General features: G+C 36.4%; 1 protein-coding gene across 1 annotated transcript; it reads right to left on the minus strand.

Annotated features, from left to right (window-relative positions):
• Positions 1 to 25,087: 25,087 nt before the first annotated feature.
• LOC131054833 (CDT1-like protein a, chloroplastic) lies at positions 25,088 to 53,671 on the minus strand. The gene is made up of 7 exons (XM_057989447.2): positions 53,120 to 53,671; positions 52,732 to 52,851; positions 28,865 to 29,114; positions 28,375 to 28,758; positions 25,788 to 25,989; positions 25,609 to 25,699; positions 25,088 to 25,514 (listed from the first exon to the last, which is right to left on the minus strand). The coding sequence occupies exons 1-7, from the start codon at positions 53,611 to 53,613 to the stop codon at positions 25,424 to 25,426; spliced, it is 1,632 nt and encodes a 543-aa protein (XP_057845430.2). The 5' UTR covers positions 53,614 to 53,671; the 3' UTR covers positions 25,088 to 25,423.
• Between the last annotated feature and the right edge of the window lie 18,418 nt (positions 53,672 to 72,089).

Raw genomic sequence — 72,089 nt, forward strand, 5'->3', positions numbered from 1 at the left:
TTCTTCTGACTCTCTTGCTTGTTGAGTAGCTTCAGTAGAAGACTCACCTTGATTTTTGCCTTTACTTTTACCCATAGTAAATTTGTATTTTGGAGCCTTTTGTGAAGCTATAAGATCTTTCCAATTCTTAGTTCTAAGCTCCGAACTATTTCCAATAGGTCTAACTGTATCATCCTTTGAACCAATATCAAATGGCTTCAATTGAATCCCTTTCCGAGACAACCAAAAATTATTATGTACAAGGATGTTCTAAAATCTAGTTTTAATGGAAGTCACTTCTTTCTAAGACCATTAAATGAGTGGCAATGGTGTCTTTGCAAGCTTTTTATCCACATACATTGCATCCAAAACATTTCCATCATCTTTCAATCCTTCAGGGATATCTGCAAGATTAAGATTTTCATTTTGCTCAAGAGTAAGACAATAGAAGTCAGGTCCTCTAATATCTTCTTTAGTTCTGCAATCTACCCAAATATCCTCTATGCGGTGCACATGAGTATAGCTCTTCTTTGACTTATTTTTCATCCCCCTATAATTAAATTCTTTCCTGGCTTTGAAGAATTTAATTGTGACTATTCTTTTTTATTCATCCATTGCCTTGGATATGTAAATAGAAGAAATAGAATACCTTCCAATGCTCAAGGTGAATTTGAAACTAGGCTTGTGAGAACTTGATTGCCGTTCATGAACTATGACCATCTGTTGAGATAAATCCATGAGAATGATTTTATCTGAAGGATATATTGGAAGCATGAAGGGTTTATCATCAAAACACCCTACCCTAAGGTAGATGAAAGTAGGAAACTATAGGGACATACATCCATACTGGTTGACCACATCCCAAGCTTCATCTGATACACTCTTCTTTTGAAGGTCTTTGTCAAGCATACATTTGTAATGATAGAAGAAAGCATCAATGACTCTTCTAAAATGATGCAAGCTATTCTTTAGAACAAGATGAGAGTAGTACTCATGAAATAGAACTTGTCTTCTATCTCCCTCTGTGAACAAACCTAGAAAGTGTCTCATTGAAGTTGAAACATACACCAAGTATGAAGTCATATAAAACTTCAAAGTAGTAGGTACCTTGATGAGTTGATCACATAGTGCATCACATATTTGTTTACCCCAGTATATTTTTCCTTGTTCTTCCTGATGACATGAATGTATAGATACATCCATTCATGGTATGTGTTTGAGACAGGAAGACCCCTTACTCTTCCGAGAAGAGTAACCAAATCATGAACTTCCTCAATGAAGTCATTGTGATGGAAGGTCTTAGGCCATCTAACAATGGTGGGCCTTGGAGTCTTCAATGATGGGATGGGGTTTGGGATAGACTAGCCTAGTCTATGCTCTTGGATCCTTTCTTGGATCACTTGGTGTTCCCCTCAGACCCTAGGGTCTCTAGGAATTCCTTTGCTTGAGGAATCCCCTGACCTTGCCCAATCCACCCACCAATGAGTTGCTTTGCTGCTCCTAAGGTCTCACCTACTCATGAGACTCAAACCCCTTACTATGGCTAATAAGGGCTAAGGTTTTCTTCACACTTTCCAAGGTCTTAGCAAGGTTAAATCAGGTCTTAAACCATGTTTTACATCCCTCCATGTTCCCCCAAGAAGTTACTACCTTCATCCTTTCTACCGATTTCACTGTTTTGTGTTTTTGCTTACAAAATAGGGCTACAAGGATTAGGACCAATTAGGCCTCCTAACCGGTCTTCTAGGGCTCCCTCTCACAAATTATGCACAAACAACCCTAACTCCCAAAAAGACTGCCATTCAATTGGCAAGGGCTCAAGGATTTTCTAGGTTTTAAAACCTCCAAGTGGCCGTACAAAGCCTAGGGTGAATTTTGGGGTTTTGTGAGGGTTTTGTAGTCTGCCTGGGTCACAGTGAAGGTTTTGAGTTTTAGCCACCTTGTTTGGATTGGTGGAGGCTCCTCCTTCACACCAATGATGCTTCAAACACTCCTCTACACTTCCTCCAAAGGATGTACTCTCCTCTGTCCAACCTTGCTCTCCAAGACCTCTGCAATCTAACCTCTCCTAACCGGGCACTGTCCAGTCTCGCCTAGGAGTAGGTCTTTGCTTGGCCTTCCTACATTTTCAAGGGCCCTGCTTGTTTTGAAGTATGATACAAGGTCTGCACTCTCATTCCCCATGGTTTCATGGTGGTTCCACAACGGGGAATGGAGTTAAGACTTCATTTACACAATCCTGTCCAAAACTGGATAGTAAGAAGACAGTTTACAAACTATTTACAAACACACTCACTCTGCAAGTAAAAACCTAAACTAATTAATTGAAATGAAAGTATTTACACCATGACAAACATTCCACACAGATTTGGATGTTTCTCAATCCATTAACTTGCTTGTTTTCTTCATTCAAACTGACTGGTAACAATTTTACAGTCTTAGTCTGATCTCTTTGCTAGGGCCGTACAATGTCTGACATCCAACCCATGAATTTAGGGTTTGAAAGTACTTATACTAACTATACCTTGGTCTATGTGCCCAAACTAGGGTTTTCCATGCTAACCTAAAGAACTTGACATCTTGGTGGAAAAGTTGCTTGACAACTTTTAAAAGTTGTCATGCAACTTTTGCAACTTTTGAGCAGCTTTCCCAATGTTGCTTTTTATGACTCCTAGACCCACATTGGGCTAGCATAAGGACACCACCATGTTATAAAGGACCCCTAAACACTTCAAGGACACACATACCCTCTTTTTTCAAGAAAATCACAATCTTGACTCATGACCCCTAAGATCTCCACTAGGACCCTAACTAGGACCTAGTCTAGCACACAGGAGCTCATGGCTCTTATTCATGTACAATGGCTTCATAAGAAGAATAACACCAACAAAAAAAGAAAGAGAAAGAGTTTGGAAGGGTGCTCCTACACCATTCAACTAGTTATCATTCATATTTCTTTGACACTTGTCCAAGTGTTTCTCATACTAGGCTTGAGTTGTATGCATGTCTATGTTATCATATCTATCAATGTTCAAACATTTGAAGATAATGTCAAGGAAATCTTCATCCAACTTGATAATCTTTTTACCATCTGCACCTTTGACACTTCTTCTCTCAAGATCAAAATGGTTGACCACTGCAAGCACAAAATTTAGATTTTGTGCAGACATAGGAAAATATGAAACCAAATGAATACCACTGTTAATGGTGGACTCCATCTTATAGTATTGAGGTAGCTCTTTGACCCTTTTGAAAAAATATTCAAGGTCCACATGTCCCATCTTTGTATCTCTGATGTTATCAATGTTTGAAGATACTAAAGAAGGTGGAAAAATTTGATGTGGATCTTGCTTTTTGAATCTCATGGTTCTCTTTCCAGCATATTGCTCTGTCATTTGTTATGGAACTGAAATTGCAACATTGGGTAGAACAAGCCTTCTAGAGTTAGAAAATCACCATTACATCTTAATAAGAAAATCACAATTACATCTCATTCCAGAGGAAGAGTATTGGGTCGCCACGCTGCATGAGCTAGATATGCTTGATGAAAAGTGACATAATGCCCTTAACTATCTTCAAACATATTAGAACTTGTGATGGTGAAAAATGGGATCGGGTAGTTTAGGACCTAACCCCACTTTCCTCCATACATTGGAATATGAAAGAGCCTAAGGAAGTGATTCATTTTGACTAACTTTTGTGAAAGAGAGTCAAAGAATACTCTTAGGGTTTCCATTCCTTTGCTTCTATGAAAGGGAAGTGAGCTAAATGCGCAATAATGATGAACTAAGCTAGAGAGATGAATGAAAGTGATTATATAGATTGAAATAACAGATAAATGCAAAACTGAAACTAAGATATAAACCACAGAATTGGAAATTAAATTCAGATGTGGATGTTAGAACACCATGTTGTTGTCTTCAAACCGTGTGTGTGTCCTTGGACAAAGACTGTGCAGAGACCTCTAGAGAGTATTTGTGACTTTTATTTTTGAGTTTGGTAGTTTGACAAACCTTCTATCCAGTAAAACTCCGTTTTAGGTTTGGGTAGTAAAGTAGTTTGCATGTATCTTCTGGCTCACCAAAGCTACAATTTAGCGAGGTGGAGTAGGCTTATTGATGCAGTCAAGGTAGGGAGATCCAATGAAGGACATCCCATCCTTGCAGCCTAACACAAACACCATGCAAGATATACTGGTAACCGGTAATACAACACCAGATAAAGCAGAAAGAACAAAGTAACATCACATAATACACAACCTGTAAACAATATGAACAACTCTCATTACAATTTAGTGAATTACATATGGTATGTGATGGATCGCAGTCCAGGATACAAATAATGCTTACAACACAATTATAAGATTTGCATTTCATCTACACATCAAATCGGCCTCCGGTAACAATTTGTTGGTCCAACCCTAATCCAGACCCCAGCCCTTCCGGCTTCAGTCCACCGGACCAGAATCTCATCGGATCTACATCTTCGCTCGATCTCTAAACTCTGTCCTCTATCTCCTATCTTCTGTCCCCTCAAATGATTCGCAAAACTTTTATTTATACCATCCACAAATAATAATAACTTGATCAAGTCGTCCCAAAGACCAACTGGTTCATGAAACGTGTAAACAATAACAAGTTGGCTCAAATAATTAAGAACAACTTCCAATGCACAAAACATCACGTGGTTCTCCAGGAACATCACACAAGGCACAAGAAACATAAATCAATGATCTGCAAGTCACGAAAATCAACCGCAATCCGATTCAATTTCGCTCAACACTCTGCAAGACTAACCGATAAGAACATATCAGCCGGGCCAATACCGGAATCGATATCTCACCGGGATCACATCCAAATGCCATGAATCTCGAACACGATAAAGACACCGAACTCAAGGGAATAAATCCAAATCCACAACGCTAAACTCTCAAACATGAAGGAATGCCACAATCTCCAAGCAATTCCATTGCTAACTACCTCAACTGGTAAGAACTACACCGGTGCTCCTGCATCACTTATTTGCTTCTCTAGGATTTCATCACCTTGAGAGAATTCTTCCTCCTTAATATATATGTATATGTAATCACAAGATGCTTAAATCATATTTGAGAAGGCTCAATCATAGAAGGGCAAATATATGGTGACTCGATAGGGTGCCCTAGAGATCATCTTACCTAGGCCCAAGGGTAGACCTTAGCCCCGTTGGCCTCATATTTCCCATGCCATCCATATGAGGTGAAATACCTAGTGAGGTGTCCTATAACCATTCCCCTCAATCTTTCCACTCCTATCCTTCTTCTCATGTTTAAGATTCATTATTGCATTCATTCACCATGATAAAGAGAATGAAGGGCATTCACAATAGGGTGTCATGGAATTCTATCCTTTCTAAGCCCAAAGGCAGTATCCTTTGTACCCCTTTGGCCTCATGGGACTCCCTAGTCATATACGATGAGGTGGTGTACATAGAAGATAAACATAACACTATTCCCCTACTTGTAATCCTCTCTCCCTCTATCATGGCTAAAAACACTCAGAATATATGAAGATATACATTTTACATGAATTAATTGCAGAGTACAATAGTTTGTTTATATTCACTATGACATATTTGAATCATCATATCTTGACAGTATATAAATATGCAGAAATAGACATATAGATATTGATATGCACAAATAGATATATAAAAATTGATGCAACACTTAATGGTTTCACAAAAAATCCATCCCACACTAAAATAATAAGACAAACTACCCAAGGATCAGTGTCTTAAGAAATATCAAATTTTGAATGTCTTCGATGTCCATTCTTGGAAGTTGGCACATTTCATTTATATCCCTCCATTTGGTGTGTAGGGTGGAGACTTCTCTTCATGGATGTGATCAATGGTGGAGAGTCTATTTGGATGCTAATTGCATCAATTCACTAACAATCCGCCCCTCCTTGTTTATTTTATTTTTTATCAATCAATTGGGAATGATTATTATTAAGAAAAGGGAAGAAGGTGAGGAATAAAGAAACCACAATTTGCATGATAAATAAACCACAATCATAATAAGGAAACCATGATCTTATAATGACCATGATTTGCCTACAAAAAATTGTGAAGTCTTACTGTAGTAAGACAACTTCTTCAAATATATGTATTGATCAAGGAATGTACGTCACCAATTGGGGGTATCAATTTGGGGTCATGGCAATTTATGATTAGGCATTGGCATGAATGGACCAATGCTTGCGAGTGGGTAAAATAACCTTCATTTTTAGGCTCTGTAAGGTTAAGTGGGTTATTCTCCAAGGTCTTTACAACATGATAAATAAACAAAAACAAATAATTATACTTATTTCTCTAATAGCCATACTTGTAGTGTTATAAATCCCTAAGAATGTTACTAAATTTATGTCGACATTGGTTGAAAGCAAACTTTGAAGATGTCCAATTCATACGCATTCATCATAAAATATGTTAGTTTTATTTGCTTAGGAGTGACTCCACTTACCTTGTGTACACACATCTAAGAGGAAAAGTATAGCACTTGGCCATTTAATCACTTAACTAAATATGAAAATTAATGAATAATTAAAGATAATATTGACCAAAATAAAAAAAGGTCAAACACTTGACTATTTTTTATTATATAAAGTAATTTTGCACTATTATTAATACTAGTACAAATCCATTTACAAAACTTTGGCATAACTGTAAAACTCAAATTACTTTGTGTAGACACCTAAAACTTGCACAACTAATTAAATGAATTTATATTTATTTAATTACCGTAATCCGCCCATTGACTAAACTAAGGTTTAATCAATATCCCTTTTCTTCTAATCAACCATTAATCAAATTAAAAATTTAATTAATTCCCCCTTTTGTTCTATCTAAGACATTTTAAGTAAATTTAACATTTAATTAAATATCCCTTTTTAGCCATTTTAATCAAATTCAACATTTAATTAAATATCCCCTTCTAGCCATTTTAATTAAATTCAACAGTTAATTAAATATCCCCTTCTAGCCATTTTAATCAAATTCAACATTTAATTAAAATCCCCTTTCCATTTTAATCAAATTCAACATTTAATTAAAATCCCCTTTCCCATTTAATTAAATTTGCATTTAATTAAAAATCCCTATTTCCCTCACCTCACTTGCATTTTACAACATATGCAAGTTGCATCTCCTTTTAGCTAAAATAAATCTTTTATTTTATCTAAAAAATCCTATTTTTCTCCACCCACTTGCATTTTCCTAAAAATGCAAGTTGCACCACAATTTTAAATAAATAAATTATTTATTTAAAATCTTATTTATCCCCACCCACTTGAAACCTTTAATGACTTCCCTTAAAGTCTTCAAGCCTTTAATGGCTTCCTTCTAGAGTCTTCTCAAACCTTTAATGGTTTCCCTCAAAGTCTTCAAGCATTTAATGCTTTATCCCCCAAGATTTATTTAAATAAAATCCAAAATTCACATTCACATTTAAATAAATTAATATTTATTTAAATATCTATCCAAATGCAAGTTGCATTCATTTTAGTTGAAACAAATCTTTTTATTTTAATTAAAAATTTCTATTTCTTCCACTTGCATTCTCCTACATTTTCCATTAACTTCCTAAGCATTCTTCTAGAACCTCTCAAAACCCATTTAATTAGTCTGATTCTTCTATCATGGTCACATCCCTAAATTTTGGGGAAGTCACTTCTAATTTTGGAAGAAAGTCTTCTAAATGCATTTAAAGTTTTATCTTTTCAACAAGCTAACTTTGTTGAGTTCCCCAAATTTGTAGGACTCTCACAAAAGTCTTGAAGGTTATCTAACTTCCAACAAGTTAACCTCCAAGGTCTCCAAAGAGCTTTTAATGCTCTTACAAAACTTCACATTTTCAACACATTGAGCTTTGCACAAGATTTTGTCCATTTGACAATATCTTTATTCATTGGATAAAAGCTTTATTCCATGAATTTGCCCACATGAGATTAACCATCAAGTCTTCTAAAGCATTTAATGCCTCCTCCCTCTCCTCTCAAGCAATCTCATGGTGACACTTGTCAACATAGGATTGGGATGAAAATCTCACATGGATTGATAATCCTTCAATTCATATCTCAATCGTGTGCATCTAAATTATAGTCATTTTGCAGGTTAAGGAGCTCATCTTGTCATCTTCAAGCATTCAAGCCATCTTCAAGCATCCAAGCCATTTAGCATTAGCATTAGTGTTTTAGCTTTATTTTAGCATATCATCTAGTTAGTTGCATATCATCTCATACTATTTTATACTCATCTAGTTTAATTAACTCATCTAGCATAATCTAATCTACAATTTGAAATACATAACATCTTAATCATCTAGTCTTACATCTTGCATCCTATCTTCATCCATCATCTCATCTTAGCTAAGATCTTAGTTGCATCCATTTTGATCTTAGCACATCACTAAAATCTCGTTCTCTAGGTTGTCATCTAAGAGATCAAGTGCTCTTCCAAGTGAGGGCGACCTTGAATCTTGAAGATCTTTAGAGATAGAGGACAATGAGATGATTTTAGGAGTTTTAAATCCACTAACTTGTTTATAATTTCTAACTCTAATGCAATGCTTCATTGGTGTGTTTGAAGTGTTTTTCTTCTTGCAGGTTGAAGACCACATTTTTGGCATGCACTTTGCATTATAGATACAAGTTCTTTAAATCATACTCAAAATTTGCAAAGAGAAAGAGGAGAGAGAACATCATTGTGGTGATATTTACCCTACCATAAAGTACAAAACATCCCCATGCTACTCCATTGAAGAAGTCCAACTCATCACAACTGATCTAGAAATATGTGACAACATGCATGATGTAAGCTAATGGACTAAGTGAATATTTGACAAGCTATCATACCTATATGCTCATGCATGATATATCTAATGTGCATGTCCATTAGTAAACAAACAATGGAAGGGAAGGTGAATCAACTCGAGCATTGTGCTTATGAATATAAATAAGTGATTATGAATGTTTTTGATAAAGGGTAAAACAAGTTTTGAAGGGACTTGAAACTCTGTACAAGTGGATTTTGCTGGAATTTGAAACCCATTAGTAGAATGTTGTAAGAAGATAACACATAGGCAAATTGAAGCCAACTAACAACAAATCATAAGCTAGAAAACATAAGAAATGTTGCTATTACAATGAAAGGCCTAAGCCACCAAATAGATCAAATTAGAAAAAAAACAACATAAGAAATGGGTTTTGAAAGACTCCCATAACCTTCGCGATATATCAATAAGCTAACAAATCCTTCCTTAAACTCCACCTCTATAGAAGATAAATTTTTTTTTTTTATAAATAAGGTTAGCAACAACCCTTTTGTAGCAAATATTTGCAGAAAGGGGAACGACAACCCCCTTGCAACAAAACCCAAACTCTCTTTCCCATCACCATGATATCTTGACATTTTACAAGATGGAGAAAACAATATCTACAATGCAAAGCCCATTGTAACATTTATTAAGTAGTCTGGAAATGAAACAATTTTAAATTCTAAACATAATTCCCTTAATCCACTCAACACTAACTTATATAGGTGATGTAGGATTTTATTCATCATTTTCTACCTTCCCAAATCTAGAACCCTTTCAAGAATCTAGTAGAACAAATAATGTCATTTAAAAAATTCGCTCAATTACATTATAATATATTTATACATTTTAATAGTGTAGCATCATAAATTGTATCCCTCTACAAATTCATCCTCACCTAGCCCTCACCTTAGCATTATGACCTTCAATGCTTAGTGCCTTCTTTGAGTTTGCTCACACCCTCTTGAAATCTACATTTTTAACTCATTATATGGTCTTTGTCAAATTTTGAGTCCTTATTGATAGGATTAGGACGCCCTGGGTGCCCTAGTCCTCTCTATCAGGATCCAAAATAGGACCTCACAATGGTCACTTTGTGTGGGCAATAAATTTGGCTTCAAGTCAACCTGCTCTAAAAATTCAATCATTTAATGCATAGTTAGGTATAAAAGGAAGCCTATCCCCCTTATTTGGTAACTGTTGGAGAACCATAAGGAACCTCTATCAAGATCTCAATTACACTTTTGCAAATTCAATTCTATGTGAGAAACCATTCAAACATTCATCAAGCATTGAAGGAGAGGTTAAGTCAAGTTCAAGCATTTAATATCAAGTATCCATGATATACATTCTATGAAGAGGTTATACATGACATCATAAGCCCTTGTGTGAAGATTTAAGAAAGCTTCATCAAGGTATCAAGTTTAATTTCAAGCATTTTTAGATTAGATCTAGCCTTTCCCTCAAAAGGAACTCATTCTAATTCAATTCTATTTAAATTATTGTTTCAATTTCAAGTTTAATTTCTTAACCGGGGTTTGGCCTAAGGCAAACCCCATCAACATACCTATTTCCTTCTTTTTTGTGTGCAGGGAATGTTCTCATGAGCTACGAATGAGGTGTTTGGCAGAGTAGACAATAACAATCAGACACAACTTTTGAAGGCACAAAAAGTGGAGGACTAGGACGATTGGCTCCCCTTGATCCTAGAAATTTTTGACAGTGGATTCTATGCATCATCTTGATCCGAAAAAAATCAAGTTTGTTTGTCTCAATATTTGGAGGACTAGGACAACCTCCTCCCCCTGGCCCCAACAATTTTGCCCAAACTTTCTATCACAAGTTCTGATCTATTTTCCATCCTCATATCTATGTTTATAGCTCTGCATGACATCTGGAACATTTTGTTATTGCTACTTTATGTCAATTCCTCATTGTTTGACCTAGATATAGCATTATGTAATTTGAATCTAATTCAAATTCAATTTCAACACAAATAAGGAGGATGATTAATTTGATTTTTATTCAATCCTTTTAGGATTGGATCAATCAAATTCAATTCCCTCCTTAATGTGTGGTGGTTTCAAGAAAAAATAGCAGCGTTATCATTCCAAGTGGTGAAACCCTAATTTTCACACCAAACTTATTTGGTGAACCCATCATAACTTGTGCTTATTTCTATATTTTTTTGCATATTTGATTTTTCAGAGATTTATTTCAATTTACATTTCATTCATGCACTTAAATCACATCAATTTAAAGGTTAATTGACAAAACCCTAGATATTTTGTTAAAATTACTTTATGGGTTACATAATTTTCAAATTATATGCTTAGATATGATTTTTATTACATATGATTTTCAGATCTAGAAGTATCTTGTGTTTAAATTCATATTAACATTGGTTAATTCATTAGTTAATCAATCATTTAACAAAAAAGAGGCATTGTTTAATCATACATATAAGTTGCAATATCAAAAAATTTGTGATTTCAAATCCTTGCATTTCCTTATTTGTGCATGAGTTTTGTTACCCTTAGTCCTACATCAAATATTCCAGTGAGAAGAATTTATAGACTTAGGGCTTCCCAAACTTTAAATACCAAGGATATGGAGCTCGAGTTGACTACCTATTGCATGTGAGTGTTGGAACTTCCTTTAATCCAACACATGATATACCTAATATCATGGAGCCCCATTCACCTCACACTTATCATGATGAAGATGATAAATCACTAACTATGGTTACTAGTGCTCAATTAGGGAATCTTGACATGGATTTTGACAGTCTTCAACAATGGATGGGCCAAGAACACTCAAATAGTAAGGTAATCTCCTTTATGGAAGTGTTATGTGACATTTCCCATATTGTTGATAAAAATATTATACCTATCAAAATTTGTGCCAAATCTCTTCGTTATTCTCATCTTACTAGTCAAGTTGAGCATTCCATTCCTATGACTACATCCTTGTCTAGTGTGCCTACATATACATCTCCTATCATGACTACCTCTACCCAAAATGTTAATCCTACACATGTTAGTCGTGGAGGCAATCCTATGATTTCATACTCTTACATAGCTCCTTCAGCGAGTCTTCCATTTGTTTCCCAACGATCTCTTATACCAACATATCATAATGTTCCCTCTCCTTATTCTCAACTTCCAAATACCTACAATAACATTACTACTCCATCACTATCCAATATGTCCAATTCTGATTCATCCAATGAAGCCACTATCATTAACCTAGCTTAAAGTGTTTCATCCTTGCAACAACAATTGGCTTCTTTAACCCAATCCAAGTTCAATGTTCCCACTTATGATGTAGCAAGCCCACTATTTGATGAGATTGTCTGTGCAGTTGCTCCTAAGAATGTTGAGATCCCTCAATTAGAGCTATACAATGGAAAAGGTGACCCCTTAACTCATGTGAAGGCATTTCGAACCTTGTGTAGTCATGATCAATGACTCATGGAAAAATTGTTTGCTCGAACCTTTAAAGATAAAGCTTTGCAATGGTATTGTTCTTTGCCTCGTTATTCCATCACTTCTTTTCAACAATTGGCTAATGCTTCCATTCAACATTTTTAAAATAACATTGGTCCTAAAATTACTTTGATTGATTTGATTCATTGTAAGAAAGAATTTAAAGAAAAAGGGATTGATTTTATTGGTAGATATAAATATTTGTATTCATGAATTGCTTGTCCTAGGCCTGATCATGATGTTCAAATAATTTTCATTACTAATTTGTAAGAGGATATTAGAGATAAGCTTCTATTTTTTGAACTTACCTCTTTCACAAAATTGTGTGCAGTGCTTCATAACTATCAGCTTCAAGTGAGCCAATCTGAATAATCTCCTTCAATGAATCTAGTTGATAAGAATGAGAGCACTCAACAATCCTTTCCAAAATTCAACAAACACAAAAATGTTTCATCAAGATAAATGATAGATCTTCCAACAACATCAACACACAAGCGGCAACCACAACAGAAGTTGTGGCCCCTTTATCCAAATACTTTAGAAAATAACGTGTTGAGGTTGATTAATGATAATGTGTTGTACCTTCCTCCCATCAAACCTATAGATACCTCTAAGCCTCTAACACCTTCCTTTGACCACAAAGCCTTTTTTCAATACTGTCATCATGTGGGCCATGATACTGAGAAGTGTTATAAGCTTAGGTATAAGATTCAAGACCTTATTGATAACAATAGTATACCTATAGATGGCGTGAATGATAAAGGGAACAAATCTAGAGCCCCTCCAAATCTTCACAAATCCTTTGCCTTCCAACTCTACCAATGTTGTTGAGTCTAAGCCACTTGCAATATTTTCCAATGAATTTGGTGTACAATCCAATAATGTTGTGAAACTCATTGAAAAACCTAAACATAAACCATAATTATGCACCACCTTTGATCCTAGTGAGACTATTGTTGCACTTGATGGACCATTATACATTACAACAAAGATTAAAGATAAACTTTCATGAGGGGTGCTCATTGATCCTGTATGTATGGTGAATGATATTATAGAATATATTTTTACTCAACAATTGTAACAAGTTACATATGATAAATCTAATGTTATGATCAAGGTGTATGATGGTTTCTCTTGCCCTACTACTCTTCCTGTTGAGGTTGGTACTAAGTGCTTAGACATTACCTTTTTTATAATTCCTACATCGAATAGTTGGGACATCCTTGGGTCTCTTCCATGAAAGTTATTCCTTCTACAATCCATAAATTTTTGAAGTTTCCTCATAATGGCCATATTATCATGATTAATCATAGCCTTTACCAACCCACAACGAAGCGTGGGAATTTTACCCTGATTACTTTTGGCCTAAACAACCTGAACCTTTAAACCCTTGAAATGATATTATTTTTCTATCTTATCAAAAATATAAAAATGACATCATATCAGCCTTAAGTAAACCTAGAGACCCTTCACCCATGGATAGTCGTCCTCTTCATTCCAAACCTAGACTTCTTCCTAATCCTTCTATTCTTCCTCTATATGTTGCGGTCCAACCTCCCACATATTACAAAGGAAAACACCTAACATCTTGCATCTCTCAACCTAGTAAGGCTCCTTCCATTCCTCCTCTAAAGCTAAAGAAAAGAAGCATATGTCGATTGATCCTCAACCTTCACAAGTATTGAGTAAAATTAAAAGAAATCATTTTACAAGAGAAAACTGACAAAAATGTCATGCCAAGGCTTACGAAATTGCTTGCCAAAACATTTCCTCAGTGAAGTCACCAAATTTTGACTTAGTCTCATTTGTCCAACCTTTGCCTAACCCTAGGGAGAAAGTTCAACTCAAATCACCAAAGTTAAAGATGCTTAAGAAAAATAATGGCTCAATTTCTTTTCATGTTAAAGATCCTATTATGATTAATTTAGATGATGACATGGATGATGATAATAATGTTGTTCCTATTAATGATGACAATTCTAATGATTTTGATGATATGTATGAGCTTGTTGAGATCAATCATGAACTATCTTCACACTTTTCAAAAGAATTAATCCTAGCTCCAAGTAAAAAATAAAGTGACACATCATTAGAGCATGGTCCTTGTTTGGAACCTGCAGTATTTCCATCTACCATTCTCGTGGTTGCTCCTCTTGCATGTTTTCCACCATCCTTAAATGATGTTAAGAAAGATTGGGAGACAAGTGATTTACTTGAATAGATTCATCTGTGTCGTAGATCCCTATGTGTGTTTTTTTGTGCATAATGTGCTTCCCCTATGATGTGCTACTTGATATGTCTTTATGTTATGTTAGGTTCTCTTTGGATGACCGTTGTTACTCTGTTGGTGCAAGGTAATAAAGAGGCCTAATTTGTTGTGGCATTCTTTTGTTTGCATCTGTTATGTTGTAAATGTGGTATTGTTCGTAAATGTGCCTTTGTGTTGTCTATTTGGGGATGATGCAAAGAATTGAGATCTTTGTTTGGTCTCTTCCATGTTGACTCAAAAAGAAATTTGTTTGTTAATCTTATGTGCTCTTCTTCCTTTGTGGTCGTAGTTCCACTACCTTTGGGGGATGAGGTCAATTCAATGCAATTATTCTTGATATATATTATTTATCAAAAGTTCATACTGACCCCAACTAGTGGATCCCTTTTGTGCTTTTTCCTATAGGTTTTGCCCTTTTATTTGTCCTTTCTTGAGGGCATATCATTGTGGTAATGTGCTTGTATTTCGAATGCATGCATACTACCTTAAAGCAATTTCTCCTAGTAGGATGTATGCAATCACTTTAACATGGGGGCATATACTTCGCTCAATGTTACACTTCATGCATACACCATGAGGCTTAGTTTGTACACTTTGATCACACACCATGACATGTTTGGTACATGCTACAATACCCATTTTTTAGTCAATTCAATTCAATGTTCAGGTTACCTTGCAAAGTGAGCCTTTTGCTTTGTAATCTTTTGCATCATAAAATATGCTATTTTTATTTGCCTATGAGTGACTCCACTTAACCTTGAATACACACATCCAAGAGGAAAAGTGTAGCACCTAGGCCATTTAATCACTTAAATTAATACAAAAATTAATGAATAATTAAAGATAAAGTTGACCAAAATTAAAAAAGGTCAAACACTTTGATGGGAGAGGGGCTAGGATGGTCCAGTCAGTGAAGCAAAGGGTACGGGTCGGTGAATCGATAAAGAAGGAATGTTAGGCAAACCCACCTTTTCAAACTAAAATCCTAATCAGCATCTTGCCTCGGGTGCTCAGGATCGCAACCCTCATCTAGAGAGGAAGAGCTTATTATAAAGCAGACTGGCTTTGGCTTGAGTCCTTCCAGCTTTGGTTAGTATTGTATTCCTTCCCCACTGGGAACACCAACAATTATTAATACTAGTTTAAATCCATTTACAATACTTAGGTATAAATGTAAAGCTCAAGTTACTTTGCATTATAAATACAAGTTCTTTAAATCATACTCAAAATTTGCAAAGAGAAAGAGGAGAGAGAGCATCATTGTGGTGATATTTACCCTACCATAAAACACAAAACATCTTCATGCTACTCCATTGGAGAAGTCCAACTCATCACAAATGATCTAGAAATATGTGTCAACATACATGATGTAATCTAATGCACTATGTGAATATTTGACAAGCTCGCATACCTATATGCTCACTCATCATATATCTAATGTGCATGTTCATTGGTAAACATATAATGGGAGAGAAGATGAATCAACTCAAGCATTGTAATTATAAATATAAATCAATGATTATGAATATTTTTTATTAAGGGTAAAACAAGTTTTGAAGGGACCTAAAACCCTGCACAAGTGGATTTTATTGGAATCTAAACCCACTAGCAGAACGTTGCAAAAAGATAACACAGGAAAATTGTAGCCAACTAAAAGCAAACTAGAAGCTACAAAACATGAGAAACCTTGATATTACAACGAAAGGCCTAAACCACTAATCATATCAACTCAAAAAAATATAAGAAATGGGTTTTGAAAGGCTCCCATAACCTTCATGGTATAGCATTAAGCTAACAACTCCTACATTAAACTTCACCTCTATAGAAGATACAAGAAATAAATATGAAATAAGGGCAGTAACAACCCCCTTTGATGCAGAAGCACCAGAGTAGTTCATCTAGTTGATGCAGGAGCACAAGAGTAGTTCAACCTGTTGGAGCAGTTAACATTGGAGTTGCTTGGAGATCGTTGCATTTCTTCATGTTTTTGGGTTCTGAGTTGTGGATTTGGATTTATCACCTTGATATCATTGTCTTAAACATATTCGAGATTCATGGCATTTGGATTTGATTCCGGCGAGATATCGATTCCGGTATTGTTCCGATATTGGTGTGTTCTTACCAGTTTGTCTTGCAGTGAGTAGAGCAAAGCTGAATTGGGTTGTAGATGGTTTCCATAACTTGCAGATTGTTGGGAGATGTTGTTTTGGGTGTGACCGATGTTCTTGGAGGTCTGCGCGAAGTTCTAAGCATTATTGGAGGTGTTGTTGGTGATTTGGGGCGACATATTATTGTTTGCACGTTTCATCATGAACTGGTTGATCTTTGGCCGACTTGATTTAGTTGTTGTTGCTTGCGGATGGTATAAAGAGGAAGTTTGGAGATTCATTTTGTAGGACAGAGGTCAGAGGAAGAAGAGATTTAGAGCAGATGTAGTTTCCAGAGAGATTCTGGTCAAGGGAGGACTGAAGTCCGGAGGGACTGAGGTCCGGATCAGTGCAGATTGTTATCGGAGACAGAATTGTTGAGCAGATGATATGCGGATCATAGATTTGAGTTGTAATCCTGGGTTGCGATCCAGGGTGTGTAAAGCCTGCAGGCATATGTAATTCATTAACTATTATAAGGATTTCTCTTTCTAATTCCCTGGTTATATGTTGTGTTGTGTGAACTGGTTACCAGTATCTTTCATGCTGATTGTGTTATAGGCTGCAAGGCGGGGATGTCCTTCACTGGATCTCCCTACCTTGTCTACACCACCCTTGCAACAAATATCTAGAGAAAGGGCAACAACAACCCCCTTGGAACAACACCCAAGTTGTCTTGCCCATCACTGTGATATCTTGACATTTTACAAGATGGAGAAAACAATATCTAGAATACAAAGCCCATTGTGGCAATTACTAAGTAGTCTAGAAAGGAAACAATTTCACATTCTAAACATAATTCCCTAAATCAACTCAAGACTAACTGATATAGGTGATCAATGCTTTTACTCTTCATTTTCTATTTTTCCAAATCTAGAACCCTTTCAAGAATCTAGTGGAAGAGATAATACCATTTAATAAATCCACTCAATTACATTATAATATATTTATACATAATAATAGTGTAGCGTCATAATTTATATCGCTATATATTTTCGTCCTCACCTTGGCATTCCGACCTTCAATGCTCAATGCCTATTTTGATGCTACTTACACCCTCTTGAAATCTGCATTTTCAACTCATTATCTAGTCTCTATTTAATTTTGAGTTTCAATTGACAGGACCAAGATGCCTTGGGCACCCTGGTTATCCCAATTAGGTTCCAAAATAGGACCTCATTACGGTCACTTTATGTGCGTGAGAATTTGGCTTCGTGTTTGCCTTCTTTGAAAAGTCAAACATTTAATGCATGATTAGGTATGAAAGGAAGCCCACCCCCCTCATTTGGTAACTTTTGGAGAACCACAAGGAACCTCTATCAATATCTCAATTAGATTTTTATATATTCAAGTCTATGTGAGTAAGCATTCAAGTATTCATCAAGCATTGAAGGAGATGTCAAGTCAAGTTCAAGCATCCATGATCTACATTCTATGAAGACATCCTACATGACATCAAAAACCCTTGTATGATGATTCAAGTAATCTTTATCAAGATATCAAGTTCAATTTCAAGCATTTTCAAATCAGATCTAGCCTTTCCCTCAAAAGGAAAGCATTCCACTTCAATTTCATTTCAATTATCATTTCAATTTCAAGGTTAATTCCTAAACCAAGCTTTGCCTAAGGAAAAGCCCCATCAAAAAACCTATTTCCTTCTTTTTGTGTGCAAGGAATTGTCTCAGGAGTTGAGCGAGGAATCTGATAGAAGAGATGATGATAATTAGATTCAAATTTTGAAGGCACGAAAAGAGGACCAAAATAGTGGGTTCCCCTTGGTCCCAGATTTTTTTGACAATGGATTTTATGTGTCATCCTAATCTTGAAAACATCAAGTTTGTCTGCCTTCAATATTTGGAGGACCAGGATGATTTGCTCCCCCGACCCTAACAATCCCATCCAAACATTCTCTCACAAGTTTCGATCTATTTTCCATCTTCAGATCTAGGTTTACAACTCTACATGATATCTAGAACATTTTGTTACTACTTTTTTAGGTCAATTTATCATTGTTTGACCTCAATCTAGCATTGCAATTGAACTCTAATTCAAATTCAATTTCAACTCAAACAAGGAGGATTAATTTGATTTGTATTTAGCTTTTTTAGGATTGGATCCATCAAATTCAATTCCCTCCTTAATGTTTGGTGGTTCCAAACAAAATTAGTGGCTTTATCTATCCAAGTGGTGAAGCCCTAATTTTCACACCAAAACAAATAGTATCCATTGAAATTGCATATTTTCATCATATCAACACCTATCAAATTCCAATTTATTATTTGCAACAAAACATGATAACATTTGAATGGTCATAAATATTGCATTACTAGATCAAATTTAAAATTCAATGTGCTCTAGAAAGGTGAAAGAGAAAAGAACAAAACTGGTTTTTTGCAAGAAACCCAAACACACATGAGGATTTTTCTTTGCAATTCGATCCACTAATTTTACCCATGACAATAGTTCGTAACTTGATAGTCTTAATTATTGTTATTTAAAGTCATTAGTTAAGTGACCAACTAGTTGGTTAACATTCAAGAAAGCCTTAGATGGTATTCAATATGTAATAAGGGTTCATATAGTAAAAAGACAAACCAATCGTTATTGACCTAACATTCCATTAGTCATAAACCAATCATAACTCAATAAAAGATAATTTAAACAAATTTTCATTTGTAAACTTATCCCAAGACTGGATAATTCATTCTAATAAGTTCCCCATCTTACCACTAAACAACTTGACAAATATATGATTAACAATTTCAATTATAATCTAACAAATCTAGAACAAGAGTTACTCAAATTTGAGCACATGATTCTAAAAAGCTTAATAGAGAGGCAATCCTGAACTCACATCTTACCACCCATATCAAATCAAGACTACATTTCAAAAGACACCCAAAGAACTCTTTTGTAGAAAGTTTCTTCAATTATCATAAAACTAGTAAAGTTCACAATCAATAATAGCATATTCCAATCCAACAATCCTATTGCCCACTAAGATGTAAAATACCTAATATTCCATTAGTCATAAACCAATCATAACTCAATAAAAGATAGTTTAAACAACTTTTCATTTGTAAACTTATCCCAAGAGTGGGTAATTCATTCTAATAAGTTCCCCATCTTACCACTAAACAACTTGGCAAATAATATTCCATTAGTCATAAACCAATCATAACTCAATAAAAGATAGTTTAAACAACTTTTCATTTGTAAACTTATCCCAAGAGTGGGTAATTCATTCTAATAAGTTCCCCATCTTACCACTAAACAACTTGGCAAATATTTGATTAACAACTTTTCATTTGTGAACTTATCCCAAGAGTGGGTAATTCATTCTAATGAGTTCCCCATCTTACCACTAAACAACTTGCAAATTTTTTATTAACAATATTCAATTTTACACGATAGTTTTGAAATGGGAAGAGCGGGAGGAGCGTGGGGGTTTCCGCAGGGTGTTGTATTGGAGAGAGAGAGGAAGGCGATGATGCGAAGGAAGATGGTTCGCATGATCCCCCCCTCTGCCTTATGTCGTGGTTTCTATTCTGCAGGAGGTGTGCAGAGGTTCGAGTGGCGGGAGCAGCGAGAGAAGCGAGAGTGGTGGGAGCAGTGTTGGGGGTTCTGTCGTAGAGGGAATTGAAGACGAAGCTGATGAGGATGCGAGAGTTCCCCCCTCCTTTCTTGCGGTTGTTGTGGTCTTTGGCCTGATCTTTGCCCTGTGTGAGGCGTGCAGGGGTTTGAAGATGTGCGGGAGCCGAAGACATAGCATGTGCAAATGCGAAGGAGGCTCGAGGGTCTGACTTTCGAGCAGGGAAGATGTTGTAGGTGTTGTAGACGAGGTGGATGGATGAGGTGGGTTTGGCCTGCCTCCCTACTTTTTCCTCTGGTCCCCTATTTGGGGATGGGTGCTCCCATTTTTGTTCTACTTTGTTTGAGGTTTGACTAGTCCCGTTCTACCATCTATGGTCCTCCTTGTTGGCCTCTTTAGACATTGCCTCTTGGAGGGATTTTGTTGGGGTTTCTCTATGGTGGGGTTTCCCTTTGATCCCCATGTGTGTTTCGATGGGATCCATAGTTTGGTTCCCATGTTCATTTTTGTGCAGAGTTTGTCACTTCACGTCCTTACTTCTGTGGTTCTGCTCAATGGCCCTATGGAGGGGGGCTCTTCCTATTGGTGTTGCTTTGAAGGGGGCTTCATTTACCCTTTCTGTTGTCTTGGCTTTGGTCTCTTGCATTGAGGTGGACAGTGCTTGGCTGGTATGGTTTGTTTTTCTATATCGGCATCTTTGGTCTTCTTTGGATAGCCCTATTGAGGTGGAGCTATCTTCTATTGAGGTGGAGATGGTTTTTGCTGAAGAACATAGGAGGTGTTGCTTGGTGGGGTTGAACAGTATTTGGTTGGTTTAGTTGGAGGTTTGTTTCCCTTCAGTTCCTATTGAGGTGGTTAAGAGTTTTGGTGGTTGGGTGCTGACTTTCAGCTGGATTGTTTTTGTTGAGTTCAACTTGTTGGTTTTGGGAGCTAAGTCAAAACCCAATATGAAGGTTTGGGGAGCCTTTCAAAACCCTCTAGTTCCAGATTATTCTTTTATGCTTCTCATCAAGATTCTTGCAGCTATGGTTTTGAGATCATTAATCAAACACAATGTTCACATTATGGGTGCTTGGAAAAACCTGTGGTATCTAATGAAGGTTAAGAGAGCTTTGATATAACCCTTGTATTTTCGTGTCTTTACATCTTTTGGTGTTGTTGGAGTTTTTTGGAGGATGGATTTATCCTCCTTTGTTCAACTAGGTCTCTAATGATTTTTTTGTTAGGTTGAGGGTGAGCTACTCGTAGACTTTGTTGATTCTTGTAGCAACGTTCTTCTGGGAAAGCATCTCATTTGGAAACCCAATTTAAGAACTTTTAAGAGCCTCATTCAAGACTTCAAATTCAAGTGAGCAAGCATTCAAACATTCATCAAGCATTGGAGAAGAAGTGAAGTTCAATTCAAGCATTCAAGGTGGCATCCATGATCAATTTTTTATAAAGACGTCCTAAAACTTTTGCATGAGGATCCAAACAAAACTTTATCAAGGTATACATTTCAATTACAAACATTTTGTTTCAGATTTGGCCTTTCCCTCAAAAGAAAAGCATCTTGTTGCAATTTTCATTTCAATTACTATTTCAATTTTAAGGTTAATTTCTAAACTGAGGTTTGACCTAAGGCAAACCCCTATCCACAACATTTTCCCTTTTTTGTATATTGGAAATTGACTCAGGAGATGTACTTAGGGATTTCAACAAAGTTGACGATGATGAACAAGTCAAACTTTTGATGGAACAAAATTCAGAGGACCAAAACGAATCTATACTACATGTCCGAAAATATCTAGCTGAACTTTTGAGTACAAATTTTAAACATCTGTCTGTTTTGGTCAGTTTGCTTCAAATTCTCAAGTATTTACCCTAAATTCAAATTATACAATTCTAATTACACTTTCAAGTCAAACAAAAGGAGAATTAAGGACTACAATGAGCATTCAATCTTCTTCTTAATAAGAATTGAAGTTGGATATATTGTATTGTATTTATCCTCCTTTTAATGTAATGAATGTGAAAGTTAGGTCATTTCCTAGTTTACAAAGCATAACTTGTGAAACCTTAATTTATTCACTGCAATACAAATACATACATAAATATAGATAGAGAGTTTAAGGTAGAGTCATCCACTTTTCTACACCATAGCAAATAATCTTTATAGCAAACCCAAATGTTTGCAATTTGGATGCTTTATGTCATCCAACTCTCAATGGATAAGTCTAGCCAGCAAACACATTCTTCCATAGATATGTAGTTGTGATTATTCCATTGATTCAAGTGATGGGTAGATTTAGATGTATCATTTGATTTCTATAGAGCTAAATAAATAAATAAAAATGGTTTAACTTGCCTGGAATTCCATATAAGAGAAAGCAGGTGACTACATCTTTAATGTCACAACCTTGGCTAATCTTGAACATGACAAACGATATCCCCACATTCTAGATTTTTATTTTCCCTTTGGTTGGTGCACGACTCCCCTAAAGATCATTTTTTTTTTAGTTGTTTTGGATAATCATCTATAATTTTTAGTGTTCCATGGGGATGTGCATTATGAGATCATGCAAGGATCATTGAAAATAGTCTCTATAGTTGATGCATTAGAATTCCAAATGGATCATTGAAAGTCTCTATGTTGTACCAATATAAAACCTACCTAATATTGAGCGTGGAAACCTTTAAGTAATATTGTACCCAACAATAAGGGATGGTATCATCAACACCTCAGACGCGTCTATTATGGCTCCAAAATGGACCTATCGTACCAATGACATGCATCGACATACATGTCCGAGACATGCATACCATGCCAACTTGCCGCGGTGCTTGAACCCACGACATGTGACGTGGAGTTGTTTGTGGAGTTCGTCGAGTTGTCGGTTTCACTCCTTGGGGCCCACGTGAAATTATATGGACATGCCGGAGGATGGCCGCGGCTGGCTTCGTGGTTACCGATGGTTTATTGTGCATAACACGCACATTAAAAGCAAGTGAATGAAGAAACCGCATTCAAACGACATCCCAACGGAAAAAAGAGGGCACAGGCTCCAAAAATTGGTACGTTCGTCAGAGACAAGACTAACATGGTGCGATTCGATGTACTTGAAGCGGGAAAAGTTGCATTGAGGTTAGTTTATCATTTGTGTGATATGGTTTGGCTTTTGTGTTTAAAATCACTATGGTTTGCATTTTTAGTTTGAAGCTATTACGATTAGTTTATATTGCTTGATATAATATGACTTGGAGCTATACACACACAGGTCGGTTGATATAATACGACTATACAAACAGAGGTTGCGTTAGGGTTAGAAGTCGCAAAAACAAGTTGCGTTAGTTATAATCGTCGTTTCACAGGTTATGTTGGGCTTAATCCGCGAAGTAGCAAAACGGCGAAAGTCGCAACCAACTATGTCTATTCACGCAAAACTGCGAAAGTGCTTAAAACCTATGTTTTTGTCGCAATCGTCGTCCAGCGGGTGAACAAATGGTTTGACTTGTGAAGTCGCGAAAGTGCATAACAACCCGTGTTAGTTGCAATTGTTGTTTCGCAGTGGTAGATAATGCGTTTAACAGGTCAGGCGCAAAACTCCAAAAGCACCTAACATGTCGTGTTAGTCGATATCAACGTCTCGTGGGTCAACAGATGGTATAGATCCATGAAGTCGCAAAATTGCGAAAGCGCTGACACACTGTGTTAGTGGCAATCGTTGTTTTCGCGGTGGTAGAGAATGTGTTTAAAAGGTCACGCACGAAAGTCCGAGAGAACCTAACATGTCGTGTTAGTCAATAACGTCTTCTCGTGGGTCAACAAATGTTATTAACCCCCAAAGTTGTGAAATTGCGAAAGCACCTGACACGCGGTGTTAGTCACAATCGCCGTTTTGTTGTAGTAGAGAGTGCGTTTAAAAGGTCATGCACGAAACTGTGAATGAAGACAACACGACGCGTTAGTCGCCATCGCTGTCTTGCGGGTCAACAAATGTTATTGACCCGTGAAGTAGCGAAATTCCAAAAGCACACACACCGTGTTTGTCGCAATCGCTGCTTCGCGGTAATAGAGAATGCATTTAACAGGTCATGTGTGAAAGTGTGAAATCACCTAACATGGTGTGTTAATCGCAATCGCTGTCTCGCGGGTCAACAAATTGCATTGACTCATGAAGTTGCGAAATTGCGAAAGCATATTACACGCCGTGTTAGTCTTCATCGTTGCTTCGTGGTAGTAGAGAATGCATTGAAGAGGTCATGCGCGAAATTGCGAAAGCGCATAACGCGTCATGTTAGTCAATATCGCAATCGGCTTAATGAAATTAAGCTTTCTATTAGTTGTGTGCATAGGATGAATCCAAGGTCTTCGTAGGAGAAGATTATATGTGAGGGTATAGGGGGCATGGATAGGTGTAAGTAAAATATTGAGACCTACCTTAATAGGCAAGGTTATTGTACCTAGCGATTATCTACCAACATTATCAAAACCACAAATAGATAGAGAATAAGGTTGAATAATATAAGTATCCACAATGATTTTACACTTACAGCTCGCCATCTGAACAAATTCAATCATATTTGATGTTAAACTGTCAGTTGCAAAAACTTATTCGTGCGTTTGAGCAAAAACTCCTTTCAGAGATAATACAATATCTGAAAAGGCCACTGATATTGTTACTTTTTTTCCACATATATAGTATTTCACAATAAAGTTATCTGAATACGTCAACACATATTATCTGTTCTTCATATTTGTATCAATAGCTATAAGTTGTGCCATTTACAAATTATATTAGGATGATGGTGTGCTTTTCCCTTGTGCTCAAATTATCAAACAAATTGAATTCATAATGAAATACAGCCATTTGGGTTTATTTTACTTCTACTTTCTTTTAACTGGAACTGATCTTAATGTTTGTTAAAAACCCTGGTAACTGTCCTATTGATTACAAATAAAGAATTTTGTTAAATTCTTTTAAAAAATATTTTGGATGTATTTTTTGAATTTAGAGCAGCAGATCCAGAAGTAGCTGGAAAAACCAAAAATGAATGTTCCAATAGAGCCATGTTTTTATTTTGATTTACTTAAAATTACAGAAAGGCTATATTTTATCCAGGGGCCTTTCCAGCTTGATTTTTGTTATTCGTAGACAGCACAAGTTTTGAAAGAGTAGTCCGCAAATCTATGTTACTTTTTATGCTGCAGACAATCAAAAAGGTTGTATCAAAACACCATCCACATATGCAAGTAACACCACAAAAAATTCTCTAATTCTTTTCACATTAAAGCTTACCTATAAATAAAATCACCACTAGTGGCTGTCCTTCCAGAAATCCATTCAGGAACTAATTCTCGAAGGAGCAGCAGCTGCTCCTCAACTTCACCTAGAAGGATTTTAAAAGCATGAAATGAGACAGTGCGCATTAGATTCTTTGCAACATAAGGTCAAAATTTAAGTAAAAGTCTACTCACTTCTATCAGTAACATCACAATGATTTGATATTATTTTGTGAATAAGTTCTTCCTGTGTGAGGACTGAGCGCTTGCTTGAATGAAATATATCACATATCATGTTAAAGAGTTTGGGCAAGCATGCAAGCATCTGCTGCTGATGACTCTTAGCAGCTGATCCACCCAACCTACCATCTAGATTTTTTACTTCTCTCTCATGGACCTGCTAATATATGAGCTTTAATTGTTATCATGAAACAGGATCCGAAACAAAAAGTGTATGCAACTGATCAGAAGTTAAGCACAGCCAAAACAGACTTCAGCAGAACAGCTAAATCTGTAATAACTCAAATATGACCACAAGTAATGTCTTTCAAGTTCATAAAATTAATGTTTACAGAACAACATATATAGAACTGATAGAATTGGAGCAAAGTTGGTAGCCACTAGCAAGCACAAAATGAATATAAATCATGTCAACAAACACATAAAAGGTATAATCTTACCTCATGCACCAATTTTGGGGGAAAGTGTGAAGAATTTGTCACTCTGATTGATTCAATACATCAAGCCCCAAAGAACTAGTGTTACGAAACTTGGACTTGGCAAGCTAATTATGGACTCGGACCCAGAATCAGTGCAGACTCAGCAAATTGAAAAACCCAAGAAATCCAGAATTTTTTAAGGATTTAAAACTTGTTTCATGCACCCTTTAATAAATAAACCATAAAGACACAATAACCTCATCAAATAGAAGCTACTTTGATCACATATACAAGTATACATCGATCAAAATTCATCAAATAACTAAAAATGCAAAATTTAGCTGAAGGTTTTTAACACATTTAAATATATCATTTATAAATGTTGTCAAATATATACAAAACTCATGGAATATGAAAACCATGGCATCAAAACAAATATCAGAACTAAAATTATAAGTTTATGGCTCAAAGGAGGTTGCATTACTCATCCCAACATCACGACAAGTCATGCGTTGGCGTCTAAGATAGATCCTGGATGATGATGTAGCCATGATATTAGCTTATGTCTTGATGACTGGTGTGTATATTCAAGTGAGGAATTTATTATTATTATTTTTGAACCCTTCACGACTGCATGTTTTGTTGATAAGCTCATTAACAAAGAAGAGTGGTTAAATAAAAAGATAAATGGTTATCTATGCAAGATAAATAGATGGGATTCTTCTATGAGTTGTCTATGCAACGTATGATTGATAAATTTTGCATTATGAAAATGACATTTCTCACCAACTATGACTTAACTTGTATTTAGCAGTACAAGGACTGTAGCATGCCAACTTTGCCTATGGTGGTCCTTGTATACTGAACAAGTAGTCCAATGTATGAAACAAGATAATCCTTGATTGTGCCTTTCACTGTGAATATGCAGAGATTTGCAGCAAAGGATATGTATTTTGTAGATTTTTATGATCATGATTCACCATTGGCCTATTACTTGCTTAGACTTGTAGTTTGATGGGGAAGCAACACCAAAATAGAGTTGAGGGGTAGCACCCCTTTGGGGGAAGCGCCCCTAGCAGGGTAGAGGAGCAATGCCCCTCACAAGGGTTTTGGGGTAGCCCGTAGCGCACACAAAGCCCAAATGAAGACCTTCAAAACCACACAGACCTTCATAGCGCACACCATTTTCATATTTTTTTAAAATCCTAGATGGGCATGTCATCAACCAAACAAGCATTGAAATTTTGTAAGTAAAAAACAAATAAAAATGGCCAGGTCTTAGGCTTTAGACTCACTAAGACTAAGCAACTGCGTCTCCCAGACTCGATGAGGGTGCCTCACCTCAGACTTGCCAAGTCTTGGTGAGTCTAGGTGAGTCTTGTTTCTATGCTCTGAACACAACCCATGGGTACTCACACTTCCATTCTGAGGTTGCTTTGAAGCATCAGATGCTCTATCAACATCTACCTTGCAAGGATCAATGTTACTTTCCTTGAGGATGGTTGCAATCAACAAATTGATTCATAAACTCCAGAGGAAGTCTTCGTTTGCACTCCACCCTTGCACACTCCCAAGAAATGTAGATTTGATGCAAATGATCATACTCCTCATCAAATAAAAGCAACTCAGTTCTTGCTCTCCAACATTCACACCAAACTTCCAATGTCCAGAAAAAAAGTAACATTGATCCATGCGAGGTAGATGTTGATAGGGCATCTGATGCTTCAAAGCAACCTGAGAATAGAAGTGTCAGTATCTAAGGGTTGTGTTCGGAGAGGCTTGATGTAATGAACCATTCAGAGTTCTCAAAACGGAGAGACCTTTTACTGATGGAAATCTTACTGCAAATATTCAGTGGGATCTTAATTGCAGGAGTATTGTGATTACAGAAGACAGAATAAAATGTTTTGAAGGGAGAGGAATCAGGGGCAATCCCTGGTGTTGTAGGGGAAAATCAATCTTTATATATGGTCTAATTTGTATTCTCAAACACTGACTGTTTTGCAGGGTTTATTTGCTTCAGCAGCATTCTTGGTGACATACACCTTACAAGGAGTCTCAGATTGATCAGAAGGAATGCTTTCTGTGGCATTGGTAAACTACAAGATTAAGGAACAATCTACCTTGCTAGGTTTCTTCAAGTCATTGCTGATTTCAGAAACTTCAGTTTGATGAAATTTGGCTGCAAAGCTACTCTTAAATCCTGCAGGAAAATGAGAATTAGCAGAGCGGGTAACAGCGGCATTAAACCCATCTGGTTTTCCTGCTTTGGGGATGTCAGAAGGCTTCAAATTTTGGTCTTGATCAAGAATACATGATAAGTTGAGAGATGATTGTTCTGTAAGGATTCTCTTTGAAAAATGTAACTGGAAGCTTTTGGGAAAAAGAGAAGACATGTTAGAAGAAGCTACATCCTCCTCATGCACTGGAGGAGGATTAGTAGCAGGAGTCAGCTGACATTTTTTATTGAAAGGTTCTGGCAACATTCCTTCTGGAACATCATCACCCTGCATTAAATCAAGACTACAAATCATAACCTGGTTAAAGTAAAAATGGTTTTAAGAATTTTGACAAAACTAAGAAGAAATACCCAAATTCCATTATTATCCTCACCTCAGGATGTGATTGCACAAATTCTACCAGGCGTGTATGAAATGTCTTCCGCAAATTTGATGTATTTACTTTAGAGGCAAATCCAAAAACCTGTCTCTCTTTGACACTATTTAATGCATCACGCAAGAGAGAGATTTTTAGGTCAGCTTTCATGCAGAGAGTTTTCTCATCATGAACCAGAATCTTCTCAAGCAACAGCCCTTCTGGCAAAATAAATTTCATCTGTGCCACATGTGCATGCATAAACTGCCTAAAACAGAGAAGTAAGTTAGTTAAAGTTGAGTCATTAACAATGAGCTCAGGTAAAAAAAAACCTAGTTCTCATAGTACAAAGCTACTTTTTACTATTGTGATACTTGTTATAAATCCATTAAAGAGAATTTGTGGTGACATGATTTTCAACACGATCCATAAATCAGCCATTTCACTCAGATCAATGTTTTGACTTCTTAAACCATTTGCAACCTAAGGAGATTGTGGCGGGTTGATAAAACATACCTAAGTTGTTTTCATCTTTAAAAATGCAAAAAACACTAAAAAGTTGATAATTTACTTATCCATAACCATATATTTGCAAGTCATCAATAAACATTCAAATAATGCAAAAAATTGCACTGATTACTTTTTATAAAGTTAGAACATTATTTGCATCTAACTTAAGTAACACATACAAGAATACTAAGAACAATAAGACAGGGTTGCAAACCTACCAAGGTGAGATTTATACTTGATAATTTGTTACAATACATATACACAAGCTAGATTGGCAAGAATGAGCAATTACACTGAATAATTTTTATTTAGTATTATAAATCTAAAAAATGCATATAATCTATTACTAATTGAGGAAGTTTGTGGTTGGTTTCTTTGTGGTTGGTTTCTCAACTTAAAATTTTAATTTCAAATGTCCTCATTTTCTTTTTTCAACTCCTATAACAATGATGGGAAAGGAGACTTGTGCACCCAGAGCCAGTGGTTTGTTTGCAAAATCCACTGGATAGAAAAAGTCAACTGCAACAATACACTTTCTGTCCCAAATAATTACCATTGGCATGCACTGATTAATCATACAATAACAAAGAAATTCCTAATCCTCATATGCAAATGAACCATGAAGTTGTTTGAATTTTATGCCATATTTTTCTATGTGCATAAAATTAGAGACAAATGAAGCAACAGAGTAATACACAAAAGAATGAAATTTGCAAAAAAGAAAACAACACCAAATTCAAAATAATAAAAATAGAGATTAAACTGGAAAGAATAACTGTTTGTCATGGATTTAAAAATGCAAGGATGATTGGAGGCACCTTCAATCAATTGCCAATCCATTGGACTAAATGATAGCACTCTTTCTTCTCACAACACCCACAGATTGCCCTCTGTCATGCTCTCTAACAACTGCCTCTGAAAGCAGCTTTTCAAACGTCTCTCAAATTTCAACTATGCCTTCAGCCTAAAATAAAAATGGATACCAATTTCCCTTTTTCTCTCCTCTTTCCCAACTCTCAAGAGGGTAAAAAATTGAAATCTGAAATACAAATATATTATATTAAGAAATATTGATGTGCTTATTACAGAGGTTCATCTCCTTATAATTAATGTGAGAGATGTAATTAACAATAACTTAATAACTAACCTTTATAATATAATAGCAAATAGGTTGTCTTTATTACAAAAGGTAAATCTTATATTGCAAATTTCTTACAACCCCTCTTAAGGCATATAGTACTTATTGAAAGTGAAAAGAAACTAGAAGAGAATAAAAACAACTCCACATATTCTTCAAAAGCTTCTCTTTGAAATGAGTTCTTGGATAAGTAGAACTCCATCAACTCATCTCATAACGCTCATACGGTGTAGCTCCTAGGCTAAATTCCCCAATTCTTATGTTCCATCTCCTTGAAACTCCCAAATTATTGGACAACCATCCATGTTGAGCTACGTCCACAATGCTCTTCATGACCCTCATAAGGGTATAATGTCCAAGATACACAAACTCTTTAACTATTTGGGCAGCCATCCATATTGGGCTTTATCTACACTAGATCCCTTCTTATCTTCAATGTGCAGGCTTCTCAATATATTTATTCTTCATCAATGGATTTTTCACAGCTGTCAACAACACTGAAGTTTCAACGATGGCTACTTTTCTCTCTTGAACATCATTGATTCTATATTTCTAGGTTGTATAACCTATTTACTTGCATTAATAACAATCCGTCTTCTCTTTGATTTTATCTAATCTCCAATCACTGTTTTTTGAACATAAAACATGCTCAAGTTGAGAATCGTTTTTTGTTACTCCTTTAGTTGTACCCTTTTCTTTTTGGCTAAGAGGATTGAAGTCACATCTCCAAAGTTTGACAAGGCACCTGATTCAGAGTAAATGGCATTGGAATATTTAGAAGGCATACTATTTAACAAAATGGTTTTCACATCCTTGTCATTTATTGTAGCATGCACTTCTACTTGTTGTCTAATCAGAGATCTCAGATAGCTTATGTGGCTAGCCATCATGACTCACCATCTTAAATTTGAATAACCGAAGCTTTATAGCAAAGTTTACATTAACCATTTTTGCTCCAAATAGTTTATTCAATTTTTCCCAAAATTCCTTGGATGATTTTCCTAGATCTGTATGATGTAACTTGGAATCGGAGAGAGAAATACAAATAATGGCTTTGGCTTATGATCTCTGCTCTACCACTCCAATAACTTATTTGCATTTGTAAGTAGTTTTTTAGTCACATTTACTACTTTTGGTCCCTCTCCAATAGTTTCTTATTCACATTTGCAAACCTAATATTATTGGCCGGTCCACAAAAAGACGATAGACTACAGATTCAAATGTAAACACAAAATTACAAATAATGCCAACAAGGTTGAATAAACTCAATATTTCTTACTATTATTGAGATTTCAGATACATTACAAATTGTTACAACAACAAATAATACAATAACTGCAATAAAAATAGAACATGGCTCCATAGCCGCAACAACAGACTAAGAATACAATACTAAAACTCGCAACAACTTCAATATAGTGCAAACTCAATATCACTATGATACTGTCCCACAAGGACAAAGCGGTTTTGTTCTTCGATCCTTGAAACCAAAGGGTTGTCGTTTGACATCCAATAGATCCATGGGTTTTCATCCTCAAAGTTGCACTCTTGAACACTAGGGCTCAAAAGAAGTTTTGGTTAGCTTTTTGTGTGTATAATGTTGAATGATGTTTGCCCTCTCCGGTAAACGGTTAAATGCAGAAAGTAAATGCACAAAACATAATGGAAATACATTAAATAACCAGTCTCTGTATTAATTCAACAGTCCATGTACATCAAGTGCTTATAACATTACATTTGACACGACTATCATGATCCACTTCGAAGGAAAGGTACGCAATATATAATACCCGAAGGGGTGCGACCAACCGTCGCGTCCAATTGCCCTTCGGGACGACTAACTAACTGACCGCCGTAACTCATTATTACCGACGACAACATAAACATAATATGACAACATAACATAATGATTATTCCCGGCAACATCATCCCCCCAAGAAAAGAAGTCGACTCCGGACGACTTAATACAAAATAAAGATGAATGGCAGGAACTACTGACGCCAGTGGAGCCCGGAACTTATACACTTGCTGCGTCCTCGCCGGAAAACCCTTGTCTGCTACCATCTGATGCTCAAGTGTGGATTTCACCATTAGTGCTCCCTTTGACATCAAAGTCCTCCTGTGCCTAAACCAAACTTGTTTGCAAAACACGCTTTTCAGTCTCAGCCTCCACCAACTGCTACTCAAATGATACTGTCTCCCTAGCCAATTTGTCCTCGATAGCCACCCGCGCTGCCCTCCCAGCATCCAACTACTGGGTACGCTGAGCTACGTCTCACGCTAGTACTGCCTCCAACCTGGTGGTCAGCTCCTCCCAAGCCCTCTCTGCATCCACCAAGGCAACCTCATGTCCAGCTGAGACATACTCCAAGTTCCTCAAAGCGTACCATCCATGCCTGGAGGTGGCCACAACCCGCTGGCACAAAGGCTAGGAGACACCTCAAATCCTCCATCACACTCCCCAAAGGCTAAAAACTGAACTGAATAACTCCCTAGTGTCATACAACTGCGCGGACCTGCAACGCCTTCCCTCAAACTCTATTTGTTCCTAACCTCCAAATCCGTCTCCCTCTACGGCTTATGGCTTCCCCGCCAATGCTTAGTTGCAGGCTTCTTTCTCACAGTACGGACAACCACAACACTTCCCGTGGTATTCTGTAGCTCAAAAATAAACTAGGGGTCTGCGGGCAACGCCCCCAGCGGGGTCAAGGGGCAGCGCCCCCGCGGGGTCGAGGGGCAGCGCCCCTCACGGGGTCTGGGGCAGCACCCAAGCGGGGTTGAAGGGCAGCGCCCCTCACGGGGTCCAGGGGCAACGAGTGCTTATAACATTACATAATGGAAATACAGAAAGTAAATGCACAAAACATAATGGAAATACATTAAATAACCAATCTCTGTATTAATTCAACAGTCCATGTACATCAAGTGCTTATAACATTACATTTGACACTACTATCATGATCCACTTCGAAGGAAAGGTACGCAATATTTAATACCCGAAGGGGTGTGACCAACCGTCGCGTCCAATTGCCCTTCGGGACGACTAACTGACTGACCGCCTGTTGTGACCATTTCACACATCGCCCCATTTAAAATGGGGACCCCCTCTTTTTGCTCGTTTTTGCTCGCCTTTCGCTCTGCTTTTTAGGGTTTTGGTAGTCTGTCAGTTGTCTGGATTTAGGGTCAAGCCTTAGGGTTCCCGTTACTGTCTTTTCAGGCCAGAGTCCAGTCAGTCTTGAGAGCTTTTTAAGCTTCCTTTTGTAGGATGCAATTTTGAATGGAATGAATTCGCCAGAATGGTCTATTTTCAATTGGATTTTTGAGTGCAGAGTCTTAATTTGTCTAAGTGTTGATGATGAAAATGTGAATTTTATTCAATTGAGTAATTTTGACCTAAATTTTGAGTTTTTTTATTTCTGATCCTGGGCATGGGGAATGATTTGTTTTTGCCTTGTGAAGTGATTAAACTTGTGAAATCATGATATTTTGGCCTGTAGGAGCAAAATCGCTCCTGTCCCTCAGTGAAGGACCGGAGCTCGTTTTCAAAAATCTTACTATCTCTGCAGGATCAAGATGATTTTTCGAATGGAAGTAGTAGAGAAAGGCGTGATCTTTCCGTTGAATATAAATTGAAGAATTTCACGAACACAAAAATGCCTCAGGAAGCAAAATCGCTCCTGTCCCTCAGTGAAGGACCGAAGCTTAAAATCAAACATCACCTCGTCCTTGCAGGATTTTAACAACTTGACGATTTGGAGAGATCCAAGGGAGTGCATTTTGCCAGATGAATATAATTTGAAGGCACAAACATGAAGAAAAGTGGACCAAATATGCAAAATCGCTCCTGTCCCTCAGTCAGGGACTAGGGCGAAATCCATTGTAGCTCCTGTCCCTCTCCCAGGGACCAGAGCGAAATTCTTCATAAGGCATGTTTTAAACAAAGATCAAGCAAGTTTTATGTTTGAAGGCAAGAAAGGAGGTGAATTGAACCCGTTGAAGACAAATTGAAGATTACCAAACATCTACAAGGGACCCAAATGCCCAAGTTCGCTCCTGTCCCTCAGTCAGGGACCAGAGCGATTTTTACCTTAGACAAATTTCTTGCCAAGTAAGAGCAAATTCCAAGGCATGGATGAGTGAAACGGAGCACTACAAGACCATTGAAGATAATTTTTGAAGTTAGTAAAGTGAGATGCAGCCTACAAGAGCAAGATCGCTCCTGTCCCTCAGTCAGGGACCAGGGCGATATGATGGTTATATTGCCTTTCCTCCAAGTTCAAGACACTCCAAGACGAAGTACAAGGTGGTGAGGACGTTTTAAGGCATCTCAATGAAGAACGAAGTATCCAAAGTCGCCAATGTTGAAGGAATTACACCAAGACACCCAGTTCGCTCTTGTTCCTCAGGCAAGGACCAGAGCGAAATTTTCATAAAGGCCTAGATTTTGAAAGTTTAACAAGTATTAAGCAACCAAGAAGGATCAAAGGACTTCATTTTACACGATGAAAGTAATGGCAAGTTGTTAAAAGCAAGCATGAGCCCAGGACATTGAAGTTCGCTCCTGTCCCTCAGTCAGGGACCAGAGCGATATTTACCATATTGGCCAAATCTCTCAAAAATCACGTTAAGTCAAGGTTGTGCGAGGTGGTAAAAGGTCTAAGGTGTCTTAAGAAGATGATATACAAAGGTTTCAAACGTCAAATGACTATCAATTGAGCCAAGGAAGCTATATCGCTCCTGTCCTTCAGGCAAGGACCAGGGCGATTCTCACAAGATCCTTCATTTTCCTTCAAAAGCATGTCAAAACAAGGTCGCACAAGATCAATATCGTCGTTTGGAAGGCAATGAACAAGAAGTTAAAGGTTAAGTACGAAGAATGTTGACTAGAACATGGAGATCGCTCCTGTCCCTCACCAAGGGACCAGGGCGATATTTGCTAAAACACTTGTTATCCTTCGAAGATCATGTCAAAACAAAGTTGCAAAGGGTTTAAAACGTCGTTTGAAAGGTAATGAACGAGGAGTTAAAATCAAGAACGAAGAATTTCAAGTAAGAACGTAGGGTTCGCTCCTGTCCCTCATCAAGGGACCAGGGCGATATCACATCTAAAGGACATTCATTTTCAAAGTCAAGTCACTCAAGTTCGAAATCCCTTGCAAAAGCGCCAGTTTCAACGTAAGGATGGAGATTTTAAACGTCCAAAGCACGAGAATCAAGACCAAGTTGATAGATCGCTCCTGTCCCTCAGTCAGGGACCAGGGCGATGAGGTTTGTATTTTTCATCTTCAAATTTTGGCGCCAAAGCAAACATTTTTTTTGAATTTATTTTAAATGCTAAATTCGATAAATTTAAAAATTCAATTAAATTAGCATTTAAAATTTGCGCTAAATATTAATTAATTATTTTTTGCCTTGTAAAAAAATCGAATTTGTTAAAAAACGATGGCAATTAATTAATTAATTAATTATTAATTAATAAAAAATCAAATGGAGCGCTTGGATTATAAGGTCGGCCTTTGTTATTTATTTAAAATCATCTTAAATTGCCTAATTTTATACAAGTCGGCCTCAAGGTAATTGTGGTATGAGCGCCTATAAAGGGAGGTGAAAGATTGCATTTTTACGTCATCGTTTAATCATCTTTACATGCGATTGGAGGAGGACAAGGGAGAGGTGCGAATTGTATTCAAGGTGGTGCGAATTTTATTTCAAGCAAGGAGGTGCGAAGTATTATCCAAGGAGGTGCGAACTTGAAGTTTGAATTAAGGCGAACTTGCCAAAGACCACATCAAAGACATCTCCAAGGGTGGCGAAATTAATAAGAAAGACGTTCACTTGAAGATCACGTGGAAAAGACTATCTAATGTTAATTTTTCCTAGGCGAATTCCTCTATTTTGCATTCTAGAGTTAGCTCTCTAGTGAGGTATGGCGATATGGTTTTATTGTTTTAATTTTTAGCGTTAATCGTCATAGCCTAGATTTTGAATTTTGAAGTTTTGAATTCCCCTAGCTCAATCGTTTTTTAGGAAATGATAACTCAAAGACTTATCATGATGTTTCCTAAAATTTAATCTAATCTAGTTATGCATTGCAAAATCTAGTTTCTCATTATGAAATGTTGTGTAGGTATGGCGACCCCGAAGGCGGGAGCATCCACCAGTTGTCCAGCTCTCATGAAGGAAGATCAAAAGACCGAAGAAGTGGAGACCAAGATCGTGTCTAAATGGAGCAACATTGGAGATACTAACTTGGGCAACTTCAGCACGAAAAAGTTTTGAGATGTCCCTTACATTGGCAAGCCATCACCTGTCGCCTGGAGGATAATTGAAAGTGGCATCATTAAGGCGGCCGGCTTCCCTCCAACAGTACAGTGTCATGAGTTGATGATCGAGTGTGCTCGTCATTATGATCCTCAATCCAAAACGATCGTGTCCAAGGAAGGAAACACTTTGGCGTATCTTTCAGAGGAAGCTATAAGTGAGGCTTTCCATCTTCCAGAGCACAGAGACATGATATACAAGAGCATAGAAGGAGCCAGGTCAATGTACGAGGATGATCCAGATGCCTGTCTAAGCATAATTAACAAGAGCTGGTTACTCAAGAGCCGTCCTCGCCTGAGCAAGATCCCGAACACACCGCACAGGATTGATTTCCAGGAGGAGTGCAGAGATTTGATCACAATGCTCAACCAAGTTACAGGAGCCCCTCACGCCTTCTATTTTGAGAAGTGGATGTTCTACTTCATCCAGGTGATCGTTCAAGGGAAAGGAACAATACATTGGGCTAGAATGATTAGCCACTGCTTGGACGTACAGTTGAGGAGACTAAAGGCTACCAAGTCCTTCCACATGAGTTCATACGTCATATATGCTTTGATTAGGAGCTTTGAGTACGCAGGACTACCTCACAGAGGAGTGATTGGAAGAGGACCCGGCGAGGTCAGAGTTTGTGATTCCTATGTTCACTTGCATCATCCGCCAGGAAGCAACTACAAATTAGTTAATGATACCTTCACGATGAACATCACAAGGACATTGCAAGGTGGGATTCACAACAGATTATCTCAGGATGCACAGGAACTAGTAAAGAGGTACGGTGCTTGGTTTATCCAATTTCCGAAGTTTACTTATATCAAAGTTCATGGATGTCCTTCACCTCCATACATGTTGCCGAGATATCCGACAGACAGAATAGTGTTACTTGAGGTAACAAGACAGTTGGCAGCTTATGCGAAGGCATTCAGACACAGACATGGAAATGGAGTTCCGGTACCTATCATTTTGGGCAATTCAGTTGAGGTATGTCCTAATGCTTTAGCTATGGATGACGCAGAGAAGGAGTTAGCCTTGTATTCTTTTTCATCCTTTGCTTTGAGAGAAAGCTTTGATCCACATGGATATTTAGAAGAGACAGTCGGTAGGAAGTTTAAGCATGAGTACCAGATTGAAGATTTTATGATGAATCTCTTGGATGATCTTGAAGTAAAAAGAAAGATGCATTCTAGATTGCCTTTGGATTTCATCAGAAAATGCAAGATTTACAGAGTGGCCGACCAAGCTCAGGACAGTGGCAAATATCTCCAGTCATCCTATGATCGAGAAAGCAAATCAATAAGGTTAGATTGGAATGAGCCTGAGGTTGTGGATTTAGATGCTTTGATGGCTCTAGTCTTGTCTTGTACTCGCAGATGGGTTGACGTACAGCATCAGAAGTTGAGAGAGCAAGGCATAACTATGACTTTCACTTTGGAAGAGAAACCAGCCGAGGGTGGAGCTAGTATAAGCGAAGGTAATCCTAATCCCAGAAATGCAAATGAAGGCAACTTTCGAAGTGCAAGTGAAGGCGATCTCCATCCAAGAGGCTCGAAGAGGAAAGAAAGACCTGGAAAGAGAGAACCAAGAAGAAACAAGAGGCCAGCCGAGATCGTTCATCCGGTACTTCTTCTAGACCAGAGAAGAGGACACTTCAAGTGGAAGAATCCATGGAGTCGATGGTTCAGAATGATAAAGAAGGACAGGTACCTCAAGGGTCACCAAGTGGATCTCTCCAAGATTATGAATTACATGAAGACAAGAATAATGACGAAGTAACATCTCCTCACAGAGAAGAAGAAATAGTGCATAAGGAAATATAGGTCAAAGAGACAAGATCAGCCATCCCAGATTGGTTGAAGGAAAGATTAACCAAGGTGATCGTGATAGAGGACGAAGATAATATAATTGATTTAGAGAGCCTTTTTGGACGTTCACACGAAGTAACAAAGAAGAGAAAGGCTACCAAGATGTCCAAGATGATAAGAGATGAGACTGGATCCAGAAAACTGCAGATAGCTACACCGGCAGTAGACAAATATGAAGGTGAGATCCTAGCAGAGGAATATGATATACAGACTTTTGAGCTAGGACCATCCACAGCTGAGCAGACACTAGATGATGCCACCAATTCATTTGAGGCATTGAAAGACAAGCTTAGAGAAGAAATGGAGAAGAATAGAAAGCTTGAGAGAGAGGTCGGTGCATGGAGGACATATTTCAATCATCTCAAAGAACCTTTGGGACGTCAGGATCCAGCTAGATCACCTATACAGGCACTTCCCCTTCAATCAATTAATGAGGCAGAAAGATTCAGGAATATGGTCCAGCGTACGAGTACTTGGATGGATAAATCTCATACAATTGCCGTAGAATTTGTAACAAGGATGATGAAGATTATTCATCAAGCTATCCAGGTTCTTGAGATAATCCACAATTTGATGATAACAGTAGCCGCATTTGCTCATACTAAAGATGTTATCATTCCTGTCTTGAAAGTAATTAGACACACATCAAGGAAGGTCTTAGCGCAGGAAAAGATCATGGATGGAGGACCTCACAGTTTGCTTCAGTGGTCAACCTTACTCCATATGAAGAGTGTTTTCTTTGAGGACATCAGTACTAGATGTAGTCAAGTTGAGGAGATGATCAATCCGATCCAGGACAGAGTATTTGAGATACTTCGTACCATTCTTGGCAGAAGGATCGAGGTCGAGACAGATGTGGATATGCAGGAATTAGAGGATAGAATCAAGGTCATCTTTTGCAAGGACACTAATATCACAGACGAGCAATATGATCAGATGTTTGCCACCATGCTCCTGATTGAAAGAACAAAGGAACTTGAATCTACTTGGGACGCAGCTCTTCTAGATGCATTCGATCAGGTCATCCACTTGGAAGAAAGTATGAAGAATCTTCCCGAGATTCCAATTGCTGAGATTGAAGGAATCGTATCAAGATTCATTGCATATGCTAAAAAGGAGCATTGGAAAGGGAATAAGATTCTAGATGAGAGGTTGTTATAGATGACATGGCACCTTAATTGCCATTGGTCTATGTCTCCTAGATTTTCGTGCCAAATTTATAATTGGCTATGCATTTAATGTTGTGCAATAAAAGGAGGCTATTTGTAACAAACCCTAATTAGGGTTTAGGTGTCATGAGCTTGACCGTTGATCTGCTTTCAATCTGGACCATTCATTGTAATTGAGGATGCTATTTATACCCTCATTTTCATTTCATTTGTAATAGAGATAGTTAAGAGATTAGAGAGAGAGTTTGATGTATTAGAGAGATTAGAGTTTAGAAGCAATTTATTTTTGTAGCAAGATTGAGTTTGAGGAAAGGAATTCAAGCAATTGTTGTACATGATGACTTTGAAATCAATGAAATATTGAAGTTATGGTGTTTTGTTGCAACTTTCTTGGTTATCTTCATGGTTGTTCAATTCATTTGAATCATGCTCAATCAAAGTAGTGTGTTAATTTGAAGGACATAGTGTGAGACTTGATCTTTGGTAGGATTCGTAATCCAAATCACTAGCTTCTTGCTGATTGTAGGAACGCCTTGCGTGGTCGACTGGAGATATTTGAATCACTTAACCTTCAATCATTATTGTATCTTGGATATGTACCTTCGTGGTAGTGTCTTTGATCTTTGATGTGTTGAAAATCATTTGTTACCTTAGAAGATCGCATCAATTTCAATTGAGTTGTTATTTTATGGCGAAATTGAAGTTGGTAGAATCTTGCCAAGTCTTGTCCACATGAAGTCATTCTTAGGGTTAGATTAGATTAGACCTCTTGCAAACCCTATCCTTTTGTTATTTTTGAAAAGCTTCTTTAGTTTAGTGAGACTTTCGGAGTGTAAGGCCCCTTGAGGACACAGCAAATCACATCATACCGCTGGAGCTTATCCACACGTAGAGACCCTACTAACCAGAACATTGGAGTCATCCTAACTGATCCTTCATGCGAATCTTCAGCAGTTAGAGACTTTATTCAAGAGAGGATAAGATGCCTTTAGGTATTTTATTCTGTGTATGATGGTGTACAAAATACACGTCAACACCGCCGCAACTCATTATTACTGACAACAACATAAACATAATATGACAACATAACATAATGATTATTCCCGACAACAAATGACCCCTCCAAGAACATGTCCACTTTTTTATATCCCTGAAAACCTTCCAAATCTATGACTAGTAATGAAATTTTCCTCAAATGGAAAAATTGGGTCTTGCATAGATTAAGGGTACAACTACCACATTAATGGCACCCAAGTAATAGGTGATTGGATGTTCTTTTATCACTCCTTTTGAACAGGTTGACTTAATCAGCCTTCTTCATCCCTTTCTTGTACCAACATGTAAATCCACACCATTAAGATTTGATTATGGTTTCTAAGCAAGAAAACCACCTTTTCTAGTAGTTGTGGCATCAAAATGGTTAGTAATAGCATTCTTGGTTGTGTGAGGGTAGGTAGGGAATGATTAGTGCAAAAAGGAAAGAACATTAGAGTTCTACAGTTAAGGATATCGCATGACAAATGCCACAAGTTGGGAAGTGGGAGTTAGGGTAAGGCATTCATAAAGGTAGAAGACCAAACCCCCCAATAAAAGAAAAGGAAAGAGTGGAATCAATAGAAAGGTATGTTGAGATGGCAAAGTCCAACATTCCAAAAAAAATAAGAAAACAATAAGGTTTGGGAATAAGGCATGCTAATAAGTGGAAATCTAATTCTCCAAAAGGCAAGGGAAAAGGGTGGGTATTGAAGTCAAGGGATGCTAGGAAGGAGAAGTTTGATACTACAAGGGATAAAAAAAAGGTAGAGTTGGACAAATATGCCATGACGGGAAACTCCAACAATTCTACAATTTGCAAACATAAAACCCTTTGGAACATTAGCAATTTTCGAAACTAATAGGCACATGGGGGAAGAACACATAAGCAAAATTGGACCAAGGGGAATGATGAGAATAGGAAATAGACCTTAAGTCAACAAACACAAATTAGTTGAGAGGGGGATGTTACAAATCTGCCCTTTCCAAAGACTATTTGCCCTCAAACAATGCAAATCACATGTTCTAAAAACCCTAATTCTTCCCATGCAACATCCTCTATAGGAAAGCACCTCCCATTAATTAGATAATTTGTGATTGCTTCATGCCTCATACCTTTCCTCCTTTTGACAATGGTGGTGTCTATTACCCATATGAAAGGAACAATATCAGTGCAATTATGAATTAATTTTTGGGAACTGAATAAGATAGCAATTAACAATCAATATCATCTTGCCAAGGTTGACGATCTCGTTGATCACCTAATAGGGGCTTAATTATTCACCAAAATCAGTCTTGCTTCATCAAGTTCACATGGAGCCAAATAATATTTGTAAGATTTCAGACAAAGTTTGGGTTGTACAAATAATTAGCCATGCCTATTGGGTTTTATCAAAGCGCCAATTACTTTCATATGGTTTGAGCATGGCAACTTTCATTATTTAACAACTTTGGTTGGAAAGAAACCATAGGATTTTCCAAGATAAGAAAATGGTGGTTCATCAATTGGCAAAGGATTACTAGCATGCTTCAAGAGAAATCGTCTACAAAGTGCGATCTTTTTACTACTATGGACCCCGGTGATTTGGTTATAATCCAAATTTGAAGTTAGGTGGTTGTGGCACTAGATATTCCTTAGTGAGGAGATTTCAACATGCTAGAAGGAAGATCCAGAGAGAAGGTCTGTGGTCTCCCCCTCATGGAGTTCTAGAGATTAATACCAGTGTTATCCGGGGATGCGTTTCCAGCATAATTTGACCCGTCCCAGAAACTCGGAAACTTTCGAAAACCTGTACTCTGGCTGTCCCATAAAATTAATGATTGAATTTTGATTATTTGTTTGACTTCCACTCTCATGCAAACTCTCAATTTAAATTATTTAACACAAACGTTATATGTTAAGGTTTTATGATGTATATAAGCACGCTTTATCCATGTTTTTATACGAATATTTAAAATTTCCCTATATATTTTAAATTTTCCCTATTTTTTATATAGCTGTCCCCACTGTCGTCCCTTGCCATCCCCTACTTTGGGAAAAAAAAATCCGTCCTAGAAACCCGTTTCCCCATCCCCACGTCCCCTTGTCCTGGAAACTCGGGGTAACATCGATTGATACTGATGGTTCTTCTAGGGGGAATCCTGGGCATGCTAGGATTGTAGGTATTGGTAGAGATAGTTCTTGGGCTATCTTGTTCTTCTTTTCTATGTATAAAGGAACAAAGTAATAATTTCATGGAATCTCTTGTTGTTCTCTACACATTGGAAAGAGGTTGTGCCCTAGGCTAGCAAAAGATTATCTATGAATAGGATTCTTAGGTTGTGATAGATTTGCTAAACAAGCAAAGGTTGGATGGGGTAAATTGGCATTTGGCCTTGTTGATCAAGTAGATTCTTATTGAGTGGCTCTTTGCATTATGTTTCCTTTTGTCACATTCCTCGAGAGTGGAGTTGAGTGGCAAATTGCTTGGCCAAACGGTTTTTTGAGAAAATGGGGGGTGGAATGTTGGTGACTAGGGACATTCGTCCCTAAACTATTTTCAAATTATAAAGAAGATAGCTATGGATGACATGACAGGTTAACTGGAGGCCTTTCCAGGGTTCCTTTTGGTGGGTTGTTCTCCAGTTTGTTGGGCTTGTTCTTCTTGTTTTGTACTGGTTCCTTATGATTAAAAAAAATTTACTCCTTTCTCAAACAAAAAAAAAGTAGTTTGATGGGATTATATCCCATTATATCATACTTATTTTGTTGGAATATCTAGTGCATCTTTGGACTATATGATTATCATTTTGTTGTTGTGTAGCTAGGTCAGATCCCTTCTAGGGCCGACCTAGTGCACAAAATGCCAAGTGGCCTATCGGCCTTGGCATTTGGATATCTCAGTTGTATGAGTCTAATTTGGGGCAGGCCCTATTTGGGCGGACCACTTGTGTGTAACTTGTGATCAAGTTAAATGTAACTTGCAACTAAGGGAGACTCATATGTAACTTGTAATATATAGGTCGGACCCTACCCTTGGCGCCAAAAGTATATGGCCGACTTGAGGTCTATTTGGAAGTATTGATTCATATATATGCAAGGTCATGATTGCATCAATAGACATGAATTCAACAATATGAAGGACATGTAGTGTGTTGGGGGGTGACGATAAGAGCTTATGGTCTATGATTGGGAAGGCAACAAATCTGATGTTTACCTGTGGTTAACGAGCACTACCATTAAATCAACACATTTTACTTCATAATGCCTAGTTAGACTCAAGTATTTTGATTAGACTGAGTTGTATAATGGTAATGGAGTATAGTTACCAAATCTGACTAGATTTGGTTCAAGTTATGGTTGGCCCAAATTTTGTTCAAGTTAGGTTTTTTATTTTTACACTTCAGAAGATAAAAATTGTTAAGTTAGTTCCTAAATTCTATTTTCAAATTTATCTACTACAAACACCTTTTCAAACAACAACGAAACAATTTCTCAACATTTTTTTGTTGTAAAGGGTTTCTAATTGTCTCTTTTTATGATCCCTCATACCAAGATTAGTGTTGAAAAAGTAGTTGGGGTGGGGGTGTTGGGGTGGGGAGAAAAGGTGGTCGGTTATAGTCTACGTTGGGAAATTCATGAAGTCATGGTTGATTGACATGGCATTTCAGGACAATATAAGAACACACCCTTAATGTTGGAGTGGATATTATTTACTCATGGTCAAGTCCAACTTAAGCATTTATCATTTAATAGGCTTAGGCATACATGACAATTAGTTGTCATTAATAGTAATTCACACATGTTAAGTTTACTTAGGATAGCTTAGTTGTCACATGGAACACTCATTTAATATTGTTCATGTTAGTTATCTTAGGTGTCATTCTAGATAGAGACAAGTCATAGCTCATTATTTAATATTAGTTTTATAAAGCATCATGCATTTAATATTGTATCAAGGGTAGTTATAACTACTTCATCATCTCTTGCCTATATAAGCAAGGCTCATTTGTACATTGTATCATATCATTTCAATCTCCATTGTTCATTCTTGCTCATGTTGCAACATTCTCTTGTGGTTGATTTGTTTCTTGATTGATTCCTTGAAGTCTACAACTTCATTATGAACTCTTAATCTTTCCAACATGGTATCAAAGCTTCGTCCAAGAAAATTTCCTTCCCATACCAAAGGATTGAGCATTTGATAGAGATTCTTTATTCACCCCTCATCCACTGGCCAATTTGTAGACTCATCATCATTTTGGCATTAAAAATTCTTTGAATTTTCAAAAATCGCCTCAATTCATACTGTTATTGTACCTATCTATGGTGACATTATTCGGGTTTTTTCAAATCTATTTGTGCGCTTGCATCATTATTTCCCTGCAATATTTCATATTGTAACATTAGTTAGTTTTTTCAACCTGTGTGTAACAATAACAATACTACTTGCTGGTTATTATTGAACAACAATATCAATACATATTGGTAGAAGAAGCCGATATCTATTTGTGCAACATTTCTCTATCATCCAAGCCGACATTATTTGGAGGTTTTGGTTCTATCTCAGAGATTTTGAAGAATTGTCCTACTTTGCTATGAGTTCTACACTTATTCTTGTTTGATCATCTTGAAGAGGGGGAACTATGAGCAATGGAGCAATTGCATCACCCATCTTAGTAGGCTTCATTTATTGCCATATTTATATAATCTTGTTCCCCTACCTAACACACCTTGTCAAAAAATTAATTGGAAATGCAACAAGGATCTTGACTTCAAAGTCACTGTTATGCATGTTGATGATGACATTTTGGAGTGTATTGTTGATTTCGAGTGTCCACATGCTCTTCGGATTAAACTTTAGGAGTTGTATGGAGACACTAATACTCAAATCTTTCTCGAATGATCCTATTGTATATCTTCATTCTTCAACAAAGATACCCATGATTGTGATCCTTTGGAAGTTTTTAACACTTTAGTCTAGGTTGCTTCAGAGGTTCCTAATTCTTCTTCAAAGATAGTTGATCCACCTTCACTTTCATTGATTTCTTCTCCAAAGTCATTGATTGAGTCTTCCATCATTCCTGATCAACAGGACCATCATTATCTTTCACATTTGGTTGGAGGACACGTTTCAACATATTCATCTTTGTAGTTTGTTCTATATCCATTTCCACATAGTTCTAGCTTGTCACTATCTTGTTTGTTTGGGAATGTGCCTAAATGGATTGTGGCATCATCATCTTTCATGGACAAGGAGACAAATGAGCAGTTTTAGAGACATCATCTTCAGTCCTCATGCTTCCATCTTTTCTAGCATATCCATAATGGGAAGCATACCTGCATTTATAATGGTTTTGTTTCTTCCTAAGGGGAGACAAGTGGTTTGTAAGCATTGGATCTTGTTTTGTCTTCAAACCCTTATCATTCTTGGAGGAGATTATTTAGTATGGGAGACCCATCTAGTGTATTCTTGTGATAGATGTAGTTCTTGGGGGCTATTGGTGTTGAGACCTCCATACATCAATTCATTCCTCACTTGTATATGATTTGCTTATCTCCATTTTGGAAAGAAGTTTTGTCTCACTAGGTTTTCTCTTTTTCTCTATTTGTAAGAGATTAGTTGCATGATTAGTTGTGCCTGGGTACCTAACATGGCCTAGTTGTCAGGAACCATATATTGCATCTTCATATTAGTCTTGCATCATTTGCATAATAATTTTTCTCTCTAAGTTGCACTTAAGTGGGGGTGTTGGAATAAGTATTATTTACTCATGCTTAAGTCCAACTTAGGCATTTATCATTTAATAGTCTTAGGCAGACATGACAACTAGTTGTCATTAAATGTCATTCGCGTATGTTAAGTTTACATAGGATAGCTTAGTTGTCACATGGAACACACATTTAATATTGTTCATGTTATTTATCTTAGGTGTCATTCTAGATAGAGATGAGTTATATAGCTCATTAGTCAAAATTAGTTTCATATTGCATCATGCATTTAATTTTGTATCAAGGGTAGTTGTAACTACCTCATCATCTCTTGCCTATATAAGCAAGGCTCATTTGTACATTGTATTGTATCAATTTCATCTCATATCATTTCAATCTCCATTGTTCGTTTTTGTTCATGTTGCAACATTCTCTTGTGGTAGGTTTGTTTCTTGGTCAATCCCTTGAAGTTTGCAGCTTCATTATGGGCTCTTAAATCTTTCCAACACTTAAAAAGCTAGTAGATAAGGGGTATAACTATGTGACTGCAGCTACGAATGTTTGCATTCAAAAAACTGTTGGAAAGCTTAGGAGAAACATGATGAAAGGGTGCTCTGTTTGGATAAATTTGACCCTACAAAATTACTTTGGAAGGCTCAATGATCACACAATTTAGTTTTAATCCCAAGGGTGTAATCACCAAATTTGTTTGTTCTCATCCACCAACCCAGTCTATCTCTAGAATAGACGACTTTTGGATTCCCATGCAAGTGCACTTCATCTTCTCCTTTGAACTTTGTTCATTATGTACATGCTGTATATCTTGAGCTGTTTTTTTAAATGAATGGGCACACAGTACATATGTAACCAAACGTCTTTATATAGAGATTGCTACCTTTCCCATGAGAAAATCTCATTTTCACAAGCTGTGATTAAGATTGTGTTATATACCATTTGTATTTATTGGATTAACTGCATTTGTTTCAATTCATTGTTTTATTACACAATTTTGTTTCTACAATTTTGTGTGTTGTCCATCAGCTTGCCAACTGAGTCTAGATCAACAGTTTCCAAACTTAGCCCCAGCTTATGCAGGTGCACTTACGTCTTCAGTCTCGGAAAGGGTTTCAGACATTCTTCTCTACGAATGTGAAGAAAAGGCTTTGAAACAAATCAAGGATAGGCTTGGCCATTCGTTAGGTGTGGCTAAGTGGAAAGTCTCATTAAGGGGACCAACTACTGCAATTTTACAGCCCTAGGTCATCCCTTGAATTTGAAAATTCCTTATACAATATAGTATGAAATTTTACTAATAAGAAAAAAAGGTAGGGCCATATTAGAAAAAATAATTCTGCAGCTGCTGGAATGGTTGGAAAAAGAGCTCAAATGTATGAAATGGCCTCTTAAGAACTTATTATTTGCATGAAGCAGTATTCATGCTGTACAAACTTTGAAAATACTACAATTGCGGCCATTCCAAAAGAAATAAAATTACACATTGGACCATTCTTCAGCCGTTGTTCCTCAAGTAATGAGACATCACAGTCAACTTGAGTCTTAAGAAGAGTTTACAGCAATTTATACAGTATGATCTTTATTAGTATCTTGTAATTATCTTTGCAGATAACATAGTTGGAAACATAGTTGGACTACTCACAAGGTACTTGGTGACTTGTAAAAACTCGCCGAGTTTTCCACCCTGGCGAGTTTTTTTGACTTAAACTCGCGAGTAAAACTCGCCAAATCAGCGAGTTTTTGTCAAAAACTCGGCGAGTTCGAGACAAAAACTCGGCCGCTCTAGCATAACAGCAGAAAACGTCAAAAATGCATTTCATTTCATCTTTTTAGCTTGGGTTTTTTGCTGAGAAGGGGGAAGAGTGACTCCAACACTCTTGCAAGATGATTTTGAATGATTCTTGCGAATTCCAAGTGGATTTGAAGGGGATTTGAGGTGGTTTTTCAAGAAAAATCAGATTTCCATGTTGTAGATGAGTTAGAAATCATTCCTAAGTAGTCTAAAATCTTTTTAAGTTATTTGAACAAGATTTAACACTAGTTTTGTTGATTTTTTCACTATTTTTTTGAAAAATATCTAGTTTTCCAAAAAAAATCAAATCTTAATAGTTTTTTTTTTCTTTTTAAACTTTGAATGATGTCTAAATTTTTTTCAACTACTTTAGATAGTTTGCTAAATTGTTTAACTAAAATGTTAACTTTTTCTTTTCACTTTGTATGTGTAGGTTAACTTAGCATTAATGATGGCAAGTTCTGATTGGCCACAAGAACCATACCCATCTGGACATATAGGCACCCGTCCTAAAGGTACTAGAGATAGGGCATGGAGGTATGCCTATGAGGGACCAAATCCTAGGACAATTATTTGCATAAAGTGTGAAAAAATACTTCATGGAGGCACCAACCGCCTCAAATACCACCTTGCAGACATAGATAGGCATGATGCTAGAGAATGCATAGGGACCACTCCTGAAATAAAAAGACAAATGATTGCCCTACTTGCAGCTGGGGAAGAGAAGAAATTGCAAAGGGAGAGGGCAAAGCTAGCCATTAGATCAACCATAGCTAAATCTCAAGGTGCTTCTATTGACATTGAAGAAGAACAAGAAGCATTTGAGGGCATAGTGGGCTCTTAGCGTGGCCCACATATCCACAAACCCACCACCACCTCGCCCATCGCTTCTACTTCCTCTAGTAGAGTACCTGGCAGTGGCAGTGGCATTGTTGCATCACGATCAAGGTCCATAGGTGATTATTTTGTGCCCAGGAACACACCTGGAGCACAACCATCATTAGAGGCCACTGGATGGAATAGGGAGGCACATGAGAAAACCGACATTGCATGTGCTGATTTTTGGTACTTCAACAACATTCATTCAATGTGGTAGACAATCCTTTTTGGCTGAATTTGGTGACCGCAATGATAGTTGCAGGAAAGGGGTGCAGAATCAAAATTGTGTACTAAAAAACTAATTTCACTTTGTTCTTGTAGGTTGCTCACAAATGTAGTTGCTAGGGCAAAAGAAGTGGTGGAGGAACAAAAAATTGAATAGGCAAAATATGGCTGCACCATTCTTTATGATGGGTAGATAGATGGCAAGAACGGCACCATCATTAATTTTTTGGCTGCTTGCAAGGAAAATGTAGTGTTCTTGAAATCGATTGATGCCTCCAGCAAGGTGAAAAATGCAGAAACATTGGCTGGAATGTTGGAGCACGTTGTCATGGAGGTGGGAGTAAAGAATGTGGTGTAAATCATCACAGATAATGCAGCAGCATATGTGTCAATAGGTAGAATCCTTTTGAATTATCACCTTTAGCAATATTTTCATTTGTTGTGGCTTTGTTTTTCTTGGTTGCATCTTTCTTAAGAACAACTTCTTCTTTTGCAAGTAGAATCCTGCAAGAGAGGCACCCCACTCTTTTTTGGACACCTTATGCAGCACATGTCCTTGACCTTCTTTTGGAGGACATAGGAAAACTTGAGTGGGTGACTCCAGTTGTGGAAGATGCAAGGAGGATCACCAAATATATTTACAATCACCCTTGGGTTCTAAATTTGATGAGAGAGCACACCGAAGGGAAAGATTTGGTGAGAGATGGTGTCACAAGGCTTGCAACGATTTTCTTGGCGTTGCAAAGCCTTCTTGCTGCATTGACTTCTTTGAAACAAATGTCTGTGAGTGGAGCATGGCTAAACTCACCATATTCAAAGAAGCCTGAAGGAGAGGTTGTCGCATGCATAGTCTTCGACAACCAATTTGCACAAAGGGTTGTAGAGATTGTGAAGGTAACTTTAAAACTTTAATTTTTAATTATTCTTGATTCAAGTCTCTCATTACTAATTTGTAACTTCATTAATTAATCTTTTTGTAATTTGTATTTTTCAATTGTAGTTGTCAGAGCCTTTGGTTAGAGTTCTCCGCTTGGTGGATGGGGATAAAACCCCAATGGGGTATATTTATTAGGCCATGGATAGGGTCAAGGAGTCTATCAAAAATTTCTACAAGGGGGATAGACTCAAATTTGATCCCATTTGGGAAATTATTGATAGGAGGTGGAACAATCAGCTCCACCAACCCATTCATGCAGTAGGGTACTTCTTCAACCCTCATTTTAGGTTCGGAGTTCTTACTCAGATCCTAATGGAGAGGTTATGGAGGGCCTCAGTACATGCATTGAGAGGATGGTACCCGATGTTGAGGAGAGAGACCTCATTGTGGGCAAACTCCAAAATTATGAGGAAGCAAGGGGTAAGCTATTCTCTTCAGAGCTAGCTAGGAGAGGAAAAACCACTCAAACCCCAAGTATAACATTTGCCATTTGGATTTTGGGATCTTAAGTGATTGATAAATTGATAAATTATGTTTTCTCTTTTCTCTTTGCTTTCTAACTTTTCAATTTTTTTTATTTTGCAGATGCTTGGTGGCAAAATTGAGGTGGAAACACCCCACGTCCCAAAAAATTTGCCCTCAGAGTCTTATGTCAACCTTGTAGTTCATCCAATTGTGAGCGCAATTGGAGCTTGTTTGAAGCAATCCACACGAAGAAGAGGAGCAAGTTAGCGCAAAAATGCCTCAATGACCTTGTCTTCGTGCAATATAGTCTTCGATTGCACGTAAGGAAGGTAGAGGAAGTAGAAGGTGGTCCAATTGACTTGGATGATATAGATCCTTACAGTGATTCGACATCACAGGAGCAGCCTCCATTGTTTTCCGAGGATGACATCACTAATTTCGAGAGGCAGGCTATAGAGGAGGAGGGGGGTGGATTTGGTTTCACGCTGGATGGCATTGAGGAGGAAGAGGATGAGGATGAGGAGTCATTGCCAATGCCACAAGCAGGTAGAGACATGGCTTCAGCCAGGATGGAGGATGAGCCAGCCATACCGAGCAACGAGGCACAATCACGCGACTCACGCCCACTGCAGACTTCTAAGACTAGACCCTCTAGTTCTACCTCTCCCCCAATTTTTGCTAGAGCTAGGAAGAGGAAGCTGTAATAGTAATGATGTGTTTACTTTTGGTTTTACAAAATTTGTTTACTATTTTGCTTCCAGGCTTCCAACCATCAGCATTTCTCATGAGGATGCGATTTTGTAGATACTTTGCATTTAAATATATCTAGAATCAGCTTGTTTCTTTTGTGTTCTCATTTATGACTCATTGGATGCATCTTCTCATTAAATTTTGAAAAAAAAATGCATTTTTAATTAAATTTAAGCGTGTTTTAAGTTGCCGAGTTTTTCCGAGTTTTTCCCAAGTTTTTTTTTCCAGGCCTTGGCGAGTTTTGCTGAGTGGCGAGTAGTTCAACTTTGGTTGGAAAGGTTCCCAACTCCATATGTGCACTAACGCTACTTAGTCTTTGTAGATTTGTACATCTGACATTTATGCTCACACATTGTTTGCAATGGAATGCATGCATCATAGGACATTTTAATTTTTGTCTTATATGCATGCATCACATGCTATATTGTTAATTTTGTATTGTATGAGTATCCCATATTGCTATTTTGTATTGCATGCAACGTTGATATTCTACTAAATTTGCAAATCTTGAGCTGGCTTCTAATGAAGAGTCTAGTGTGTATGATTGCTACCAACTCTTTTTTTATTCCTTGTCCCCTTGTGTATGTTTTCATATTATATGATATTAGGTGTCATTGTGACCTGTGCAACTGTGAATTTTTATCCATCGTTGGTTTAAATTTCCACTTGAACTTCTTCATCATCACAGCAGTATTATCCTGCTTTGAACTCCCACTATGTTTCTAAACTTCTTGCTCATGTATTACTTGAAAAATTGTAAGAAGAATACTCATCTTTGCTTGAAAATATATGTAAATGAATTACTTGCAAACTGCACAAGGATGAAAAAATTTACAAATTAAACCCTCAATCTTTGTTTTTCAGGTTAGTTTGTCATTAAAAAGGTCAACGTTCATTAATTTTGAGTCTATTTATCATTTGAAGAGTTAAGGAAGATAAACATGAAAATATTTCTCTTGCTGGTCTGAAAGAACTTTTAGATTCTCCTGATGTAGTCAACCAAACAAAAGACCTCGCTCTCCTGCAGATTTTTCAACATCCTACTGAATTGATATTAAGGTTTTTCTTGTCTAATTTCCGAGGCACTTTCTAATAGCATACCTGTGTGTCATGGCTTCCACTTGGGGACAGATGTTGCCAAATGTGCTGATTGTTTTGCGCAGTCGGAGCAATCTGATAGCAGCCTCCATAGCATCAAAAAACTCCGCCAAGCCAGAATACCTTTAAATTATCAAACACCCAAATCTATAAGAATATTAGAATCACATCCATCCTTCGAAAAAATGTAAACCCATATTTCGATTCAATCTATAGGAAATCCAATCCCATCCATCCTTGCAAAATTTGTAATCCCAGATTTCGATTAAATCTCTAAGAAAATTATAATAAAACTATCCTTGAGAAATACAAGCGCAGGTTTTGATTAAATCCATGTGGAAACTAGTATACCATATATCACAAAAACAATGCAAACCCATATTTTAATTACTTCTCTGGAATCTTAAAATCTGCAGCCTTTGGAGTATTAGCTTCAATTTGAACAGAGCCCAGGTCTTGATCTTGGTCCTCTTCCGCTTCGTGGAGTGAGGCTTTTTCAGAATGGTTATTGGCCTGTAATTTTTTGACATCTTCAATAACATCCTTCAGAGACTTAGCAACTCTTTTGCCTTTACTCTTGGCTACAGAAGAAGGGGTAATGTATTTCCTCTCGGGCGGGAGAAAGTCCAAAGATGGAGGGATTTTAGCTGGGATATAAACCAGGTATTTAGCATGGCTGCAAGATTTGGGAAACAATATGGGGTTGAGGCGGACAGGTTTCTTGCAAGGGAAGCCCAAAACAGACTGCTTTTTTTTGTGGGAAGTTGGTGAGGTTTTCGAGACCAGAGGTTTTTCTTTCCTTGTGCTTCGGGTATGCTTTTTCGTGGACGACTTTTGATCCATTTGAGTTGTTTTTTTCCCAGATCTTTTCCCTGCAGAGAACATGGTTAATGATGATATTTGTTTGTTTCGCTTCTCTACTTTGCTCTTCTCCCGCCAACAATCGAATCCATTGTTTTTCGATCTGAGTTCTAAAATTTATAGCTAATATAGCCGTTTGCTGACCGTTTTCGTTTTAAATGAATCATAAGTGGGTGCAATAATTTAAAAAAAAAATTGGTTTGAGGTGAAATGAAGCAAAAAAAAATCTTAAGTACCTATGGAAAGAAAGGTAAATTTTTTTTTTGTATTATCATGACATGAAATCAGAAAAATATTTTATTAGGGTTGTAATAATTTTAAAAAATTAGTTTGAGGTGAAATGAAGTCAAAAGATCTAAAAAAGTATGGGACAAAAGAGTGAATATTTTTTGTATTATCTTGATATGAAAGAAAAAGCATTTTATTTGTTGTCCTCATTTGTTAAAATTCAAAAAATAGGACAACCCTTATTTGTAGCTTTCACTTCTTAGACACATTTTACGAAGTGATTTCTCTTCTAATGTGTCTGCCTAGTCATATGTGCGAGTTTTAGTCATCTTTGTCTAGATTTCAATTGATTTTTGTTACATTTTTGCTCTTTTAAGTGCAATTTTGGGTTTTCGAATTGTAGTTGCAAGTGAGAGGAACTTTTTCAAAGTATTGCTAAGTTGTTTTGCTTACTTGCAATCGGGTCTCTAAGAATCGATTACAAGTAAGTAAAGCTTTTAAGTGTTTTAAAGTTGAAAGGCTTGTGGTCGGGATTCTAAGACTTGACTACAAGTGGGTTTCTTTTCCCATGTCATTATTATATCACTTGTAGTTGGGCTTTTGATACCTGATTACAAGTGGGTTATTCAAAACACAAGAGGGATGTGTTTTGCCCTTGTATCGGGTATCTTGAAACCCGACTTCTCTCTTTGCATCTTAATTTGCGTGAATAGGTGGGAGTTTGTTTGTCATTGCGTTTGGGAAGGACTTTTCTTCATTTTCTCTATATGAGCCTTAGAGAAGAATTATTTTTTCTTTTCATTATCGTTGTGTGGAAGATTGTTTTGGGATTGTGTGTTTCCTTTCCATCTTCGTGGTCTTTTCTCTTGAGGTAAGTATGTGTTGTTGGCATTTTCATTTCATTCCTTTTGTGTTTTCATTATGCATTTTGGTGTTTCTCTTCCCTTGGTTCGCATTTGTATGTCAATAGTCTTTGAAATCTAAAACATCTTTTCCTGCACATAGTCATTGATGTCCATGTCCATGGGTTTTGGTTGTAAGTACCTTGGAAGTGTTTGAAGCTTGCAATCGAGGGTTTAGAACCCGATTGCAAGTATTTCATTCACTTGTTATCTTTCCCACCGTTGTAAGATTATCCCCCATAACAAGCTTATATTTCATAAGGAACATTTACTTGCATTTAGGTCTCTAGGACACAATTGCAAGCTTGTATTACTTGCAAAGCTTGTTCACTTGCAATCGGGTCTTAGAAACCCAATTTCAAGTGAAGAGTTTTGTGTTTTTCCCATTATGCATCGTTTGCTTGCAAACATGTATAATCATTTGCAATGTATACCATATGCACTTGCAATCGAGTCTTCATGACCCGATTACAAGTATAAAGTATGAAGCTTTCTCATTATTTCATTTGCCATTTTGTCTTTTTAGTATGTGTGTTCCAAGTCCACTCCACTTGTGGTCATGTTTATTCATCCTCAAAGTTCATATCTAAATTTCATTATATACCATTCATATGCAATCGAGTCTTGGAGACCCAATTGCAAGTTTTTATTACCATTCAATTGCAAGCGATAAACACTTGGAATTGGGTTGCCAAGACTTGATTACAAGTGCAAGGTGTAAAAGTTTCATATCATTTATTTGGTCAAGATCATTGTCATCCACTTGTATTTTATCCTGCAAGATTCAAAATTCCACCGTTGTCCTTGTCTAGCCTTATCCACAATGCGTCACTCAAGATTTCATGATAAATATCCAAATAGGTCTAGGGTTGAGCATTGATTATCCAAACAAGTGTCATGACATCTCCAATAGCTACTGAAGATATTCTCACTCTTTTGAGTTTCCATCACAGTGTTGCAGATTCATGTTCAATGATAGAAGAGTCAACATCTCCTACCAATAAAAAGATGAAATACAAGTATGATAAATACTAGAATAAGATTGCTCCTTCTCAAGTGAGCTCCCCGGTAGATGAAATTAAAGATACAAAGATTGGACATATTGACATGTCTAAATTTATTGAAAGGGCAGAAGGATCACCAACTCATGGCATGTAGTTGCTCCTGAATAGTTACATCCATTTGGTTTCCACTTTCCCAATGGCTTCTTTAGAGCCAGAGTTTGTGCTCACCTGCATTGCTCATTTTGACAGAGGATCTAGAACAATCAAGGATGATGATGGCAATATCATTATCAGATTGGATGCAAAGGTTATTAACAAAATCTTCAAAGTTCCATCTACCTTGGTGTATGCAGATATCTCAATGAAGAGTGCTCTGGATCATTACAACCATAAGAGGTCAGACTGCATAAGATGTATTAACTCTAAATGGCTCAAAACCCCTAGGACCTATTTCTCGAGATGGCCCAAGCAGTATCGGTTTGATTTCATTGAGGAAGGCAACGATATGATTACAATTCTTAGCGGAATAAAAGGGTTGAAACATTCCAATATGTTTGAGATTTGGATGTACAAGTATATTGTAGTCATGAGGAAATGGCAGTCTCATATTTTCTGGGGTAAAGTCATCAGTAATAACCTGTATGAGCAGCTATCACAAGTTTCTACCACCCTCACCTTCTATATGAGTTCATACTTAGTGTACATAGTGGCATCACTAAGACAATTCCCTAGTCTTTCTACCAAAGGTGATAGATCGCTAGTACCAATATGGAAGTATTATGAGCAACTCACTTTGAGGCTTAGTAGGATCCACTATAGGAGGGTGCGGGATGCCTTTTTGGCTATTTCATGTGCTTATTTGCCAAAAAACTCAAGAATAAGAGAGTTTATGAGGCAGTTTGGAAGAATTTGAATGAGTATGGATGTTTGTTCTTGTAGTTCCCAACTTTCACCTACATGAGAGTTGGATGTTTTGAAGATCAATCGTACATGCTACCCAGATATCCTACTGAGAAGATCATCTTGATGGAGTTGGCTAGGCAGCTGATGTCAGTTCATGCAGTTCAGTTAGCCAATCATAAGCAAGGTATCTATATATCCTCCCACAATCCATTGCCAAATTGGTCGGTATTCCTTGACCACCTCAACAAGAGCCAAGGCAATAGAAACTAAACTTCAAGAAATCAAGTTGAAGAAGTCTAGGGCAAGGAAAGATTTTGATTACCAGGGGATGAAGGAAAAAATCAAGAGAGCCTTCACTCATGTTCATCGCCTTGAGGATATATGGGTTGATCTTCACACAGAGGAAGATGTCAGGAGGATGGACTATAGCAGGCTTACCTTGGAGCAAATTATAGACCTGGATCTTACCAAGATTCCATAAGGAATGATAGATGATGGTAAAACTCTTGACCCTGAATATACAGAACAAAGGGTTGTTGGGGCTCCTCTTCTATCTCCCTAATGGTCACAAAAGGAGTGTATTATTTTTAACAAATTTCAGCCCATCCTTGCTAACACCAATACTTGGTTGAAGAACAATAATGTCAAAACCATCAAGATCAAGGGTGGAGTAGAGAGTGATTCAGCAGTACCAGTCGAGCATAGGTCTAAAGTTAGGGTCAAATCCAAAGAGGGTGCTTCATCCTCGGGTACAAGTATAAAGCTAAGGGTGAGTAGAGCCTTAGTTATTCTTCCACAAGAGGTATCACTGAAAGGAAAAGAGAAACCTCAAGTGTAGATTCACATCATTAGCCTTGAGGGTGAAGCACATGAGGATAGTAAGATAAGATCTCCTCCTACTATAGACTCAGATTCTCCTCACATGATCATTCCTCAATTATCATTAGATGTACCTATGTCTCCAATTGACACTGATGTGGACTCTTTCTCTACAGTTCACGTGGATCTTGTTGTGCCAAATGCAGCCATTTGCAATAATATTTCATCATCATATGCAGAATTACATGTAGAAACTTCTCATGTTGACTTGGAGAATGTGTTTGATGAAAATCCTTCATATGCCATTTTGCCTAGCATATCACTTGGACTAAAGTTGATACTTTTGTTGTGAGCTCTGATAAGTTCATGCTTGAAGCCTGCCATGATTTTTCATCTGAGCAAACACTTTTTGTTGTTTAGACAGAGGCTTCTCTTAGAGTTATGACTATGGTACATGTAGAGCTTGTTTCTTCACAAACTACAGTTGTTGCTACAGATGTGAACTCATTACAATTAACCCCATGGTTGAGTTCCACCACTCATAAAAGGAAGAAGCAAGAGATTTCTCCTGATATATTTGATTTTCAGTAGCTCAATAAGCCTAAGCCAAGAGCCGCTAAGAAGGCAAAGACAATTTCATGAGTGGATGTGGACAATAGTAAGATGAAATATACAGAAGTGGTAGAGCCTCTAGTTGAGAAAATGCCAAAAGAAATGCAAAATTATCTGATCATATGCTCACAAGGGTAGAACTAGGAAAGCAAACACATGCTGGAATTATGCATGATGCTCAAGATTCAGTGGCCTCACTGGTTCAGAGTTATGATGAGCTCTTGGCAAAGAAGGATAAGCTCAAGGAGGAGAATGTGCAACTCATTTCAGTGATCCAAAAGATAACCAATTCTTTAGAAAAGGTTGATCCCTTGACTTCCTCTACTCCAAAGAATCTATCAAACAATTGGAGAAAGATGCTTGGAAGGCTAAGGCGGTTGATTCTTGAGTAGATCAATTAATTGATAAAAGTACTCAAGTGGTGAAGAAAGCATTGCATGTGTTGAGCAATGTAAGAGCAACAAGAATGAAGTTGAATCAGACTAGAGAATTTTATCCAAATTCTAGAGTCAACAGAGAAAGATGTGAAGATCTGGCATGAGATGGATCGGGTTAAGCTAAAGACCTTGTGCAACAATATGGTGCTACCAAACAAGGAGAGGTACATCGAATTTGAATAACTCATGGTTAACAAGTTATTGGTTATCAAAAACCTTATCAAAGATATACAGGCTACTCTTGAAATGAGTTTTGAGGTGGAGCAGGATGTCGTCTTTAACTTTGAGAATGTGTCTTGTAAGATCTTAAGTTATGATGGAGAATTGCTCATTGAAGATTTGATACTTACTGAATTATTGTCAAGACTTTGTCAGGAAATGGAATCAAAACAGTTTATTGTAACTTCAATCCACTGGCTTGTGAATTGTTAAGTTTTCCTTGACAAGATGCAGATTGTTCTTAAAGAACATAGGGCAACAATAGTAAGGTATTTTGATGTTATCATCAAGACTGTTGATGTTGCAAGGAACACAATACGTCCAAATCCTAATGAGTTGCATAAGCCAATTAGTAGATTCCAATTCTTCATGGCTAGAAATAGAAAAGAATAAGAAGTGTGACACATGAGTTTTGTTTTATGCATCTTCTTTTCGACAAATTACATGTAGTGTCAAGACTTGTAATTACAAGTAGTTTTATCACTCGTAACCTTGTAACTTGTAATTGCATGTAAATAAATTACAAGTTGGTTAGCAATAGAACTATAATTTGAATAAGTCATAGTTAATTATTTAGTTGTGAAAAAAGTCCTAGTTAGTTAGATTTCTCCCACTCTTTGATCTTAGCCCCTTCTCCTAAATATATATATGAGGGTGCTCTTTGTAATTTTTATCTTTTTAGCAAGCAAGAAAACTTTGCAGAAATTTGCAATCATAGAGACTTTGTGTTTTATACTTGTAAATTGTTTTTCTCAAGTAATATCAAGAAGGTTTTTGAGCTTCACACTTTATGTTGAAGGCACACCCTTATATCCATTGTGTTCTTATGTCATAGTGGCATATATTTCTTCATTTGCTTGAGGTTTTAGCTAGTTTGTTGAAAAGAGCTTTAACTTGATTTCTTGCAGACTTTGTGTTGCAAATAGTGAGGGTTGAATTAGTATAGTTAAGTGTTAAAATTTGAGAAGAGTTGCAAGACCTTTTGCTTGTGGTTGTTCCCATTTGAAGTGTTACGAAGGTGCATAATACTTGCAAACTTTGTGTTGTTATATGTTGTATATTGTTCTTATTTTAATAATTTTGGAAAGGTGGATAGGAAAGTGGGAATTAAGAATTTGAGCTTTGTTTCCATCTTATTGTCCTAGAGGAAGTGACGAAAGACTTTGAGCTTTCACAGAAACTTCACTTCCTTTTCTTTAAATACTTTTGTTATTATTAAAGTTCTTTAAGCTGCTATATTTGTTTTCAAAATTGCTATTTCTTTTCTAGGAAAAGGAAAGAATATCGTCCTTTCTGAAAAAAGAGAGAAGGATGTTGTCCCACCCAAATTAAATTAGTGTTTAGTTAGTAATAGTAGAAAAGGGGGAACCTTCCCTTAAATTATGAGAGTTTTATATTCACACATTGTGGTTGAAACCACAATTTTGCACATCTTCCCAAGTGTACAAAATTTTCAACCAACATTATTATGGAATGTGATACCATATGGACAAACATGCCAATTTATTAATAGTCATTTCTTAGTACATTTTATTTAGCCCAGGGACTATGGAGAAATAATGGGGGATCACCTTGAATAGGAAAAAGATTGAAATGCAGAAATAGCAAGGCGGATGTTGCATAAATTATTTCTAGTCTAGAACATTAAAAGTTATTCATTTATTCATATATTTAAAAAAAATAAAAATTATAAATTAACTTTTAGAAATTGGCATATAAGTGTATCATATCTGTTACATTTTTCAAAAGAATTTTGAAAAAAAAAACAAGTGAAATAATGAATGGTGATTTTCAAAATGTCAAATTAAAAATTTCATATAAAAAAAAAAGCTCTTGAAATAGAAAGAAATAATAAAATAAAATAATTCTTAAATAAAATATATATTTTTTGTATTCATGTAGTAAAATAATGATAAAATAAATAAAATATCTTAAATATAAAAAATAATTCGAGAACTCTATTAGATAGATGTATTTAAGATATCTATACTAATTTATTAGATATCTATACTAGTTTGTTTGCTTATTATCTATATTACACTATTAATAATAAATGTTTTATAATCTTATATTTGTTGTGGTGGACGAAGGGGGTTCTATTTTTTTATTGAACAAAGCTTATGGGGGTTAATCTGCCTCGAATAATGGATTCAAGCACCTCACCCTCTAAGGCATGCAAGCACATCATTATAGGTATCTAAACTATGATATTTTATTATATATGGGAGACCATATAAAAAAGATATTTTAGGAATTATAATGTAGTTATGATTCTAATGTATATAAGAAGAGTATATGACATGATGATCATAATGTAAATTTATTTTTTGAAGATTCTTTATATGAGAACAATGTTTGCTTTTAGCAATATTAGAGGGGATTCATTTGGGTCCCTTGCCTATATAACTTGAAAAAATATTTGCAAAATCAAAATGATCATAAGAACCAAGACTACTGTTGTAAGATACAAAATAACACTTGGTTATGGGCGACTACCAAGAGAGAAACAAAAAAAAACCACCTAGTAACCAAAACTACAAAAGATGACAAAAATAAAATGAACCAAGACAAAGAGGAATGTGTAATGCCCTAACCAATTTTTTGATTAGTCAAATTACCAAACCCACCCTCAATGTCAAAAGTTGTTGTCTCCTTTTCCCACCATCACAAAAAACCTTGGCTTTACAACTCTAGAGCTACTATATAATTTTAAGAGTTTCTAAGCTCACTATGAATAACTTCCTCATGTTTGACTACAAGTGCTAAAATACCTCCAATAGATGTGGCAGTGTAAGAGCACTAACAACTTCTAAAGTCTCGTGATTAAGAGACACTAGCAAATACTTTACTGCTACACACAAGTTCAAACATAAAGTTGTAAGGACTTACAAGTCCTTCTTGACAACTAATAGTTCCTTTTTAAGAACTCTAAGATCACTTATGGAAAGTTGACACTTTGAAATCAATAGGAACTAGATCCATAACTTTCACTGACCATATCATTGATCCATAACTTTCCCTTAAAATTGGTTATAAATTAGGGAATCAAAGATTTTTATATTATATTCTACTTGGAATGTAAATGATAATGACTAGTGGAGGTATTAAAATGTTGTTCTACACAAAACTAAAGTAGTGAAAAGTACAAATATCACAAGATAAAGATTTGGAGCTGGAAACAAACCTAGTTGATAGAAGCAACTACACTTGGCTATAGTGTATTGCTAGTAATAGACAAGTGCAAAAATAATATAATATTCTATTTAGCTCATGCCTACTTCTACTTCTAATTTTTGGAGATGTAACCTCCAATTATGCTACACTCTCTACTTTTGACCCTCAAACAATTCTAATAGAATGTCAGGTCTTCTAGTTGAGAACTAATGAGACAAGGACATTAGTTCATTTCAAGTTTTAATATTATTTTGACTTGGCCAAAGGTTCCCCTTTTGACGAGAGGTGCTTGTAAAATCACCCCATTAATTATAAAACAACTACTTTTATGAGAGTTACACTTTTATGATTCTATAACCTCCATTATTAACAATATTATATATCTTTATGCTTTCGAAGTCTATCATTTTTACATATGGATTCAAAATGAGTTGTCATTTTTTGAAATTACATATAATTTCAAGAGGAATGTGAATATGTGATCATATCTAATTTTTGGTTTCATATCAATAATTGTTTGGACCTTCAACATGTTGAATTTGTATCCCCTTACAATTTCACACTCTTTTTTAGCCCTTTCTATAACATTCTCTCTCCTAGCTAATTTTAAGTCCATTTTGGCTTTATCTCATCCAAATTGTTGTTATGCCAATGTTGTGACCGAATCATATGTCCTATGACCTTACACTCTATAACCATCTTTCTATGATCCATTTCTAAGTGGACTAGGGTTCTTGTCGCCATAGCCCTATTATACCAGGGTGCCCAACATCATAGTCCCTCCAAAAGGGGGCCAAATTTAAATGTGTGGTCCATATCCCATTGCTTTGTAAAATTCTATAGATGATTAACCAAAAACTTCCAATGATTCTTTGTACCAAGTAAATCAATGTCTTTTAGATTCATCTTTGTGGTATGATTATTAACATGTATTTTAGACATATTTGTAGAGTCTCACATTTCAGATTTGGAGGAATAATTTGAGGGTTTATCTCTCCTCTTTGATGGCATTCATGGCATAGTTGTTGTCACATAATATTTGTCTTTGGGTATAGTTCAACATGATAAATCATGCTAACTTCAATAATAGCTGAAATACTCTTTATTCTTAAATAAACTGATAAATCAGTTAATAAATCTATTTCATTCCACTTTTCCATCCATAGCTTCATTTGATCATTCCATTTAAATCGTAATAAACACAAAATTTTTATAAAACATAAATATTCTTTATTCAATAAATCGATATAAGTAGTATCTCAATCATACAATACTTAGGCATTTCAAGTTGCCATAATTTCAATAAAAAATAATACAAAGTAAAGAGTGAGATGCGTCCGTTGATCTGCAACCCAAGCTATCGCCAATGCAATCTTTAGCATGAAGACGAGAACAAGATTTAGGCGCTTTTTCTGTAAAGATGTAAATCATGCTAACTTCAATAATAGCTGAAATACTCTTTATTCTTAAATAAACTGATAAATCAGTTAATAAATCTATTTCATTCCACTTTTCCATCCATAGCTTCATTTGATCATTCCATTTAAATCGTAATAAACACAAAATTTTTATAAAACATAAATATTCTTTATTCAATAAATCGATATAAGTAGTATCTCAATCATACAATACTTAGGCATTTCAAGTTGCCATAATTTCAATAAAAAATAATACAAAGTAAAGAGTGAGATGCGTCCGTTGATCTGCAACCCAAGCTATCGCCAATGCAATCTTTAGCATGAAGACGAGAACAAGATTTAGGCGCTTTTTCTGCCCAACCTTGAAGCTTACGCTTCCCCATAATTCTTGGTCAATCAAGAATACCCGACCTGCACGAATTGCTTAGCAAAAGAATTCGAAAGGCAAGATGGAATCTGGTGCGTGCCTAGATTATACATGCATTTTCAATTTTCTAATTCTATTAAAAAACATGCATTGTTAATCAAGGATATGGTAGAGAGCATAAATAAAAGAATTCCATATATTTCAATGGTTTATTCAATTTGAATACTCGACAGAGTATAATGCCATGAATAGAAGAAATAGATAGTTGGAAAAGGCAACTATTCTCTCTATAATCCACATTTGGCACCCGTCCTGGAAGGTAACTTTCCACACACAAGCCTATCTAGCTTTGTTCATATAAATCTAGAATAAATATATACAAAAGACAATCTTTCGCCTTTTCAATTCTATCTTCTTATATCTTATAAGATATTAATGTTTAAGGAAGACAATCTTTCGTTGAATAGAAATAGAGAGAACCAATCTTTTGTTAAAACCAATCCCATCTGACATGAAGCAATCTTTCATAGATAAACAAATATACATCTGAAAGAAAACAATCTTTCGCTTCTATCTTTCAAGCAATTTAAAGACAAGATTAAAATATTAAGAAGGTGTAACACATGTATGTATCTTACATGTAAATTGAATAAAATGAGTACACATTCTTTTATTCAATTATCAAAACATTTAAATAGTGTAATCATTAACGTGAATTCCATTTCTTATGTTTTAGAAATCTAAGTTTTATATCGTCTAAGCCCTCTATCTTTCCATGTGTCTTCGTTCATTTACCTCTTTTCTCAAAACATCATATTTAGTTTAATACTAATATGTGACTTTTCATGATTTAAATACTCAACTCACTAATTTTGCTAATTTTCCATAACAACAATCTAACATGATGAAAATTCATAAAGCGCCTATCTATATGGATTTTTTTAATGAGACACCTGATAACCATGTTTTCTCTTCACGCAAGGATCTAATTTGAAAGTGTAAGTCTTTTCTTATGATATCAAAATAAACTTCACTATTTAATAAGTCGTAATCCTAATATTTCATCTTCTTCGTAGTTCAATTTCAGAGTTTCTCTCTCTATCCTCTTGTTCTGTTTCTAGAGGATTGGGTGATCTAATTTCTAAGAGTTTCACTAAGTTTTATCAACAAACTTTCATAAAATATATCATTATTGCATCTACATGATCGTAATTTAAACAATTAAAAATGATTCATATTGCGACTCTAACTCTTCCATTAGAATATTTCATAAATCTAAAACTAGATCATTCTTTATCTCTTAAATCTCTTCAACAAAACATACTAGATTTGAGCCTACCTCAAGAAATGCGATCTAGGTCTATTATGATCCTTAATAACTTCAAATTGTCGACAATACGTCCGAATTCCAATGCTTTCCTTCTTGGCGCTCTTCTATCTCATGAGCTCTCTATTACTAGTTCTTATCCTTTCTATATTCTTAGAATTTCTCTAATAATACTAAAACAACTAACACTCATTCAAGAATCCTAACCCCTAAGTTCGACACTAAATCGGAGATGATCATCGTCGATCTTTTACGACTCGGTCGTAAACACATCAAAATCTCCTCTATTCCATTCTCTCTCATCTCTTGTCGCTCTTCTACGTTCTTTCTCTCCTCTATCTTGCTCCCTTCCTATCTTCTCTCTTCCAACTTGCTTTCCTCTAACTTCCTATCATCCCTTTTCTTCCAACTCAATGGTCTATATATAGTGTTACATTGTCTACCTTCTTTCCTACTTTCGGGCTATCTCTCCCAGTGGTGGATTGATTCTTAATGACACCACTCATGGTCTTATTGCAACGTAACAATCCTAATCGGATTCGAACACCTATTTGTTCACCATGCAAAGTTATTCATTATCTATTTTGTGACACCAAACCACTAAAGTTGTTAAGTTCATGATTACAAATTATCCATGTGGCTTTTAAATCCAATACTAAGTCGACTTTACTAAAAATGACTTCCCTAAAATATGCAAAGTTTAAATTAATTTAACTTCTTACTATACATGTCGATCAAGGTAGATATTGGTGGCTTTATAGCTGGTAGACCACGTTACCTGTTGACCATTCCTTAATTGGCGGTTTATGTATCTTGCACGTGGTTTACGCTTTAATAGGAGTGGTCGGTGTTTATTGCAACGTGGACTAGGTTTTAGTAAAAAGGGAGGAGGGGTGGTCGGTGGTAATACCGACCCCTGTCTTTAAATAAGGGGGGTGATCAATATTACTATCGACCACCCTCGTTATTGTTAAATTTTCTTTTTTTTAAAACTTAACCCGCCACTACCATCCTTTGTTATTAACTTTTAATGATTTTTTTTTTTTTTAATTTTTTTTTTTTATATCTAAATATAAATAAATAATGACTTTTCATATATATATATATATATATATAATATTGATTTTCATAGAATAATTTAAATTCTGCAAATCTATTTACATATTCAATAATTATATACATATTTACAAGTACACGATCGAATTATTGGAACTCATATAAAATATATAATACGTATATATATATTTATTTAATCTCAAATGATTACGTATAGGTATAAACAAATTCATGATGTAATCAAATTTCACGATAATTGGATATTTATATAATAACTATATAAATATATATGTATATGATTGAATCAATATCTTATATACATATATATGTTATACTATTTTCAAATTACCAAAGTAACCTCATTAGTACGATATTTCATACATTTATACATATCTGAACAAAAGAACATATAAACATAGAGTCAATATGTGTTTTTGAATCATTCACACATTTCATCTCTTTTAACAATAAAGCATAATATTTCATAATCACTCATGTAACTTATATTTAACTCAATCACTGCTCAAATCATGCAATCAATGCACATGTATAAACACTTAAATCAATCTACTACTCATTCCAAGTTCATCATTCTAATGTAAACAAACATTCAAATAAGGTCATTTAAATCGTCCATCATTACAAGATGCAAAATATTAATCCTAATGTGGTGTGTGAGAGATTCCATCTATTCTAATGAAATACAAGAGCTAAGACAACTCTACCTGAACCATGTTCTTGCCTTTGTCTGCGTTCACCTTTTCCTGCATTCACTTGCACTCAGTTGCTCATTAGCAATGACGATCCCAATTTTGCAATAAAAATTATTACTAATCACTTGATTGTATATAAATCATTTCAATGCATACGATTTCCTATGTTATTTCATTGACAATTCCAATTTCATTTCATTTCCATTTCATTTGTGAAAAATAAACATTATTTTCCTAATTAAATAACTATGGAAAATAGGGTTCCTGACATCCTTCCCCTCTTAAAAGAGACATCGTCTCGATGTCTTTATTATTCTATCAATAAGCACATACTTTCTCAACACCACAAATATTAACCATACATTGTGGTATCAATCAAATATAACAATAATAGTATCATCTATACTATCCAAATTTACAACATGTAAATCAAAATCAGAGTATTCAAGTATTTCATGCATCAAGCAAATACTACTCTAAGAAAACACAAGATTAATATGATAGTCAATCATCGCATCATCCTCCCAAATAGCACTATCATCATAATATCGGTCCCACTGGATCCAATACTAAGTGAAATCTCTTCTATGTAGCTTAACGCTACTTCGATCAAGAATTTGGATGTGCTCCACTAGCACCATTCCTGGATCCTATATCCATAAGCAACTGGATTCATAACTTCCAACACATCAAAGGGTCACACATATCTTGGTACCAATTTTGATGATTTCCTCAATAAAATAAAGCTCTTATGAGGCTTCTCCCTCAAAAGAATTTCTTCTTTAGTAACAAATATTAGAAAGTATTGTTTCTATTATCGTAACTTTTTCTTGTCTGTCGACTATCTCTTCCAATATATTCTTGATCAATTTCATCTGCTCATCAAATTCTTTAAGCATATTGGAACCAATGATGATCCTATCTTTATCCTATTCCAATTGACAAATGTTTGTCATTTTTGTCACAAAGCATCATAATGGGTATCATTTCTTAATAATGCATGAAAAGATTTTGTTGCATGCCAACTTAGTCCAAAGGCAAATATTTCTTCCATTCACATTTCTAATTCATGCAATACATCAAAATAATTTTCCACAACCTGATTAACTTTTTTCTTTCTTTTTGTTCGGTCATCTACGTAAAGATGTCATGCTGCTTTAATCTAGTTCCCAAAGATATATTCAATATTATCCAATTCCAAAATGTCATCCAGTCATTCCTATTTAATATTTCTGTTTTTTTGAAACTCCATGCAATAGATAAGTTGAATGAGTAAATGTCTTCACCAGATTTAATGATTCATCTTTATATATATCCAAGTATGAAATATGCAATCTTTGTCAATCTGTTGACACTAACCAACTATGATATCATGCTTGTTCTTACTCAAAAGCAATTCTTGAATAAATTTCATATTGATTTTCAACCACCTATACTTAGGTTTGATATAAAAGTCCAATTGTATGTTCATGCTCATCTTTCTCTTGTTAAACATTGTGCCACATACTCAACTATCTTTTCCAATATATTCTTAGGTTCGTCACATCTTTATCAACAATCTCTAGTTTAGCTAGATACTTCCAACTGTTCTAAATAGAGTGCAATATTTACTTCCTCAAGTTTCTGCCTCTAAGTGAGTACATCCTGTGTGCGGGAAAAGCGGGTCTATGAAACTCAAAATGTGAAAAAGTGGTCTCAAAGAGGCTTGCTCACACACCCACATGACTTCTTGGTGCAAGTTATGGAGTCATGAAGAATGACTCAACTTCCCAAGGTTGGTTCCATGGTTCTCTATCTCACAAGGTCCCTTAAGCCAATTCTTTTGCTCTCAGATCATTGAGAAAAGTGACTTAGGGATGACTAATGCAAGAATGAGGGATGCTTTAGATTGATTTAGTTATGGAAATGCATCCTAAGCTATGCATGATTCCACAAATGCAACAAACTAGATTATAAGATGACAAGATTAGTAGAAACACTATCCCAACATGATATACTAGTTGATGTTCTAAGATAATAATAAATAAAATACTCTAAAAATGCTTATTTAGACTATTTCCTAATACAAAAGAGGCTAAATGTGTTGATAAAATTGAGCATAAATGAGATACTAAAGCTTGCATGGATCCTTTAAATGGAGGAAGGAGAGCTCTATTTATAGTGAAAATAGGGCAATGGATGGCCAAGATTGAAAGAGTTAATCAAGGGTCAAGTTTGAAAGTTGGCAATCCATGTTTACAATTTTCACCAATGAAATGGTGACAATTGTCAACATAAGACCAGTTGAGAGGAGAGGTAGGAAGCATTAAATGCTTGAGAATACCTCATGGTTACCCTAGGGGGTAAGGGTTAAGGTTAGGTTAAGATTATCCATTGGATAAAGCTTTTATCCAAAGGATAAACTCTTGTGCAAGGGTTAAAGGGATAACCATGGTCAAAGCAATGAATGCTTGAAGAGACCCCTGGGTTAGATGTGGGTTGAGTTTAGAGAAAGTCTCTAATCATGCTGGAGGGTTGAGTTAACCATTAATGGTTTGGAAGACTTTCAAAGTTAAGTTGTTGAAGCCTTTAATGGTTTTCAAAGACTTTGAGGGTTTGAGAAGTGACTTCCCCTTGCTTAGGGATGTGACAATATTTAGGAGATGGATTAGGCTAATTTAGAAGTGATTAGAAGAGTCTAGAAGGGGGTTTAGGAGGCAAGTGGGAGATGTAGGATTTTGCAAGTGGATGAGGAATAAAAGGATTTAATTAAAATAAAATGTTTTATTTCAATTTAGTTGCAATTTGGGAAATTGAATAAATTAGATTTATTCAATTTGGGGTAAACTATTAATTAAATATAAATTTAATTAAAAGTAGAGAGAAGGGGTTTAATTGAATAAATGATTTATTCAATTAAATGACATAAGTGAATTTAACGAAGTAAATTGAATAATTTACTTAATAAAATAGAAGAATGTAGGCAATTAATTAAATTAGATTTAACTAAATAGAGGATTGAACATAAAATATTCATTTTAGGAATATGGTCATTTTTATACGTCTACATTTTGCCCCTCTTTGAAGTGACGTGTGTGCACATGTTAATTCAAAGAAAATGACGTGTCATCAAAATTTGATTATGATCAGTGTGATGTCGTTTTAAGATTTTCATTTCGTGCCCCAGATTTGATAATTGATGCCCCAGATTTGATACATGATGTTTGATAATGCCCCCTCGGGAGATGAATCAAAATTTGGAAAATTTGATTTAACTTGATAATTTTGTTTCCATTTTAAAATTTTGTCAATGTGGAATGTGAAAAGTTGATTCATCTCCCAATAATAATGTTTGTTAGGATTAGACGGAGACCGCGAGCAAGATACATGCCCCATCTCCAAACCCTAATTTTAATTTACCGTATAAAAGGGGAAAAGTGCATTGTTTTGTCTCATTTGTGCTTGTTGACCTTGGAGAGAAAGACAAAATGTCGGTTCCCTTCTCTTCTCATCATTTAGAGCGCATTCGGAGGTATCGGAGGTTTGCTGCGTATGGACCACCGATAAGTCAACCCTTTTGACCCCTTTTTGATTTTTGATTTTGTCGTTTTTTATCATGTTTTTAATTTTGTCATGCGGATTTTACGTTTTAGCGCGTCAGGGTCGTTTCATAGCGCGTAGGGTTTGTCAAGTTAGGTAGCGTCCGAAAGATATAGGGCAGCACATAGGTCAACTAGATTAGCGCATAGCAGTAGTTTAATGCATTAGGTGCATAGGGTAGCACATTGAATAAAACAGGTAGCGCATCGGATAGACCTAGCGCATAGGGGGATGAGGAGGTCACATGGGTAGGGCCAAATAGCGCGTAGGTGTACCCTAGCGCATAGGGTTAGATAGGTAGCGCAAAAGCGGGACAGGGTAGCGCATGGGGTAGTTTCAGTGCATGGGGTAGATTGGATGGCACATTGGAAGAAAAGGGGAGCGCGTAGGGTTTGTCTAGCGCATAGGGTAGGTTGGGTAGCGAATGAAGAGTACAGGTTAGCGCATGAGTATATTTTTAGTGCGTAGACAAGTTTGTTTAGCGCATAGGGAAAATTTTTGTGGTAAAGTGTGATTTTTTGGATGAAGAAAATTGGTAGGTTGAGGTTAGTTCTGCCAGGATAGGTGCGAATGGTCCGTCTGTGTGTCTGCTGTCATAAGTTGTCCAATATGAGTTCCGACATAACTTGATTGGATTTGTGATGTTTCAAGTTATTATAGATTTGATGTGGATTTAGATATGATGTGAAACTTGATTTAGATTTGTTCAAATTTTTGAAGTTTTGGATATGAATGTGTTGGATATGATTTGTAGAGCTTGAGTTGTGTTACAAGCTGATATGATTTGAAAACTTGAGTTGTATTACAAGTTGATATGATTTGAAAACTTGAGTTGTATTACAAGTTGATATGATTTGAAACTTGAGTTGTATTACAAGTTGATATGATTTGATGGATTGATATGATGTGAAACTTGATTTAGATTTGTTCAAAGTTTTCAAGTTTTGGATATGAATTGCGGAGCTTGAGTTGTGTTACAAGCTGATATGGATGTGAAACTTGACTTAGATTTGTTCAAATTTTTCATGTTTTGGATATGAATGTGATTTTGATATCTATGTTTTGATGAGGAAATTTATATTGGACTTTTTTTTACTTTTTGACAGGAGCGTCTTGGAGTGGTGCAGTCGCGTGAGCGTTTTCCTAGACTGTGGGCATTGATACCACGATTGACACAGGCTGACAGAGACATTATTGATATGTGTGGCCTAACCTCCTTATTAGATATGCCTCGATTTATTGTGAACCGGGGGTTATTGACAGCGCTAGCTAAGAGGTGGCACAGTGACACGAATACCTTTCATTTGGTTATAGGCGAGATTACAGTGACGCCAGAGGATTGCTACCGGATTCTTCAGATTCCTGTGGTAGGTTCATTGCTACCCTATGAGGAGTCGAAGGAGGGTGGGACAAAGGTACTGCACCAGATCTTTCGGGATGATACAGTGTGCGGATACGAGATCCCTTGGCAGGAGTTTTTGGATTTGGATTATGCTCCTCTTCCATCAGTACTGGCAGGTTTCATAGGTGGGTTCTTATGTCCCGGCCGAAGGTCGAAGGGACTATCCGTACGATGGGGATTGGTTCTGGAGGAGATGGTGACACAGGGCCACCGATTTGCATGGGGGTCGGTTATGCTGGCCCACTTATACATGGATTTGCATGAGGTGGTATATTTGGGGTATGGTAGTTTATCAGCAGGAGTGACAGTGTTACAGGTATGGTGTTGGGAGCATATTCTC

This window comes from Cryptomeria japonica, chromosome 6 (assembly GCF_030272615.1).
Source record: "Cryptomeria japonica chromosome 6, Sugi_1.0, whole genome shotgun sequence".
NCBI classification, from domain to species: Eukaryota; Viridiplantae; Streptophyta; class Pinopsida; order Cupressales; family Cupressaceae; genus Cryptomeria; species Cryptomeria japonica.

Bases quoted from the DNA above. Each gene is read 5' to 3' on its own strand.
- LOC131054833 (XM_057989447.2), bottom strand. From the start codon at position 53,613: ATGTTCTCTGCAGGGAAAAGATCTGGGAAAAAAACAACTCAAATGGAT. The intron at 28,759-28,864 runs GTGAGGATAATA...GATTTAATGCAG, and splicing joins TTGTGCAATCACATCCTGAG to GGTGATGATGTTCCAGAAGG. The intron at 25,990-28,374 runs GTAGATTGTTCC...ATATATTAGCAG, and splicing joins ACTTGAAGAAACCTAGCAAG to GTCCATGAGAGAGAAGTAAA.